This window comes from Pelecanus crispus, chromosome 2 (genome assembly GCF_030463565.1).
Source record: "Pelecanus crispus isolate bPelCri1 chromosome 2, bPelCri1.pri, whole genome shotgun sequence".
Lineage (NCBI taxonomy): Eukaryota > Metazoa > Chordata > Aves > Pelecaniformes > Pelecanidae > Pelecanus > Pelecanus crispus.
Genome location: NC_134644.1, coordinates 135,633,935 through 135,701,930, shown reverse-complemented (window position 1 = coordinate 135,701,930; position 67,996 = coordinate 135,633,935). Strand labels below are relative to the sequence as shown.

Genomic DNA, 67,996 nt, shown 5'->3' with positions numbered 1-67,996 from the left:
CTGTCTCCTTTAAGGAACTATTTAAAAGATTTATCTGTAATGGAAGGTCCAGCGATGCTGATGGTGCTTCTTTTTTCTTTTTCTAAATTAAAGTAATGCCTTGATATTACTAAATCTGCTGCCTAGAATATAACATTGCATTAGGGTTGTGCAATCGACAGACTAAGTAGAGATGATCAAAACTGATTGGAGAGGAAATACAAAATTAATCCAGTTGTAGGATTCTGCGAACCCAACAAACACGCACAGCAGAGTACTTTTATTTCTTTGGAGCCAGATGGTTTGTCCTATTTTAAGCTGATAGATTCTTCATGCATTTCTTTTGGATGTCATTGGTTTTAACTGCCAGACAGTATCTACTGTTAGAACTTTGCTTATTCCTGGATTATTTAAAGAGTATTTTTGGCACATTTGAATGATCATACTGTACACCAAGTTAATTTTTCCTTACACTTAGCTCATACGTGAAAAAAGTGTTTATATAATGAAAAAAACCCTCTAAAATGAACAGTTCTTTTTTTCCTTCTTTTGACATGATGTTGACAGAAGTCGCTTTGATGTAGTTTAGAGTCATGAATTTTCTATCTGTTCTGTTTTTCCTGGGGCTCCATCTATTCAGACATCCTGATCTGTCATTTTGCAACACTTTGTGAAGTGCTTGACAGATAGCGGTTTTGACAAGTGCTGGACATCAGCAGCAATTCAGAATAAGCAGTGTATATTTCTCCAGGTAAAGTGACAAAACGTCTAAAAGCGTAAGAAGAACTGTACAGTCTTCAATCACATTTAATGTTACAAAGCAAGACTTTTTCTGCTTTCTCCATTTGTTCTAGCAGCGTACAGTGGCTCAGATGAGTATCTGCTGGAATTTTGGATTGAGAACTTTCTCTTTCTTTTTGTATTTCCTAATACAGGACTAATTTCTCCGATCTGATTAAAAGAGACTGAGACCCAGAAAAGTGCAGCACAACTAATGTTTCATGTAATAATAATTTCCAGGATCTTCTAGTATTTGACATAAACAATATGTATGTGATCAATTATCCCTGGGTTTTTTTGTAATGCCATTTTAATTCTACAAATAGGGTGTATAAAGAATATAATTTAGGGAAGTCACCATTATTGATCCGTCATTCTGTTTCCTATTCCACTTCTCAATTGCTTTCCCAATGGTGGTTTATGCTATATCACCCATAGGTACTCGTGGATCCCGTATTTACATTATGTGGTATATTGAAAATGTAAAACATTTCATATAATTATTTTGCATCTGTATTCACTCAAGAAACAGCTGTTGAAAGTTGAGGGGGATGCAAAATGGCACAGCCTGAAGATGTTCTTGTTCATTCAGCTAACTCCTTTTTGATGTGATACCTACTGGCAGGGTTGTGTGGTGAATTCAACTTCTTTGACAGCCATCAGCCCCACTGACCAGTAGTTTCAGTTTTTGTAGTTAGGGGAAAGATGAGAAAAAATATTTCCATAATTTAGATTTTTTTTTCAGCTGCTGGATCGAAAGCCCCTGCCAACAGCTATCTAAATCAACACCATGCCAACATGTTCTGTAGTCCGAAGGTCACTCAAACATCTGGCCCCACAGTCTTGTTCTTTAAGGTTTGTCACTGGGCAGCATCTGTTTATAGATTCTTTCTCAACCTCTCTTTGATCACTTTGACAGCAAAAAGAAGCTTCTATCACCCTTGATGTGTTAAGATAAAAATATCAGGAACATCGGATCGTTGTAAAATTTGGTGCAATTTCATATAATACTGCATCTGCACTTTTAGTTTCTCAAGTTTCATTTTTTTTATCTTGTCTTAGTTAGAGGGAATTATGTAGTACTCTCTGCTGTTGAGATTAAAAAAAAATATTGTCAAAGCTGATCTGTTCAGTGGGAATGTGAAAATGACTACACTAAGCAGGTCTTGCCCAGCTGAGCTTGGTCAGCACTTAAAAAAAAAGTTTGGAAAGTGAGCAGAGCCTGCATATTTAGCTCTGGTCTATTTTGAGTAACTTGTTATCTAACTCTAGTATGTCTGTCCTATGTACTCCTACAAAAAATTACCTATTTCATAAGGGTTTATATATGCTCCTATGTCTTTAGATATTTCTCTTATAAATAATCATGGGAAAAAATGGAAATGTCATTGCTTCCCTGTTTCCCTTTACTAACTTTCTGTAAACTTTTAGGTCTGCCATTTCAAAACGATGCAGAACTACTTGCTTTATTCTAGACAAGAATAAATACGCTCTCTTTACCCTCATCTTTTGCTTTAAAAAAACATTTGGTAGTCTTTGACAGTGTTAGAACGATCATATTTATGAACATTACTGAAGTCTAGTTTGTACCATGATGGAAAAGATTTCAGGTGACATGTTGTCTTATGGAGTCTTATGGTCCATCCTCAGCAAAGACACTTTGAAGATGTATAACCTAGGGACATACGCAATCTGTACTATGAATGCAGAAGATTATGTGTACATGGAATTAATTTTTGGTTATGCACTTCCAGAGTTTGTGGCAAATGCTGCAGACAGCCCTAGAGTCCTTCGTTACTCCATGGAATTGGTACAACATGGTATAAGTTATTCAGGCCTGCTCGCCTTCAGCAAAGAGAGGTTTCTGCTTGAGAACTTAACTGAATGTGCACATAAAGGCCTTAGTCCTGTACATCTGCCATCGACAGTCACCTCAGTTCTGTAATGGTGGTTTTACTGATATATATCCATCTGTTTTGATGGCTCATTTCACCTAGGCTGTTGAGAGCCAATAGATAGCTAAAATTTTTGACCATCAGCAGCTGAGTATGAGAAAATAACCATACGTGAAAACCAAGAGCATCTTAGCTGAGCGCTGTCTAGCTTTATAAAATGATATGGGAATGCATGTATCAAACGGCCCAAGTGAGGGGGCTACATCCCCGCTGTTCTCTCCGGTGCCATCATCCTGGCCATTGGGTGCATAGAGCAGTCTCTTCCCAACCACTGGTGGTGTTACAAGAAAGGGACACCTGAGCGGTGAGGGGTGGCACTGTTGGTAGATCGGAGCTTTATTTGAAAACTCTGTTTTCCCCAAGAATAGAGCTAAGCCATGAAGAGTCTTAGCAGTAGAGAAGAAAAGTGTACCCTACACAGGGGAGAGAAGAAAGCCAAAGGTCAGGTGCGGCCTCCTTCCCCACCAGAACATCCCACCTCTGAGGTGCTCAGAATGAAGGAGGAAGAACTTAATCCTTACTGAACCACGTCCAGTAGCTTTGAGGGGCAAGATGACATGGACACTTGATGAGATTTCTACTTGTATGAAAGAGGGGAAAGGTCAATCTTCAGAGATATTTTCAGGAAGAAGTGGCAATGTTTTGTTATAATCTGATATGCAAAGAAGACCAAGTCTAAGATTGTAGATCTGAAATACACAGAGGGTAGGCGCTTCCATAGTAACTGTGAAAGAGATGTAGGCTTTGAATTTAAATTACAGCTAGCACATTTAATAGTGTACGAACTGTTTAGGATAGAGTACTTCAGGGTAATTCTGCCCAGAATCTTGCTTTTTGTTAGAACAACGTGTTGTGAAAATGGGTTTATTGCATGATCCCACATCTGCTCTGCTCTCCTATCTCTTACTTAGATCATGATGTTTTCTTTGCAGTTTCTCTTTCTGTGTAATCTTTCAAGTCCACTTGGAAGTATCATACGTACTCATTTTCCTGCACCTTACTGCTTTTAACTGTCATTGCTTAAACCCCGTCTTCTTGTCTTTCCTCCTTTAGCTCTCCTTTCCTTTGTAGCAATGTTTTATCTATTCTTCGTCTACTCTAATAAAAACTCACTGTTGAAGGGCTGAATTAGTGACAACAAGTTGTAGTCCCCTCCATTCATTTACAGGCAATCTTTGACTCAGTAGAAGGAGAGAACATAAGAAAGCAAGGACTGTTAGATGGGAATTTTGGCCCATCATGTTTTTGTAGAACAGCTACAGTCAGTATCACCTGCAAGAGTCAGAAGGTTTCATCCTATTACTAGTGTTAACATCAGAAAGACATAGGCACTTTCTGAGAAAAATAAAGCAGCTTTGGACATCAGGAAACCTGCTGTATGCTCTGAGGTGGGTTGTCAAGATTCCTTCTCGGAGGTGGTACAGGTTTGAGCAGCAGGAAGGCTGCATGTTAGCGCTAATTGCACTGAAAGATCATATTAGCTAGAAATAATAGTCTTTCTTTATATAACCCACAAGTTGCTTAGTTTTAAGTTTTAAGATGAACAAGTAAGTATTAGCACAGAACCTCTCCAGGAGTACAAAGACCTGAAAGAAAGGGAAGAATCAGGTAAATCTTATTCCTTGCATATGGCTCAAATATGGTTAAAACTTCAGTCAAAACTTCAGCTGATGAAGTAAAAAGTTAGTTAGGACTGAGTTTATATGAAAAATGGCATTGTGAGCAGTACAGTGAGCATGCACATGAAGCAGTTCAATTTTCAGCACTGTGGCTGTGAGATGAGACCTCTGCTTCACTAGCTGCAGAAAGCGTTCATTGGCTTGTGTGTTTTTATCTAGTGTTTCTGTTTCACAATTAGATTTTTACAATGGATTATTGCAGAGCAAGCAAGCTTTTGGTCTAAGGGTATACCTGAATGAAGACTGTGTATTCTCTTGTGTCTGTTTCTGGCTTCCTTCTTCTCCTCCCCAAGTCAGAAACCTGATTTATTAACATTTTGTGTTTGTCATTTTATCTTTAAAGGTAAGAATGGTCAAGATGAGACTAACAGCTTCTGTAGCTGGGTTTTGTGTCAACTCCAGGGCCAGCAGCGGGTGTGTGCCAGGGAGTGCATGGCAGGAGAAGCACGCACAGACACATGCCTTTTGCCTCTTCCAGTTTCTGCGAATCTGTCACTCCGGGGTTTTCTGACCTATGAGCAGTATTTTTTGTAATTTTAGACTTTCTATCCATGGATTTCGCTAATTGTTTGGTTAACATTCCAAACTTTTAGTTTCTACAGTAGTTTCCACAGACGCCTTGCCAGGCTTTAAAACCTATGGGATCTGGACCAAGTTGATTAAGATACTTCCTTCTTGTTCCCTGGAGTTCAGCATTTTTATTTCTCTTGTGTTCTGCCTTCCTAGATCTTTGGGTGACTCCCAAATCTATTCCTTTCTTTTTCAGCTTGATGTGCTCCGTTGTTTCGTTCTTGATCCTGTTCTTCTTTCTCCCTCTTCCCTTTCCTTCTTCCCTGTCCAGGAACTTATCTCAGGCAGCTCTGCCCAGCTGGCTGGTTGGAAAGGTGTCTACTGTGCACAGTAGAGACGGGACCCACTAGCCAAGCGCTGGGTGTTGCAGGCACATCATGGATGGAGCCAGCTCAACCACCGAGCGTGTGTCTGCTCAGCTGCGATGTTGAGCGGGGCAGGGAGGACTAGCACTGAGCACATTCTGGTAGTGAGAAAACTGGCATTTTAGTGGGATTATCAGCACCATTTTTGAGTCAACAAGGGCTTCTAATTAAGAGCATGGACCTTTAATATGTCAGTGGTGTCTTTAAAACGAGATGCTGGCATTGCTGCGTGTTGTCTGGGAGCACAAGCGGTTTAAAGCCCCTAGGAAGACATCCCTGACTCACTGGCTGCAAGGCAGATTTGAACTGATGGCTGGTGTTTGTTTTCTGCAATGAAACTTCCCATAGATTGTATTGAAGGCTGAAGAGCCTTTCCAAGGCAGACTGGAATATTTTATGTAAACAAATAAGTGGACTGAATGCTGTGTAAAACAGCATGTTAGAGAGGCTATAAGTATTTTGCCACGTCTTGCACAAACAAGCAGGCTCATAACCATTTATGCCACCTGTAATTAAAAATGAGATAATCTCAGCAATTTGGGAAAGTCTTCTATGGTTAATATCCATTTCCTAGTTGCTTGCTGCAGTGAAAGATAATTAATTGTAAAGACATTTTTAGAAGCAATGCAACGATCTTCTCTAACCGAAAGCAAGTGTTTAAAAAGTAAGAAAATTGATAATGCAATTAATTATGTGGATATTACAATAATCTAACCTCCTTGGTAGGAAGTTGGTGCCGAGGGACAGTATTATCCACACATTAAATTGAAATGAACAATAACATTCTCTTTATCATTGCAGTCTAGGAAATTACAGATGTAACATAGCTGCAGCCCTACGGAGTCGCTTAGGTTGAGATTCCAGAGCAGTTCTTGAAGATGCGGATCTGTATTCATTGGTAGAGATTCGTAGAAGGTCTGTCTCTATATATCTGAAAAGGGTGTTTCAGCTAGAGGTTTTAAGACTTACCCTAAACATATTCATAGGCTTTACATTGTAACAATGCTCCCCAATTTCACAGGTGGATTTATGGATGGGGTAATGAGGCTGTGTCCAACTCCTTTTGAGCTTTAACCTGTGTTTTAAATACATTAACTCCACAAGTAAGCATTCATTGAACAGGGATTTTTGTTAACTGTGAACACTGTATTTCAAACTTAGCCATATTATTTCCAGAAAAAACCTTAATGAAGGAAAAACACTTAATTTTTAAAATGCTAATTTACAAGAAAATAAATAAGAGATATTATTGATAGTAGATACAGAAAATAATACACAGTTACTGCAAGCTGTTGTGCTGAACATTTTCTTGAAGGACTGTAAACTCTTAACCAATTGGGTATATGGTTATAATTTACCTACAGTATTTTGCTAATATTACAGATGGCAGTAGAAGCTCAAGATTAAATTACTTATCTGGTATTCAATTAGACTTCAACAGGTTGCTTATAATATAACAAGAAAATGAGCATTTAAAGTCATATCAGTTGTAACAGTAAAATGATAATGCACAGGTAGGTAAAATACAGCACTGATAGTAAGGAAAATGGCAGGAATTGAATTAGGTCTGTATAGATGTGTGTAATAATGTGTATTTCTATATATAATGTGAATGTATGCTTTGTTGTTTAGTCTTTGTAAAGGAGAGAGGTCAATATGAGCTTTATTAGTAAAAATGAAGAAAATGTATCTGTTGCAAGTAGTAGGAAAAAGTTTGCATGAAATATAGAGAGATAAAAGGAAGTTTTTGTGTTTGATTTGTTGGTTGTTGATTTATTTGTATGTATGTATACATAGACATATATTTCATCTTAAGTACTCTTTACAGCAAACCATGAAGTGTCTGCTGTGTGATTCTCTTTCCTATGGAGAATCACGCCATTTGGAGGAAGAGTAGGATGTGCCAGGTGGTACCCTGTTGATGGGATGCAGAGCAGCAGAGGCTCAGAAGCTGAAGGGAACATGAAGGAGCAGAGATTTATGAAATAGTTGCTCTGTAAGAACTTTGCTGTACGAATTTTGAACTCGATTATCTGATTTCTGCTGCCTTCCAGCTGACTTCACATTGTGGCACACACGGTATCTCCTGGGCTCTGCCTCTGCCTGGGGGCAGTCTGGACTTGCAGGACCTCCTGTGGGTCTCAGCAGGTATTTGTCAAGAGAACTTGTGATTCTTCTTGTTATAGTTGAAATGGGGCCCAAACAAAAAACAGGGTCATTTTTTACCCTTATTTGGAAACCATCCCAGATTAATGGATTAGGTGAATGGCATTAAGCTTGTTCTTACTTTCTTTTTATGGTCTGTATGTGGCCTGGCCCTGGGCTTTAGTCAAGATGGGTTGAGCTAGCAGAGCTGTAGCAAGACTCGTCACTGTGAGCGGAATGCATGTTTCACACAGTGACGTCCGTCATTTCAATTAGTAGGTCACCACGTGTACCAGGCAGTTCAGAGGTGGCTACATTTCATTTATTTTTCCTTATAAATGCACTTAGGGCCCATGCCGTAGCACAAAAAATCTTCAAGCTACCCAAGCATCAAATCACACGAAAATAAAAGCATTGCCCATAACAACCAAAAAAAAAAAAAAAATTTAAAAATCCACCTTTGGACATTTAGATCCATATTCTGTATATAGCTGCATGCTTAGTTCTGCGGTGTGGTTTGAATTAAGCATTTGCTTGTGTTCTGCAGGGTTTGGAGCCGTATATTGCACAGTGCTTAAATTTGTTGCTGGCATGTTAAGACCACGATGTTCTAACGTACATGTCCTGAATTATATAATACTACTGAGCACCCTTTCTAATTTTCTTAATGCTGTGAGTCATTCGGCTTCTGGGCATTAGTTAAGTTGTTACATAGATGATTTCCCTCATAATTGTAGATGGTTTTGCTGCCTTGTTTTTCTCTTTTTCTTTGGCAAACAGGATTGTTTCACTAGTGGTAATAGAGTTGCCTGTTGCTATTGCGAGTTTAGCCAGCTGTGAAGCTGCACTTACATTTGTTATTACCCTGCACTTGGTTATGAAACGCAGCCTATTAATTATTTCACTAAAATGTAGCCACTGGGCCCGATCCTGAGGGATATTCCATTTTCTCCTGCTGCTTTACATTTCCATTCATTTTAATGGCAGTTCAGGCTGTTTCTTTAGCTTTATGTGTAATTTCCCTTGGCTGTCACTGCCTGTTCCTTCTAGATACTTCAGTCAGTATTTTCCAGTGTTGATTACATTCAGGTTTCTGCTCAGGGGCTGTCATTGTAACTTCTGGTCTCTTATTTCCCCTCAATGCTACAGTTGAACATTGAGGTGTACAGGGATGGAGGTCAGGGGTACAACACTTCTGATTCATCGTGGAACAGCTTTCCAGAATAATACCCATCTTTAAGCATTAAAACGTTTGACCCATAATCCATCTTGGTTGCTGCGTTGGACATAATAGCTCCATTTTGATTTTTTTTTTTTCCTTTGGCTCTGATTGGTATTGCAATGGACTTGTTGGGAAGTTAATAGCTATCATGACAATTTTTATTTTCTAAATGAAACAATGCCCCCTGGTGCTCTAGGATTCAAGAGGTCTGATTTTACAGTCAAAATAAAAATAAAACCAAATAAAATCTTTTCAGACAGATACTTCTTGTCCCTAAATCTGCCAGCTACCACTCAAATGCTGTCACTGTCACTCACAGGGGATGGGGAAGAACACTGTCAGCACTGAGCAACAAAGAGAAGTCACAAGGAGAGCAACAGGGAATAAAAGCATACTTGAAGAGAGACACATGTCAGTTAGGCAGAGTAAAAGCAAATTACAGAAGAGGAAAATAAAATGAAAGGGTCAAGACAAGAAACAGTCTAATGAAAGGAACAGTCAGAGAAAAGTAAAATTAAAACTGTCCGCTTAATGAAATGTAAAATCTAGATATTGATAGAGAAGAAGCAATAATATTAAAAAATGGAAGTACTTTTTTATAAAAAGATTGAATTTAGTAAAGGTATTACAGAAGAAAAGGACAAAGAGGGTAAGTGTGAAAAATACGCAATCGAGAGCATTAAATTAAAATGGCAAATCTAAAAAAGAAGAGAAAATAGAAGGTATATATTAAGTGCATGAATACTACAGAAATTAGTAGAATACATGTGGTTTGATATTTTCTGTTCACTAACAATATAGATTATTGATGCAGAAATTTAAACCAAAGTCCCTGCGGACTGAAAATATAAGCAAAGCTGATAAGCAACGAAATGAAACAGTTGATCTCTCTTCAGTTTAGCCTGTCACTAGCAATTGATTTTTTAAAAATTAAGATGCTAAATTACAAAATGATTCCTGATGGGCATGGCATGCATGTGAACCACAAGAACATTGCTTGTCCTGTTTGCAGACGGCAAACTGGAGTGCAGCGTGCCTTCTTGCAGCCTTACGGCTGACGGGAACCTCAGCTTTTGAAGACCGATCAATAGAGCAGAGACTGCCATGAATCACCATCTCTGATGGAGTGCAGGGCTATGAATGCTAGCAGAGCTATCTGTAAAGCTGAAACAGACAGAAAAAATGAAGGCAAAAGAAAGGCAAAGGAAACCACCCCATTGCTGCAGCTGCAAGACGTGCAAACAACCCATGCTTTCAGGTTTTTTTTTCAGTCGCAGGCAAGGATAAAATAGCACAGCTCAGAAGCAGGGATGTCTGAAAATGGCTTTAAGGTAGCTTTGTGTTCCCACAGTCCTGGAGCAGCAATGAGTCAGTCAAGTCCCTCACTGTAAGTTAGAATAGCCCGAAGGCTGCTCTAAATCATTCTGGCTGCCAGTGACCCTGTAACAGCAGTGAGGGGTTGCAGGGGCATAGCAGTCTTGGCTGTACTTCTCTTCCTTTGGCCATGTCCTCCAGCCCGGCCAGAGGAGCTGTTGGGAGGGGGGTGAGGGGGAATCGGGGAGAAGAAGAGGAGGGAAAGCACAGAAATGGCTGTGGTGCCAGTTCTGCTGGAAGACCCCCGCTTCTGCCGCAGCTGGCAGAGATCCGGCGGCTGGTTGTGGTGGGAACTGATCCCAGCACGGGCAAGAGAGATTCTGTGGCTCTGCCATGGCCAGGTGCAGTGGTAGGGTTTGTTTTTAATAATCTGCTTTTCAGAGGTGGTTTTGGAGAGTTCTTCAGATGACATAGAGTCCCCTTTCCCTGGGAATCTCGTTGTGATGGTGACTGGTGTGTAAGTCCTACACGTTGGTGGATGTTCATATTCTGTCACCATCACGGTCAGTTTTGTTAGTGTACCAGTGTTAATCAGATACTATTCCTTACCCAATATCATTTGGCCTAGCAGTAGCAATATTTAAATTAATGCTGCCATGTGGATTTATACCACTGAGTGTAGCTTGTGATTTTAATTTGGTTTTTATTTACCTGCTCTTATAAACTAAATATGTATCGCAGATTGGGAGAAAAACGAGACTGTGATTTGGTTTTTTCCTTTCTTTTTTCTTTTAAGAGGAAATTTCTAAAGAATTTACATACCAAATATCAGCAATAACTTTTTTTCAGTAATCCTAACTCCAGATATTTACATTTTGCATTTGGGTGGGTTGATGCTGTTGTCAGTCACCTCTGAGGTGACCCTATATGTGATGGAAGCTGCAGTTAAGAGTGATGTATTTCCAAACTCTTCTGTAAATGTCCCAATCTTGCTACTTCAGTGTGAACAGAATGTTTGTGACTTAGAAGAAGATCATGATGCTTTCCAAGCCAAAGGGGAAACCTTCTGAAACCTTCCCTTTCTCCCACTAAGCAGTGAACAGCCCAACCTTACTACAGGGTAGCCATCAGAATTGGAATGCTATTGAACCAATTAGTAATAACAGGTAATTGAGCAGGCTGTTAGAGGACATCCTGCAGCAGAGAAAAAAATATTATCCTTTTTAATAAGTCTTTAAAAGCAGTTCCCAAAATTCCATTTTCAGTCAACTGGGTATTCCGTGCTGTGCAACAGTAGAGTGATTTGGGGAAGTACTGAGTGAGACCATTGGTCTTATATGTAGTAGACATCTCCTATCTTGCATATCTCTGCAGTTACACAGAGACATATGCATAACCTGCACATCCAATGCAAAGGATATAGTTTATACTTCCAGATGTATTTTAATAAAAGTGTAATGAAGTACCTTCCCCACTGATCGAACCTCCGTGAAGGCAGAGATGGAAGGTCACAGCCATTCAGCCACTCACTGCCTCTAGTTATCTGAGGCAAAAGGATACAACCCCTTGACCAGCAAATGGTAAAAGAATGGTAGTTTGTAACCACAGGTGTGGTGTGCATGTGAGGGAGCACAGATGCTATAATCCATAATTAAATTTAATGTCATTGATACTGTAGCTTATAATGTCTTGGCTTTTTCTGACAATTTAGAACAGAAGTTTTTAAAGGAAAAAAGAAAGATGTATGTGTTGGTTGGATGGATGTCAACACTGGTTGACACAGTCAGCAGCTGAGGACTAGATCTTTAGGGTGTAAATTCATTTAGCTCAGTTGATGCCAGGAGAGCTGTGTCAATCTGCAGTACTTCAAGCTCCGTCCTGAGGACACCCAGTACCCTCAGCAGAAACCTCTTACACAGGATCAGTGGAGTTCCTTGGAAAGGATTCAGTGCTTTCCTGCCAGGAGCTTCAGCACCGGCAGTGGTCCTGAAGATCTAGTGCTGCCAGAAGAGACACGTAACCTCTGTCTGTTGCCTTTAATCACAACTGAGGGGAAAACTGTTTCATGTTATCTTCAGTTCTGAAAACTGCTAACATCCCAAAATATTGAAGATCATTTGATTCCGTGGGATTTGGCTGCTGCTGTCTTCTCCCTGGCCTTTTTAGGTAGGACAGATAGCAGCAATTAATGCTGGCATGTGGGAGGTCGTTCCAGAGTCTTACCTGTGTCCATCCAAACACAAAGACCTTCCTACAATGGTGAGCGTTTCATCCCATCCACAGTATTGTCTTAAAAATACCTATCAGTTCACCAGGTTGAGTAGTCATTTTCTGGTTCACAGAATAGAGGAATGTTTATGGTAGCTAGGGGGAAGTGGTGAAAACTGGATATTCTCTGCACTCCCAATTAATGCATAGGGCAATACTGGAGAATACTTCCAGATATATTCCTTTGTATGGGAGACCCCACCAAGCAGGTGATTTTGATTTAGCAGCAGGATGGAGCTGGGATCATGTCCTGACATGCAAGCATTTTGGATTATTTAATAGCTTAATTTTTCCTTGAGGATTGATGGCTTAGTCTCTTCTATTTGTTTGAGATATTTTATGATCTGATGATTTCTCCTCACATATTTTAGTCAGGCATATTATGTATCATTGTTGCTTTATGTTTTCTATTAGTGGGAATTAATTTTTCACACAGTATCTTCATTTAATTATATAATACAATCACATGTGTATTTTGCATGAATAGGAAGAATCTCTTTTAATTTAGCCATTATATATTTTGCTATCTTGGGTTTTCCAGTTAAAATTCCCAAGTTTTTTGTTTTAGCATAACAATAGTCATAATGATTGCTTCATACGTTATAACAAAAGCACTCAGATGTCAGTTCATAGATTGACATAATCAGCTTTGTCTCTTAATTAGAAAAAAGAATAAAGCTGTTTAGGGGTGTCAATAAAATGACAGATGTATCATTAACAGAAGGGTACATTGGATCAGAATGGTGCAAATGCTTGGAATTGAAATGTTAAAATTTCTTACTGATAACCTTTCATTTCCTATTTTCATTTTCTTAGGATTTTTTTCTAATTAAAAAATAATAAAGCCAAAGGTACATAATACAGCATATAAATGGAACACTTATTGGTGATGGATAACTTAAATTCCTTCCATAAAGACTCAAGTTTATAACCAAAGTAGAGCTATAGCTAGCACAACCTGTTACCCAGGATTCCTGCCTACCCTCAAAACAAAATTCAGCATGGCCAATGCACCCTTTGGCCATGCCTTTGATGCACTCATCATCATCCCTATGATGTCACGAATTGTTTATGAGCAATGGGACAGCATGTAGATTTTAATATGAAATTCAGGACACACCCCATACCTGACTTCTCGATGCAGCACACAACATGAAATCTTTTCACAATTAGTCTGAATAGTCAGGCTAGTATTGACTTCATTGAGTCCGTATTCTGCACATTTCTCCATCAGTTTACGATGCTGTTGATATCCACCCTTTGATATAACGGAAATCCATTGTACTTGTAAGACACAGTGGCTTTCAGTTGGAACAAATAAAAATTGCAGAATCTGGCTGAAATTCAAATATTCAAATACTGGGACAATGGGAAGTACATGCTTCGGGATTCAGGCATACAGGTGGAAATAAGATTGCATGCTGTATCTGTGATCTATCTGAGGTGGCACATCCCAGCAGTGTCTGACGTCCAGGGCATTCACAAGACCCAACATCCCATATCAACTTTACTGCCAACCTGAGCTAGAGGATTTTCAGACTTCCTACAGATCCACCTGTCTTCTGGCAAGCACGATTAAGGTCCTTCTAGGAAGAAATCTGGGCTGTGTGGTCTATTCAACATCAGTCATATGACAAAATTCGAGGTGCAAATGGGCTAGCTGCTGGGTCAAGTAGCCAGCCACATGAGAGAGCACTCTTGAGTGTACTCTAAAACACCCATACCTATGGCTTTTTGTACCAGATGAATGGCTGTACAGCCAGTCTCAGAGGTGTTTCAGCAAGGGGAATGATGAATGGGTGAGCCACCTGGCCATAGTCCCAAGTTTGCATCCATTTCTGCATAGTAATGTTAACATTGATGAGGTGCCCTTTGTCTCTTTCTCCGGCTGCATCCACTTTCTTTTCATTAGAACCTGTAAAGCTCATTATCTCCCCAATTGAAATGTTTTAAACTTTTAAGATTTCATCAAGCTTTGACACCTCCATGAATTTTGTGTCCCGTGTATAAACAGCTGCCTCATCTGCTGTTTGGGATTCAGCGTTTAATTATGTTGGGCTTCAAAACAGGTGTAATAGTACTCAGCTGGAATAGCTGGTTGGAAAATACTGAACATTTCTTTAATAAAATTTCTGATTTTCAAATTCAAGCCTTTTACTTGATGGAAAATGGAAATTACGCCCTGCACCAGGGCATTTAGATCTATCCTATACCCTTGAACCAAAGCAGGAAATTACTGTCGCCGAGCAGCTCAGGTGCCAGCACGATTGGCAGTGGAGTGGTCCAGCATGATGCATGGGGGTGTTTACTGAACCAGGGGAACCTCAGGTGGAGCCGAGAGAGCCACAGGGAGCCCATGGCTTGTGACAGTGGCTGACGAGACCTGGGCGGGGCCAGGAGCAATGGTGACCAAGCACACCCCCCCCCCCCATATTAAAGAAGCCCCCAGGGAGCACTGTCGAGCAGGAGCGCTGCCAACAGGGCGGGCAAACAGGGCATGGCATGGCAGTTTCTGCGGAAGGGCGGGCAGGAAGGGTGCTGAAACTCTGCCGGCTCGAGCAGGGAGCAATGGTATCCACCCGGCAGAGCCATGGCCTCTCTAAGCTCTGCGCCTGCCACAACTGATGCAGCTTCCCAGACAGCTCCGGTGGGAACATGCTGCCACCCAGGTGCCGGGCTGCAGGGTGTGCCCTGCTCTTAGAATCATAGAATCGTTCAGGTTGGAGAAGACCTTTAAGATCATCCAGTCCGACCATTAACCTAACACTACCAAGTCCACCACTAAACCATACGATACACCAGCATCGGACGGCAGCAGTGAGCACACCTGTGGGAGGTGCGCCCAGGTAGAGGAACTCCTCCACTTAGTGACAGAGCTCTGGGAGGAGGTGAGCAGGTTGAGGAGTATCAGGGAGTGCAAGAGAGAGACTACTAGAATCGCACCCTACCTTCCCTAGGACGGGCCCAACGGGCAGACAGGACACATGATATGGAGGATTCCCTATCCTCTCTCCACCTGTTCTGGCTGAACACAGTGAATTAAGGGGTAGGGGGCAATGGCGACAAGTTTCCTGCCCGGCGCAGCAGGCACATCTCCTCTGTGACTACCCCACCTTCGCACGTGCCCCTGCACAAGAGGTATGAGGCTCTGCAAGTGGAACCGAACAATGACAAGGACGATGGTTCATCTAGCTTGGAGGTGTCGCCAAGGTTAAGTTGGCCTATGCGCTGCACCAAAACTGCTTCCATAAAGAAAAAAAAAGATGGGTCATTGTCATAGGAGACCCTTCTGAAGGGAACAGAAGGCCCAATATGCAGACTGGACCCACTTCTTAGGGAAGTCTGCTGCCTCCCTGGGGCCCAGGTTAAAGATGTGAAGAGAAAGTTTCCTACCCTCGTACGGCCCTCAGATTATTATCCATTATTGCTTTTTCAGGTAGGCAGCAATGAAGTTGCAACAAGAAGTCCAAGGGCAATCAAGAGAGACTTCAGGGCCTTGGGATGACTGGTTAAGGGATCAGGAGCACAAGTAGTGTTCTGTATTATTCTAGTTGCAGGGAATGATGAGGGAAGAAACAGGAAAAGCTAGCAGCTCAATATCTGGCTCTGAGCCTGGTGTCACTGGCAGAATTTTGGGGTTTTTGATCATGGGTCGGTTTACACAACACCAGGTCTGCTGGCAACAGACATGGTACACCTATCTCAAAGGGGGAAAAGGATCTTTGCACAGGAGTTAGCAGGGCTCACTGAAAGACTTTTAAACTACATTTGAAGGGGGAAAGGGATAAAACCAGGCTCGCTACAGATAAGCCTGGGGGCAGCATGCCAATGTTTAAGGGATGGTGTGCTAGAGAGGTCCTTCGGTCTCCCGTCTCAGTGGAGGTAGGGGATGGAGATCCATGTGGGAAAAAAGACGCAAGGCTTATTGATGAGTTAGAAAACACAGAAGCGCCTGAGAAAGAATGGTCACGTAGGAATTACAGCTTCTCCCTGCAAAAAGGTGGCAAGATCAATAGCCCAACTGAAGTGCATCTATACCGATGCATGCAGCATGGGCAACAAACAGGAGGAGCTGGAAGCCATTGTGCAGCAGGAAAACTATGATATAGTTGCCATCACAGAAACAGGGTGGGATGACTTGCACAACTGGAGCACTGCAATGGGTAGCTATAAGCTCTTCAGAAGGGATAAACAAGGAAGGAGAGGTGGTGGGTTAGCCCTGTATTTCAGGGAGTGTTTTGATTGTCTAGACCTTAATGATGGTGACGATAGGGTTGAGTGTTTATGGGTAGGAATCAGGGGGAAGGCCAACAAGGCAGATATCATGGGGGGAGTCTGTTAGAGACCACCCAACCAGGGTGAAGAGGCAGACAAAATATTCTATAAGCAGCTGGGAGAAGTCTCACAGTCGCTAGCCCTTGTTCTCGTGGGGGACTTCAACTTACCAGATGTCTGCTGGAAATGCAATACAGCAGAGAGGAAATAGTCTAGGAGGTTTCTGGAGTGAATCTGGGAGAATCTAGGGGTTAAAAAAGAGAAAAACTACAGCTTTACTTGAATAAGCAGAAATGAAGCCCCCATAATCCAAGGGGAAATGGTAGTGACCTGCTACGCCACCTGGACACACACAAGTCTATGGGGCCAGATGGGACACACCCAAGGGTACTGAGGGAACTGGCAGAAGTGCTCACCAAGCCACTTTCAATACTTGATCGGCAGTCCTGGCTAACCAGAAAGGTCCCAGCTGACTGGGGGATAGCAAATGTGATGCCCATCTACAAGAAGGGCCAGAAGGAGGATCCAGGGAACTACAAGCCTGTCAGTCGGAAGGTTATGGAGCAGGTCATCTTGAGTCCCATCACGTGGCATGTACAAGACAACGGGGTGATCAGGCCCAGTCAGCATGGGTTTATGAAAGGCAGGTCCTGCTTGGCTAACCTGATCTCCTTCTATGACAAGGTGACCCGCTTAGTGGATGAGGGAAAGGCTGTGGATGTTGTCTACCCGGACTTTAGTAAAGCCTTTGACACTGTTTCCCACAGCATTCTTCTGAAGAAACTGGCTGCTCATGGCTTGGACAGGTATACTCTTTGCTGGGTAAAAAACTGGCTGGATGACCAAGCCCAAAGAGTTGTGGTGAATGGACTTAAATGCAGTGGGTGGCCAGTCACAAGTGGTGTTTCCCAGGGCTCAGTATTGGGGCCAGTTCTCTTTAATACCTTTATCAATGGTCTGGATGAGGGGATCGAGTGCACCCTCAGTAAGTTTGCAGATGACACCAAGTTGGGCAGGAGTGTTGATCTGCTTGAGGAAAGGAAGGCTCTACAGAGGGATCTGGACAGGCTGGATCGGTGGGCCAAGGCCAACTGTATGAGGTTCAACAAGGCCAAGTGCTGGCTCCTGCACTTAGGTCACAACAACCCCATGCAATGCTACAGGCTTGGGGAAGGGTGGCTGGAAAGCTGCCTGGTGGAAAAGGACCTGGGAGTGTTGGTCGACAGCTGGCTGAATATGAATTGGCAGTGTGCCCAGGTGGCCAAGAAGGCCAACAGCATCCTGGCTTGTATCAGGAATGGCCAGGGAAGTGACTAGGGAAGTGATTGTCCTCCTGTACTCTGCACTGGTGAGGCTGCACCTTGAATACTGTGTTCAGTTTTGGGCCATTCAGTACAAGAAAGACATTGAGGTGCTGAAGCACGTTCAGAGAAGAGCAACGAAGCTGGTGAAGGGTCTGGAGCACAGGTCTTATGAGGAGCGGCTGAGGGAACTGGGGTTGTTTAGCCTGCAGAAAAGGAGGCTCAGGGGAGACCTGATCACTGTCTACAACTGCCTCAAGGAGGTTGTAGCCAGGTAACTGGCTAACTGGTAACTTGGTAACTCCCAAGTAACAAGCAATAGGACTAGAGGCAACAGCCTCAAGTTGCGCCAAGGGAGGTTTAGATTGGATATTATTAAAAATGTCTTCACCGAAAGGTTTGTCAGGCATTGGAACAGGCTGCCCAGGGAAGTGGTTGAGTCCCCATCCCTGGAGGTAGTTAAAAGACATGGAGATGTGGCGCTTAGGGACATGGTTTAGAGGTGGACTTGGCAGTGTTAGGTTAATGGATGGTCTTGATGATCTTAGTCTTTTCCAACCTAAACAATTCTATGATTCTTTGAAATTATGCAGTTGGACAGTGTCTGGTTTGGGGGACAGGGGGGAAAGGGTGATATATTTCAGTAAATCTAGGACAAGCAAGTCTTTGACTCTTCAGAAAGATGATCCTTTTATAAACCAAATATTATTTTGTGCAGGAAACAACTTAGGAAACAATGAAACAACTATTCATTTGCAATTGTAATGTCTCTGATTACAGTCCCCAAGTTGACATTTACTCAATTTAATTAAAAAAATTGAGAATTGTATTTATGTTTTCTACTCCATCTTTCACAGCAGAGGGATTTAAAACATGTTCAGACCTACAATGTCCCAGTTACTGTTCCATCTTACAATCTTCAATTAAGAGTATTTTACTTTCTGTGACAGCAGAATGAAAATGTATTTTTGATTTACCTAAAACTAGAACTAGTTAGGTTGCCTAAAACCAACAAGGATGTTGTACATTCCAGAGAACTCACACAAATACAAGGCCAGGAGCTTCATTTAGGTTTAACCCTTATGCCCTTGAACACAATAGAGTTTACATAAATATTTAAAAAGGGCAGCCTCAGACCAATTAGAGGAATATATTTTCCAAGAACCAAACCATTGTTTTCAGGCAATACACTGAAGCTCTTAAATTAATACATATTAAATCTGTTACAGGCTCAGCAGTCTTAGGTTCAGGAGAGGGAAAAGCAGATGAGAGCACCCCAGGGGGAGGTCAGGCAGAGATTGCCTGTGAGACACACGACCCACCGCCCAGCTCACAGGGTGTCTGCATGGGCTGCGGGTGGCTGCAGGCTGCTCCGCAAATCCGTCCTAGGAGGAGAGGGCACAACCATCCCTCTCGTTAGTCCTTTCAGCATCCTAGGAAAAGCTGTGGGTGCACTGAGAAGGCCATGACTGTCTTCATTCTGATATTTGCTAAATAAAATTGAGGAGCAGCTGTTTTGTGGGAAATATAGTTAAGAATTTCTTTTTCTTTAAAAAAAAAAAAGTTTTAAGATACTTCAGAATTTCCTCCATAATAACAAGTCTGGTTTCAGGCTAGTCCTACCCAGAAATTCTGAGTAAAAGTCTGCACTTCATATTCACTCACTTCAGACTAGATACGCGATGGGTTACTCTTACATAGCATGTAGCGTGAATTATAGAAGGGTGTTGCTCATATGCATGGTAATACTACCTAGCCCTAGAGAAATAAATTTGCAAATAATCAGGTTTGTTGCCCTGTAATTTTGGCAGCTTGTTAAGGCAGAGACAGGACTCGTCCAACTACGAACTATGAGAAAGTCTGGCTTGAAAAAGACCCATGTGTGCTGTTGCAGGCAGGGACAGAGCCAGAGCAGAGCTCAGGGAAAGAGGAGAAGGAGGGAAAGGGTGCAAGTGAAATGGAAAACAGAGTGGTCAAGTTTTGGAAGAAGCAAATGGATGTGAGGAAAGGCTGGGATGGATCGACAGGCTGGATCAATGGGCCGAGACCAACTGGATGAGGTTTAACAAGGCCAAGTGCTGGGTCCTGCACTTGGGTCACAACAACCCCATGCAACGCTACAGGCTTGGGAAAGAGTGGCTGGAAAGCTGCCTGGCCGAAAAGGACCTGGGGGTGTTGGTTGACAGCCAGCTGAACATGAGCCAGCAGTGTGCCCAGGTGGCCAAGAAGGCCAACAGCATCCTGGCTTGTATCAGGAACAGTGTGGCCAGCAGGAGCAGGGAGGTGATTGTCCCCCCTGTACTCGGCGCTGGTGAGGCCTCACCTGGAATACTGTGTCCAGTTTTGGGCCCCTCACTACAAGAAAGACATTGAGGTGCTGGAGCGTGTTCAGAGAAGGGCAACGAAGCTGGTGAAGGGTCTGGAGCACAGGCCTTATGAGGAGCGGCTGAGGGAGCTGGGGTTATTTAGCCTAGAGAAGAGGAGGCTGAGGGGAGACCTTATCGCTGTCTACAACTACCTGAAAGGAGATTGTAGCGAGGTGGGTGTTGGTCTCTTCTCCCATGTAGTTAGCGATAGGACAAGAGGAAATGGGCTCAAGCTGCGCCAGGGGAGGTTTAGGTTGGAAATTAGGAGAAATTTCTTCACGGAAAGGGTGGTCAAGCATTGGAACAGGCTGCCCAGAGAGGTGGTGGAGTCACCATCCCTGGAAGTGTTCAAAAAACGGGTAGATGTGGCACTTGGGGACATGGTTTAGTCTAGTCTACCCTTGATTGGTTTAGTGTGGACTTGGTAGTGTAGGTTAATGGTTGGACTGAATGATCTTAAAGGTCTTTTCCAACCTAGACAATTCTATGATTCTATGAAAGAGAGTAGAAGCACGTCTAGGAAGGGGGAAGAAAAGGAGAGGCTTGTTGCAACTAGTGAGGAGCAAAAGAGGAAGAGTGGGGATTACAACATGCTTTCTGCTGAAATAAATCACCTGTAGTCTCTGCTGAGAGAAGTAAGATCCGTTCAGATGGAGAAACTGAGATGTTAATCTAGGCTGGTGGCAGAAGGAGATGAAGCAGGAGAGAATGAATGTGTAGTGGAGATTCCAGTTACTAGACCATTTCTCTTAACATGTGCAATAGACTTATAGCACTGGGAGGAAAAGAGAGAAAAGAAGGATCTGGGAAGCAAGTATGTATAATACTTTAAAAGGGAAGAAGACTTACTAATACTATGTTCACCTTATAAACATCAAGGCTTTTGAAACATTCACCTGAGTACAGTATTCAGTTGCTGGCTTACTGCGATATATGCATTAGTGACAGGATTAGTTACCTTCTCTCAGTATATGTTTTCAACTTTGAGTTGTATTTCCAAATAAGTGGACTAAGCAAGGTATCTGGGATATTTTTGTATTTATTCAACTGTTCAGACTATACTTTGGAATTTTTCAATAACTTTTTGAACAAAACATGTATGTCCTGACCATGAATTCTGTAATACGATTCATGAAATGTCTAACATCTGAAGCTCTAGGGGGAGAGGAGGGAAACTGCTTGCAGATAGCCATGTGTTTCTGTGTTTCCACTTGGGCAATGCATGGCCATAACAGTAGGAGTCATGAAATCATTAATTAAACACTTCATAGTTGTGTTGCATCCTTTTTTAAAGATTTAATGCAAAATTTTTTATTCATCTAAAGCTATGTGCGTGCAGATTTTAAGACAGAGTAAGTGGCCCTTTTTCTCTAGTTAATTGCCTCGATAAATCAGGAGTGGGCTGCTGGTATTTGAAAATCATGTGCGTGACAGACAGAGCGAGTGAGAGAACAGTTTTCTGCAGCATTCTGTTGTTGGCCTATAATGGTATATAATGCACTCGGGTCAAAAGGGTGGTACTGATACTCACGATATCACCATGGCTATAACATCAGAAGTTTACTGCAATAAAATTAAATATTGCAATAAAACTAAATGTTTATGTTACCATTACAAAAAAATTACACCACCACTCAATTTTTCCTTTGGTGAAATTACTGTCTGTTTGCATATATGCATATGCGTGTGCATATATAGAAATAAGTATGCTTATATACACGTAATCGGTGTTCACAAATACATATACGCGCACACACATGCATTCTGAATGAATTCTGCTTGCTTCTTGAAAATGGCTAATATTCCCTGGAAGGGGAAATGGAGGGAGGGGGTGGTTTTATGGATACTAGTTGATCTCACAAATGAAGATCAATTTTGCAACGAACAGTGTAGATACAGACCGTGGAAAGGCTGTTCCTATCTCCGTCTAAGATAGGAGACAACAGATGGGTATAGGCAGACAGGAGAGCATGGTGGGGAAAGTGGAGAAGACTCACCAACAGCCTTACGCGTTCTCTGTGCCAATGCAGTATGTATGTGGTCCGCAGTGGTGACAGTGGCGGTCAGGATGCAAGAAGGGATTTGACTGAGGATGAACTGGAAGTGAAAGCAGGTGGACAGTATTTGGACTAAGAATATACTGCGGGAGATGAGAGCAGAGGCTCTCCAGGCCTGAACAGGAGATTGATTTGGGAAGAAAGTTAACAGTGGGTGAGCGGAGGGGCTGAATCATGGTGGCAGGTCCACGGAGGCACCCCAAGAGGGTGGAAGTACGCAGAGGGATCGTGGAGAGGAGAAAAATGTTTGCAGAGGAGTGGGCCAGGAAAACTGACATAAAAAACCAAATGTGGGAAGAGACATGACAGACTTAGGGAAATGTAGGGGAGTCATCCTCTCTGAGGAACTCTAACCTATCTGTATCATTAATAAAGACCACTACTTCCAAAAAACCTTTTCACTCCTTTTCTATCTAGTGATTATACAGAATTCAAAAGATGTCCAGCCTACCCAAGATACTGAACTTTTGGACAGCTCAGTTGCATGAAATGAAGGGTCTGTTTTCATTACCCTTTTTGTTCTAACATCCTCCATTATTTAGTATTCATACAGTTTTATAGGAAATAATAGTGATTTTTACAATTAATTTTTTTTACTTCTGAAATAATATACTACATACTCAAAGAAAATACAGTTGATACGCACAGAAGCAGCAATCTCTTTCCATCTAACATTCTCCTCTCTTTCCTTGTTACCAAGGGTTTTTAAAACGTGATAATGTCCCACCACTGTTTCTGAGATTTCCTGAATTTATTTGTTTGCTCTTTATTACATAAGGAATGATTCCTGCCTGTTTGAATATATTTCTGTGGGGAGTGCTGACATTCTTATCCACACTTCACTTGTCATTTCTAGGCCAGACGGTTAATATGATTTCCTACTATGAGCTACTTACAGCGTACAGTTTTAACATGTGTTGCAGCGAGGCAGTATATTGAAGTGCAGAAATGGCTTATGAAAGAGATGGATATTAGGCGAGAGTCATTGGGTTCTCTTAGGTAAAGTGAGTTAATGTGCAGCATAAATATGTTCCTGCTGGTGGTAAAAGGAAATGCTGGTGGACTTCATATTCTGATCCCATCCTTCTCACATGAACACAGGAAAAAAAGTGGTTATGTTTGTGGATAATACCAAAAGAGGGGCGGCTGCAAGCCTGCAAAGGAGGGATTAGCATTCCAAATGGCAAAGTGGAAAACACAGAGGACTAATCAACAGCATCTGGACAGAACCACGATCTTTTCTCCGGGAGAAGGCTGAGGGCTGTAATGGTTCCCAAGCTGTTTTTTTATCAACACGGTGGTGATTTGGCACAGAAAGCTGAGGTTGTGCTGGGAGGCAAAGCCGGGTGTGCCGCCCTCGAGCTGGAAGAGGTAATTGCTCTGCTGACCTCAGTGCAGGCCACTGCCATAGAGAAAGGTGTGGGCTACCTTAGAAAATCAAGAGGGGAGTGACGTAACTATGTAGAGGACTAGAAAATAGTTATGAGGAAATACTGGAAGAAATTGAGGTTGTTTATCCTAAAGAAGACTAAGGGAGAACATGATCAGTACCTTTAAATACATTAAGTATTTAAATGCAGAAGAAGGGAATCGTTTATTCTCTTACCCTTCGCAGGCAGAATGAGAGGTAGTGGGCTTGAGGTATGACATGAAGATAAAGGTTAGATGTAAGGAGAAACTTTCTGATAATAAGGACAGATTGCTTGGGGAGACTGTAGAGACTGCATTACTGAGTATCTTCAAGAACAGCATAGACAAATATGAGGGAAGTTAGCGGTGCACAACACCCTACCTAGGATACAAGGCATGGAATAAGTAACCTTTCATCATCCCTTCCTAGCCTATTTTTCTTTGATTAAAGCTGAATTAAGAAAGGAAAGGCCCTGGGCTGGGCAAGTGATCTCAAATGTAAAATGTAATAGAATAACCTTGGGCTTGGTCAGGGAAAGTGTTGAGTAGTCATGGCTGCTCTCACTGACCTCACCCAGAGCAGAAACAAAGTAGGATTTCAAGGATGGAGCCCTAAGCACTGAATTTGTATTAACTTTTAATATTGCTGAATTATTGTCGCGTTGGCCAGGTCTTGTCTTCGCAGTGACTCCTATCCTGTCTGTTACAAAACTTTACATTACATTTTGTGTAGGACTTCTCTGTGAATTTTCAGCCTCTGATAAAACCTGAGCCAAAAGAGCTTTTTCAGTGGGTTTCCATTTTAAAATGGTTCACGTTACTTTCCCAGAATAGTATTTACTTGCCTTTTGGCTTTTTAGGCAATATCCCAACCAATCATTGCAAGTAGTGGTTGAATTTATGGATGTGTCGTTCAACACACAAGTCTGAAGTGTGAAGAGTTGGTATGTGCAATGTCAACCTACAATTGTTAATCTAAAAATCTGCAAAGGAATAAGATTTCCTAGAGAGCAGTATTTCAGAGCTACTGAATGAGTTGTTGAGTATTGGTATTTTTTTTATATTTGGGGATGACCCAAATGAAGTTACTGGAAGAAAGAAAAAAGAAGAGGCTCCTGTAATGAACAGATTACAATACAAGTTAGAGATCTTAGCAACAAAAATCTTGTATGCTTTTACAGAAAAATAAAAAAAGTATTTTTATTAAAATCCCAGAAGTTCTTGACATGAAAAACTCTCAACAAAAGGATTGAACTTTTTTGTGGGGGAAAAAAAATCACTATGAAAATGCACTGGTTGGTTGGTTTGTTTTCATCAGCATTTCTCCCAGTTTGTCTCTCATTACCACTAGAGTCTATCTTTACTGTACTGCTCTTTTTGGGAGTGCAGATAAACTCTTCTCTCCTTCTCAAAGTGTTATTTGCTACTTTTTCTTAGTCTTTTTCCTTTTCTTTTATGAGTGATCTTTATCCTGACAAGGAGGAGGTTATCAGTACTGCAGCATGAAATCACTTTACCCAGGCAAAAGTGTAGGTGGTGGCAGAATGCATTTTTTTCCATCCCAGGGCTCTTGTTTCTCCCTCTTCGCTGGGTCAATCCGTGTCTGTATCTCTCTGTCAAGACTTGGCCTGATGCATCCATTTGCTCCACGTAAGCCTCCAAATAGTGATCAAATAGGAGCAGCATCTGGTCCTTACCTCCATAGGAGGTATGTAAGCTGAGAACTCAAAGGTAGAAGACTGTATATTGCTAAAATTCTCATCTGGCTTGTTCTGCAGGGAATACTTTTTCATACCACATGTATTCAACCTGGAAAATTTAGAGTTCCAGGAGGTCACTAGATGGGGTATTTAAGGCAGGCATAGTTTTATAAGTATCAAAACGTTGTGTTGTGAACAGATATTTGGAAGATTTTTTTTTTTCCGTCCTCATAGATACAAAACACCTAGTGCTATGAGCAGGTCTGGGGGAAAAACTGTAACTGCTAAATTAAAACAATAGGAAGATAGACGTACTAGCTTTCTCCTGTCCTAAGCTTCCTGTGTTCTCTCTCTCTCGTAGCACAAGAAGCCACTCCAGACACCACATTTCTGGGGATTACCTTTCTTGGGGTTGAAGCCTTTGGCCTGATTCTTTTCGTCACCGTTAGAGTGTTCATAAGCCCCTGGAAAGACACTGTCTGTCATGTCCTGTTGCTTAAATATTGTGATTGAGCACGTGAATAATCTCAAACTGCCTTGGCATGTTCATAATAGCTTTTGTTCAACTTCTGTACCCATGCATTTCCATTCCTTAAAGTCCCCCAGCACGGTGTGTTCCAGCTTGGACGTGGTATGTGGTGGTTTGACCAGAGATACAATGGGAAAATCAGGCCGATACCTTTAATTTTTGTGGATGGTGACCATGGTTTGGAAAGTGAAAATGACCCCTCAGTGGCAGACGGTATTGTTAGACCTTTTTCTCCCCAGCTTGCTGTTTTTTTCACCCTTTGGTGAAAGTTGTTGAGAAGTGGTCAACTGAACTGGTGGTACCCTGCAGAGTGACATGTTCATGTAGGGTTTTTGCAACTGCGCTGTGTGCAGTGAAGGCTGCGTTAACACCAGATGCCAATCATACACCATCGGTGGATTTGCAAGATTATAGGACAGGAAAAAAGATGAAGGTTAAGCACAGGGCACAATAGAGATTACTTATGGTAATGAATTGTATAATTTTTCTAGACAGATCTGGATTAATGTTTATCCCAGGCAAGAGATTACTGTATGTCTGATTCTAGTTGTAAACAGACATTATTAAACAGAAGGTTTATGTTCATGAAATGCGACTATGGGTGTTAAAGCACTTATGATTTATTATGTGCAAAGAGAAAAATTAACCTGTTCATCTGCTACGGTACGAGATGCGCTGTGGATTTTTGCATAATTTGGAAGGCATCTGCTCTTTTGGAATACAAATAACTAGTGAAATGAGAAGAATTCTCCTCTCATTTACACTGATCCTATGCCCTACACTGCAGAGGAGCTGAAGTGATGTAACCAGCAAAAGAATAGTCTTGTGGGCTTTTATAAAGCAACAATATTTCTATGAGAGATAATATTGACAAAGTCTATTTGCTTGTGAGTCTTTATGGTATTTTCTTTACAATTAAAAAAAAATATATATTAATGTTCAGAGAGCTTAACAAATTGCCTTATTTGGGTTTCCCAAATAATTCTCTTTCACTAATTGAAAACATAATGTTTAGAAATGTTGAATTTATTTTTAATCTATTTTTCACACAATTTGTGTTGTGGCCCATTTTTCTCCTGCTTCATTGCATCACTGCTGCTTAGCATAAGTGAGACATAGGTACAACAGCCACATTTTTTAATAGTGCCTTACCTCAGTAGCTAAATAATCACACCTGAGTCAGTGACTTCTGTGTTTCGGGTGAGCTGAAAAATCTCCCTTAAGGAAACAGTAAACAAACTCCAAAACTTTCCTTCTTTGTTCGAGCAGACATTTCAACTTTATTACTTGCTAACAAGGAAGTATCTTTTCTCTGTGAAAGCAAAGAAAAATTACAGTTATCAAAATCTGTTCATTCTATTTATGGGCTGTATTTGTAGCCAGCTGATTTTTGCATAATGCCATTTGAAATTATCCATTTAACAATGATGGATGATACAACTGCATTGCTTTCCCTCCACTTTGTAACTGATCCGTCTACTTATAGATTGCATTGGACATGTTGCTGATGCTTTATTTGTAAAATTCACTCACGTATGTGAGAAACTTGTCCATTGAGTCTTACTGACTTCAGAGAGGCTTCTGAGATAAGTCAAGATATTCCTGTACATAAGCAAAACCAGCCCAATCTGTAAAAAACATAAGAACGTGGAGCGAAAAGGCCTGGGAATATTACAAGGTGTGTTAAGTGAGTTAGAATTTAAGCAGTTAAACCAGGACTGAATAAAACATAATCTGGTAAGATGTTCTGAATGCTTCAATTAAAAATGTTGCAGTCTTAAATTGCTATCAAAACACTTCATACTGCTTTTTTATATTTCTTAACTATATTTTACATTTGATACAAATATATAGTGAGAAAAATTTAACTTTAACATTTGTAATATTTTGCCTAATTATCAAATTTTACAACAGCTGTGAAGTGTGAGTCCGGAGTTCAAGTCTGTCAACAAATTAATTAACCAGTAGAAGTTTCTGTGGGCTTTGTTAGTGGTTCAGTGTAGCATCTGAAGGTGACGGGAACTTCTGGAGGTAGCTGGGATGCGGGTGAGAATCCTGAAGGAAGCTGGGGTCAGCTGAACTGCGCTGCTTAAAAGTTTGTGCAGCGAAGCATTGTATTTTGGGAGGCAGTAAAATATACGCGGCGCTCTTTCCTTTGCTGTGTGTTGGCAGACATCTATAAGTCATGAAGATGACCTCCATCTTCCAAAGAGAAGGAAAGCTAGAAATGAAGACGCATTTCTGTTATCAGTCTGCCGTGGGTCGTAAGTTGAACTGGTGTTATATTTTCCTCCGAAAGCCGCGTAGCCTTGACATGGTGTTTAACAGTGTTAAGCTTATTGCTGCTGAGCTAAACATGTCTGAAGCAAACGATGACCCTCACGTCTTTGCGATAGCAAAATGTCTCCCTGATGTGATCCCGCAGACTTGGAGCATTAAGTTAATTTTCCCCTGGATTTCTGAGCTGCCTCTTTTTTACCCGGCGGAGAGCTTGTGAAGAATACAGCTTCTGACCGAATGACAGAATGTGGACGGTGAAATTAGATGCATTCAATTAGAAGATGACAAAAAGCCTATCTAAATATTTGTCAGGATGCTATTTACAGGATGTAGTGTCCAGCCCGGGAAGCGAAAGGAGGCCGCTCTTGGGACTTAATAGTTTGGAGAGGAAAAATGGGTAAATCATCCAGACTCCTTATGGGCTTGGAGAGGATAATTGAGGGTATCAAGTGGGCTGTTATGCTTCCAGGGCTGGTGATCCCTCTCCTGTAATCTCAGATTAGTTCTTTTCTTGTATTCACTTAATACAGAATTAACTGTTACAAAGTTTTCTGGACCACTTGAGTAAATAGTGTTGTTATTTGACCACTAGAGGATGGATAATGCAGTGGTTTATGGGAAATATTGAAAAAAGAGCCGCTCCACCTTCTCCACAGAAAAACCCACCACAAAACAAACAAACAAAACCCCAAACCACAAAAGCCAGAGAAACAAAAAAGCCAGGGCAAATGTGTCAGCTGTGAGATTGTTGGGTTTGGACCAGAAGGTTTACTTGTTTTCCAGAGGACAAAAGGATATTCTTGAAAACTAACATTCAGAATTAGTAGTCAGGTAAACAGAAGGAGATCGAGATATGCAACTTGGTTTAGCTACATCTGCTTATCTGTGAATTAAATTTATAGCAACTTTTTAAAGTAAGAGATCAAATCCCTTGTAATTTCCTGCTCATAAAGTTTTAATTAACATTAAAAATAAACATTTTAAATGCAGCATATCATGTTGACCTTTCTTTTCTTCATTTCTGTTACAATAGTTCAAGGGAGAATGTGACTATGATAGGGTTAATCCAGCTACATAAAAATCCATGCTGTGTATGATAGTAGTAAAGCTTGTGATCCCTTGATCTTTGATTAGATCCAAGCTAGTAAATATCTTGTGTTTAATCAGAATGAGTTGTTCTGCATGTAGTATAAGTCACCTTCACAGATGGGATGTAGCAGCAGAGTTGTTCGTGAATATTTGTTTTAATCCCTTCCAGAGCAAGCACGCTTTATGTTTCTTTGTTGTAAATCAGATTCAAGCAACTAAAGACCAGCACGAAGGAAAGACATTTACTTGCAGCCAGGAACAGGACAGTGTGGGAACCTTTTTTCCTTTTTAAAGAAAAATGTAACTTATTAGATTCTTAAAAGGTATTTTATACTATTCCATAAACACAGCTAACACGCCGTGGCTGGTTTTTTAGACTGGGATGCAAATTATGCATTATCTAGAATTTCATCTTAAACTGTTCATACACGTTCCTAGCTTAGGACACTATAAATATATGGAGACTATTGTGGTAAATGTTTGGCCTCTATTATTATTCTATATTTGAAAGATATTTAGGTAGAATGGTAGCTGGTCTGAGTGCTGGTAAACTGAAATTCTTAAAATATTATCTGTAAGGCTAGTTGTTTTGTGTGGTATTTCAGCGTCCTATTTACCTAAATCTGTCATAATTGCCTTCCAATACATCTTCCTCTGACATGCCAAATATTGAAAATGAGAGGACTCTTTGCTGGGAGATTTTCTACCGAATGTCATTTTTCTGTGTTCATAACTTGATGGTAGTAACTGGACGACCTGTAGTTAAATGCGTCTCAATTTCTCTCACTTATTTTTCCTAATCACCACACAGAGCCTTCTGTGCTCAGAGGTGTGATTAGATTTAACCTGCCATCATATCTGAAGAACTTTCTGTACAACATATTATACATTGCAAGAATTATATATGTAGATGGTGGGTCTAAGTGTAGTATATAAATAGATGCAAAGATCTGTTGCTCTCATGCCAAAGTTAATTCCTGATTTTTTTTTTTTTCTGTTTTTAACAGGAAGACGGGAGAGCCCCCGCTAATAAATGGCTGGATTCCTTACCTTGGGAAGGCTTTGATTTTTAGAAAAGATGCTTTCAAATTCTTACTGGATCAGCAAAAGAAACTTGGAGACATTTTCACTGTACATATTGCTGGTGAGAAATATTTTAGTATTTCTCTTGATTTTTTCCATCAGTGAAGTTAAATACTAATTCAATGTTTAGTTTAGAATCTTCCTTAACCAAAAACATTTTTGTGTAGCATAGGCAAATAAAGATTACTTAAATTCACGTGTGGTATGCATAGTAAGTATCCATCGGATATAATTATTAGCATGTGGATTTCTGTACAGCTATAGGTGTATATGCATATTGACAGAATTTATAGGCATGTAATGTATGAACATAGATTTTGCCAGCACATTTAATTGTGTATTGTTTTTTTTTTTTTTTTCCTAAAGAAGGGAGAACTAACATCATCTTGACACCGCACAGAAAAATATCAGATTAAATTTAGAAAACACTTAAGAAAAAAAGTGCAGAATATGTTCTCACACATTTTACAACTGGTTGACAGGAACACAAGGGAATGAATGACACATTGACTCAGTGATACAATCAGGACTGGAACACAGAAACTTCCCGTTGCCAGCTTCTTACTCTGATCATGCTTGCTGAAAATAACAATATAATAAAGTATGATATAACCTTGCTGCTTTCTGTATTTATAGCTGTATTACTACACTAGCTCGAATACAAACATTTGAGTGAGTTCACATAGACACTTAGCTGTAGAAGAAAAACATAGAATGAAACTGGAATCTTGAATGAAACTTAAATATATAAATTTACATACATATATATACACACACAGAAATGTACTTTTTAGTAAAATCAATTTAAAATTCAGTATTTTCCTCTGTTCAGAAAATACAAACTCTTATTAGTGTAGGTGGATGTAAAGGATCTTTTGTCCCCTTACATGCTGGTATCCTTGTTCAAATGATCAACTTTAGAGTTAAGTCTATCTTGTTTTTAGCTATTCCTGTATTTTTAGGGAGTTTCAAATAAAAATGTAAAGTGTAAAGTATGAAGTTTGCTTTGTAATTTCATGGCAGTAGCATTAGATTTATATTTCCATATAAGTAATATTTTGCAATAAAAATAATTTTTTTCTTCAAAGTCAATTAATTAAATTGCAAGCCGTATGTTTAATTAATAAAATTTTTCTTCCTCTTACCAAATGTGTTCTTTTTTTTCCTTTGGAAGAGCATTTTTACTGCTATTAAATGTGTGATTTTTTAATTCATTCAGGGTTTTTTCTTTGGAAACTGGTATGCTGAGATTTTTTCCATCTTGAAAGTGAATTTGACACATTACAAGACCAACTTTTGTTGAAATACAGTCTTTTTTATTGTTAATGTACAGTCACACTATATACAGTTGTGGCTTCTTATGAATACAGATTAATAATTATAATTCAGAGACTACCTTAATACATTCATAAAACCAGATACAGTCATACTTAAGAATCCTTAATGTGTTTAATCAAATATTTGTTTCTCTTTGACCTCTTTATTATTTTATGCAAGACTATGTTTAGAGATTTGTGTGTTTAAGCAATCTATGAGTGTAATTTAGTTTTACAAATTTCTATTTGCATGGTAAACAAAATTCCATTTCAACTTATCTCCCTGTGTTCAGGTATTTTGAAGAAGCCTTCCTTGATAGAGACTGAGGTAAATGGAGTGAGTTCTGGATATTATTTCAGCCTTATGCAGGGAAATCTTTGATTTTGTGAATTTGTCATATCAGAGATATCACTTTAAGTTCTTTTTTTTTTTCGGTATAAAAATACTGACTGTCAGGACTTCACTAGGAAGAAACAGTTTGTCATCCACAAATCAAGGAAGAAGCCGGAGCTAGTTAGTACCTCCTATCATGTCCTGATCCGAAGACTTACAGGATTTCTATATGTCTTACTGATTTGACAAAGATGATGTTTATATGTTCGGCAAACATAGAGTAGCCTGCTGTATATGGACTATCATTGCTTTACCCCCCTGGTGGGTGTCTAAAGGTCCTGTCAAAAAATTCTATCAATATATATTGTTCTAATTATTGGTTCTCAAACTAGTTCACTTGGAAAATGTGGAACGATGCTTGGAGTTTCTGGCGTTGCCCCGTACCGGTAATGCGATTTCGCTGATTGTACTTTCCCATGTGATGAGCAAATGATTGTCATCCCTAAAAGTCGCAAGGGACATGGATGTCATCTTAATAAAGAAATTAAAAAGCACATCTTTCTATGAGAAACAATGTAAATTCCTGACCTGTCGCAGAAAATAGTTCTCTAATTGGTATTGTGTGGTGGTGCAGCAGAATCGTTTTCCCCAAACGTCACGCCAGCGAAGCACCACTGTACATCATTGTCAGCAGTTCAGCAGAATCTCCCTAATAAGAGGACGATTACGTAAATGCGATAGTCTTCAACGAAAAAAAAAAAGAGAAAAGAAAAGAATAAGGGCGGGGGGGGAGGGAGAGAGAGAGAGAGAAAGAGAGTCTGTGGTGTTGAGATGATCGTACTTCCCAAGCCAACCTCTCTGCTTGTTAAGGGTCAGCAGCGTAGGCAGACTGCTAGGTAAGAACTTAAAGAGCTTGAAACAGTTTTGTCATTGTTTCTCGGGATTAAACTTTGTCTCCTTTTCCTGACAAGTTATTAGGAATGATACCAAACCTCACAACACTCTCTCTGAGACTAACTCAACTTTTAATAAAATAATCTTATGGTTCTTTGCTAAGCACACTTGCCTTTTTGAATACTGCTGCTAAGTCATTCTTTTCTTTTAAATCATGATACATCTACAGTAACATATCACATTTTTCTTTCTTAGGCAAAAGGTAATTTACATTAACTCCTTACCAAGCTGAAGCCTGCTGCAAGCATTACCAAAATAACATCCATCATTAGATGCCATCTGAAATGCTTGTCTTTCATCATTAGCATTAAAAAGCTCCAGAATGCATTATTAGAGTAATTTCTTAACTATCATACAAATACTGGCTTCTGTGCTCAGATTTACCAAAGTTGACAATTTTCATATTTTCCACATCAATCTTGTATTTCTAGGAGACTCTGTAAACTAAAGGGAAATAAGCAGGCTATTTGCAGCATGGGTGTAATGCAGACTGAAGGATTGGATGGGGAAATATAAATTCTCCCTATCCATATTAAAAAAAAAAAATCAGAGGGCTTTTTACAGAAACAAGCATACATCTCTTATTTTGACTTTTTTCTACGGTACTAAACAAAATAGCTCAGTGACTTAAACTATTGGGATTTGGAGTGTGACATTTCTGTATGGACATGTCTACTTAGTTTTTTGTGTTGAAGGATTGTTTTACAATCTAACAAGGAAAGGCTTGGTCCCCAGCGGTTTCTGTATAAATACCTCCAATATTTAAGGCTTCCTGATTTGTGGAGCGTGTGATATGCCTCCACTTTTGGCTGATCTGGCATTTACCTTTACTGGTACTCTGATGGAAACTCATGAGCATCAAGATTTGGGTTCGGTTTCAGAAAAGGCTACTGTTAAGAGGTGGTTCTTGGCATTAGCTGCAATGGAAAGGCATGGGAGGGGAGGGGGAAGCTGAGTTTTAAAATACAAAAAAATAACTGGTAACTTTAGGAAAGATTTGCAATTTTTGGGCTCTGGCACCACCAGGGACAATCAGTGGGAAGAGACCTCATCAGGGACAATGACAGGATTTAAAAAGCAAAATTAAGAACCATATTCACACATATAAAATTTAAAATCATAACTTGAGGTGAGAAAGTTTGTTCCAGTTCGGATGTTTGCTGCCCAGGGTAGAGGAGGTGTTGGGGCATGGTTTTGTAATTAGCAATCTGTTCCCGTATGGAAGAGACTGGGGTAACCAGCGTAGCAGCGCAGTGCATCTGCGTGTGAGTATGACTGTAATTGCTAAAGGCTCCCATACCCACTCTCACAACAACAACTTACTAACTGCAGTTAATTAGCTCTAGATTTTAGTCTTTTTCTAATTAAAAGCTCTAAAATTAGATTCTCGGTGAGGTACGTACACAACTGCCTTTGTTACAGAGGGGGTCCACTTTGCTGACTATACAGACCTTTACTAAATGTGGTAACAAAAGTATTTTGCTTTATGTATTTATATATATTGTTGACTTGCAGTGATGTGGTCTGGAGCCTGAATTGATTCTACAAAGTGAATTATATTTTGATACATACTTACTTTTTGCTACCAGGAACCTGATGAGAATAATAAAATTCAGGATCCGTGATATTCTGTTTCTCAGAGATTTTTTTCAAAGTATGTGCTAGTGTTGCATGAGTTTTGATTTAAAATTATTGCTAAGTTTGTTTGTCTGAAAACTCATTTGCTGAAAATCATTTTCTTACTTAAAAAATGATAAGAATTGATGTGCGTTTGCTAAGTGTCTGATTAAAGATCACAAAGAAACTCATATTTTGCATCAGAAATAAGCAGATGGTGGACAGATGGTTTAAATTAATATTAATTAAAAATCTTAACTTAAATTGTTTACCCTGTAAACGCAAAGTTAGGAAGCCAGCTTTCATCTTTAGGGTTAATAACACTCCAAATCTATTTATTAAAAATTGCTCCAATGGGCATTCTTTCCAAGCTTTGGTCGCAAAGATGGTAGCCTCAATAAAGAGCGTGAAAGTGGGTGAAAGTCGGAAAGAGAGAGCAATTCTAGGACTCTTAACAAAGATCCTGCAGAGGTCGAGACTAAAAATTCCTGTTAACCTCTCTGGTCTGGGAAGAAAGAAATGGTCAGAAAAGCAGACTGGGAATTGAGGAACTCTTTTTCCATGCTGGTTTCTCAATATATATGTTCTTTAAAAATCAATTTACATCTATGGTTGATTATGTTACAGTAAAGCAAACTCTGCGAGTACATTAAAAACCTTCACATGTTGTTGACCAAAAAAGGGGGACAAATTCTGTCTCGATTTATCCCTTGTATTTCCTTACTGGTTCACGGGGGTTGCAGTGGATGTAATTGGGAGGGAAATTATAGCAGCTGGTAATTGCAGAGGAAAACTAGAGTGCCCCCAGTTTTACCATAGAGCGTGGTGTGTGTATACAAGTCAGAATACGGAATAACTATGATAATTCAAATATCACTATATGGTAACCATGGATACTTGTTGACATTTTTAGTGGTAGTGACTACTTCATCTCAGGACATCTGTCACAGAGCCAAATTTGGTCCTCAGTTAAGCGTGTAGTGTTCCCATTAAAATCAAAGGAGATTTGTCCCTCTAGTGAGACAGAATTAGACTGTAAGTGCTGGAAGTTTTGCTCTTTTCCTGAGTTTATAACTGGGATATTTCACAGGGTATGTGTGCATTTTAATGGGTGCCCTTTTTCCCTGCTGCACCTCTCCGTTGAAGTTAAGAGCCAGGAACTCTAAATTTAGACTTAACATGGGAATCATCTATAAAGAGTTAAGATTTAATTGAGCTTTGGGAGCGTTAGCATTTTGATTCATGATAGTTCACCTAAATGCTCTTCTTTAGTAGTTGACTCAAAGCTTAGGGAGAAATTGTAGGATTTTTCTAGCATGGGCAACCTGAAAATACATCAAACTTGATGCAATCCTGTTCCTCTGTACAGGCAGCTGAAGGCACGGCTGCGTCACTTCACTGAGTACATCGGGAAGGGTAGGAAGTTGTTGGTGCACTCTGGCACAATGGATGATAGTGCTAGGACAGTGTGTACCCCAAAATGGCACCCATCTTCAACATGGTAGCCTGCTCCACTGTGAGAAATGGCTTCAAAATCAAATCCTAAGGTAGTCACTTTACTGATACTGAGCACATTCTTAACAAAAAGTTAGCAATACTTGAGGAAAAAAACAGATGCGAGAGAGGCTTTAAGTGTTGGGGGGTTACAGTGTGCAGTTAAAGCCATAACCAGCAGATTTTGAGTTTCTCTGTCTTCTGCTTGAGGAAAAGCTGCCTAGGTAGCATGTTTTCCATTCCAGCCTCCCACATTCACTTTCCGCCATGCAGGTGAAATGTGTGTGTTTCTCCCTTTCTGCTGGTAAAAACCCTACAATTTTCAAATGCTGCTACGACTCCACATTGTATTTGCATGAATTATACCAGTGTAGTAAATGATTTATTCCAGAGTGCCACAACTGCAGGTCACACCCTACTGTTGGCAAACCCAGTGGATCGTCTACATGGAAATGGCTTCATGCTGATTTTAGAAGAGCCATAAAAGTGTATGCAGGTGAAATCTACATCCTGACAAAGAGAATCAGTATTGCTTCTTTTCCAAAGCTAAATAAATAATAAACGTTACTTCTTTTTTTCTTTTCTTTTTCTTTTTCTTTGCAGATTTCTTCACAGATCTTTGATTTGGGGATTTTCTGCATGTTTTTCTTCCAGACATTGGCTGGGCTTATTTTCAGTTATTACTTCTGAAAGTGTCACCAGATTATAAAAGTGAAATGCACATCTATTTTTTTTCTTTTCTTCTATTCAGGTAGATATATTACCTTTATCATGGACCCATTTCAGTATGTCTATGTCATCCGAAATAGCAAGCAACTTGAATTTTATGAATTTGCTGATAAAATGGCTTCCAAAACTTTTGACTACCCACCCTTGTCGAAAGGAAAATTCCCCGATCTCAAGGAAAACCTGCACAGAATCTACCAGTATCTACAAGGCAAGCCTTTGGATATCATTTCTGGCCACATGATGAAAAATCTCCAGGATATATTTGAATGGAAATGCTCACAAGCAACAGATTGGGAAACAGAAAAAATGTACAAATTCTGCTGCTCTGTAATGTTTGAAGCCAGTTTTGTAACACTATATGGAAGAGTTCCTGCTGCAGATGGCCACAAAGTTATTAGTGAAATCAGAGACAAATTTATCAAGTTTGATGCCAGCTTTCCCTATTTAGCTGCAAACATACCAATTGAGTTGCTAGGAGCTACCAAGAAGGTTCGGAAGGAGCTTATACATCATTTTTTACTTCAGAACATGACAAAATGGCTGGGAGGGTCAAAAGTGGTCCAAGCCAGACAAGATATATTTGAGAAATATGAGCTGCTTGGAGATTATGACAAAGCAGGTAGGAAACTTATGAATGATTGCTTGTCTAAAATAAAATAATTTACTATAGACCTTTGAAATAAAAAGGCAAAATGGCGACCTTGAAATTTTTTTATGTTCTTTCTAATTGGCTAATGATAAAATGTTTTACTCTGAAACAACCCTCTATGATAATTGATTTTTTTTTGTGCTGAGGTGGTAAAACAAGATACTTAATGGTGATAATGAGAAAGATTATAACTGAGCTGCATTTCCTCCCCTTATTCCCCCCACCCCCTCCGACATTACATTTCAAACTATTCTCATTAAGCAGAAAATTAGACTTCAGAAGCCTATTGGTCCTCATTAGCATTCACTGATCCTTGGCTGGGTCTGTGTCCTAACATCTTTTAATTAGCACACTGCAAATCTAATCAGTGTAATAAACGCTATTAATCTTCCTTTTCACTTATTTTCTCCCAGCACATCATTTTGCCTTCCTGTGGGCCTCTGTGGGAAACACGATTCCAGCTACATTCTGGGCCATGTATTATCTTCTGCGGCACCCAGAAGCTCTTGCAGCGGTGCGTGACGAGATTGACCATTTGCTGCAGTCAACAGGTCAGAAGAGAGGGCCCACGTATAACATCCACCTCACCAGAGAACAATTGGACAACCTGGTCTACCTAGGTAATTTATTTTTATCTGTTAGGAAGAAAAGAGGGGCTCTCCCAGCAAACTCAGTTTATCACTCATTTCTGTTTACTGAGAAGGTGGAGGACACAGCTGCCTAATTGACATAATAACACCCATTTACATCAATTATAAATTATGTAGTTTATAGCTGTAGATACTCTCATTGCATGTAAACATTAAAGCCTAGGTAATTAAGTATGCAAGGTATGCAAAAGGCTAAATCGAAGCTTTGCAATTATTTGAAAAAAAGTTGATGCCTATTAAGTTGTTTGATTCTGAGCATCTGCCGAAGTGTTAATGCATTTCAAATACTTCTGTATGGTACTGCCAAGAAAGACCCTTTTCTGAAATTAAAGAGGGATAATGTATTTAAGCTGCAAATGTAATTTTTTCACAAGCAGTTTCCTTCTTTCTCTCTTTAACAAAACAAAAAGACTTCTAAAGCGGGCTTCAGCTGAGCGATGCCTCTGAACAAAATATAAGAAGGTGAAGCTTTACAGAGTAGAAATGGTGTTTCCAGTATGGAAAAAAGTACCTTGATTCAAAATAAGGGAGCTTTAAGGGAGATACAGATCTTCCAATTCTGGATCAGTGGTTCAGAGGGAGACCCTTGCCAGTTGTCGTTAGAAGCTCTTTCATCCAGGAGCTGGATAGGCCTTCAGAGCATCAGCTGATGGTTTCACTTCGTTTGCTAGTGCACAGGCACTGGCAAGATAATGCTAAAATTAGCCCAAGGGAGGAGAGAGGGTGTAGCAGGTAGGAACCAAACCTTTAAGCATCTGAAAGGTGCCATAGGTAGTGTTAGCAGGACAGACAACAGCTGAATAAAAGCATAAAGGTTCAATATTCCTCTCTTTTTTTAATATTGAAACCAGTCCCCTGTTAAAGCTGAGCTCATGTCTCTGTGTTTTGGTAGCTCATGGCCTGAACTGATATTCCACTCTTAAAAGAAGCTGTGTCAAGACAGGGTGGTGGAGTAGTACAGTCTCTAGGCTTGACTTGGATATAATAGCTGCCGTTCTCCATCCAATTGGACCATCCAATGTGGCACGTATCAAGAACCTGTGTTCAAACTTGAATTGTTTCTCATAGTACAAATATAAAATCGATACGGTTGCTTTTTGTTAGAGCATTACTGTTTATCTGCTATAGCATGAGTCGAGTAAGTTGGTTTCATCTGGAGCCACAGCTGTTTTGGTGCAGATTTATCTCTAACTGATGGAGGATGCTTTTGAAGTAGGGGATGTGATGACAAGGATGCTTCCAAAGAATAACATGACATTCTAAGCATTTAATGTACTTTTAAGGAACACAAGTAAAATTGCTTCACATCAGTTAGCATCCACGAAAAAATTATAGAAAAGGAAAGCTACCGAGCATCAAGGAGATCAAGAGAGAATTTGTTTTGTATTTGGAGACTGAGATGGTAATGGCAAGGAAAAAAAAAAAAAAAAAAAAAGGCACCCCAGAATTGTAGGAATAAGGAAAATAAAAGCATGTACTTCACTAAAACCATCTGGTGCAAAATGGTCTGAACAGTTTAAAACATTAACTGTGTCATTCCTCTGCTGCCCCTTGAAATCTTGAAGTACCTTGGTAATATTTGATTTATGTGTTGAAGAGAAAGTGCCACATCCTACTTTGTAGTATTCTTGTAACACTTTTGTTAAATTGTATAATCATGTTAAACGTAATATGGTATGAACAGAGGCTAGATTCCAATTCTTCTGGCACTTAAGCCATAAAGGGCTGGATACTGTCCCATAAAATAATAATATAGAAAAAAAACTGTACCATAAGAGAATTAAAGTCATGCTTCAGTGGAAAGGGGAAAGGGATGTTTTGTTAATAAATGTGTAGGAGGGACAAAGGTCCCAATTTGCATGGCTTGCGCACCAAAAGCCCCACGTCGCAGGAAGGCTGTGGGCCACCACTACCTTTGCCCTCGCAGCTCGCTGACCCCAACCTCCGAGGCTGAGCTTTTCCTCTTCCCTCTCACTCCCTGTGCCAACCCAGAGCACAGAAAACTGGGATTTGTGTCCCTGCTCTCGTGTGAGGCAGACCAGGTGGGATTCTTATCTGTTCATCACCTTGTCATCTCATTCTCCTGTTTTAAGCGCTCTGATTCTCCGTCCTCTTTTTGGCCTACTATAACAAGAGCCTTTTTTTGGATTCATCATGCTATGAAGAACAAGCAAGAATTGCTAAAAGCCTTTCTCAGGAAGCAACGTTGTTATTATGGTCAGATTCTTTGGGTCTAGGGAACAACATGACCTGATTTACTTCTAAATTCAAAGCACAGGTATGTGATTTTTTTATTAAAAAAAAAAAAAAAGCAAAAAAAAAGCTTTCAACCCACAGCAAAACTAGCAAATTTTGGCTCTGATTATTTTTTATCTCATGGCATTTCTGGGGCAGCACACTTTGTTTTGTCTACGTAAGACTTCTCCCAAAACCCAAACGTGCCTATTTGTGTGCACCGAGTAACATACATTATTAGTGGTTATGGCTCACAATGGAGCTCTAATATGGTAAACGACACATGAGAATGGGCTGTCGGTTTTTATGGTTATAATGGAAATGCAAAGGGTAAAGCAGAGATATACTTAGTGCATGTTTAATGCTAGGCATGTTTAGTCAGTTCGTTTGTTTAATATTAGTCCATTCATTTATATAGTGAAATATTCTTGCCCCAGGTCATTGCTGAATCCCAGATATTTCCTGTGAGAAGAGCACAGCTTGAAAAATTGTTTCGTACACAGGAAAGGGTATGAGCCCAAAAACAGCTAATGCAGAGTGTGTAGTCGTAACGCAAATGCTAAGCATTAGAATCGTTGGTCGGATTGAGAGAAATGACTATATTTTCCTGGAATGGGCTGGGCAGTACCATTTAGTTCTTAGTAAGATGCAAATGTACTTGTTTCAGATCATTGTTTGTGTTGGCACACCGTGATGCCTGTGGGTAAATGACCCCCCCCAAATATTTGCATACTCGATAGCTATTTTCCTACAATAGACTCTAATAATTGTAGTACCCTATTACCTGCTATGTGTTAGTGTAAAATTAACAATCCATTATGCACAATAAGTTTTATAAAACATTTACAGATAGAGATCATGTTTAATTAAAATTAACTTGCCTACAAAAGCCAAATGCACTTATGATTCGCAATGACCTTTTATTACCTGCAGTCCCTTGTTTTGGCTGGATGATTGACAGCTTGCTGTTTGGCTACCATGTTGTATTTCAGCTGACAAGACTTTTCATTTTAACTCAATTTGCCTGCCTATCACAAGCTGGTGGCAGGCCAGGCTCAAGTCACCCAGCTTTGCCTCAGCAGCTTGCTCTATTTCTCATTAGTACGCATTTATTCAGTGGAAATTGGAAGACAAATGCTTGAAGGCATGTGAACTAAGTATAGCAAATTAGGGTTTAAAGACTGAATATTTATAAGTATATTGAAACAGTTTTTAAAAAAAATCTAGAATGAATTGGAAGCTTAGTGCTAGCTTTATTATAAGAGAAACGAAGAGAGAAGTGGGAGGATTCTAAGAATAACAATACTATGAGAGATATCTCTCTTCCCCCCCCCCCCCCCCCCCCCTTCTAGAAAATATGTAAAATCTCTCTGACAACACCTTATCAAACAACAGCCTGGCTTCTTCATGTAGCGCTTGCACAGTGAAGTTTAGCATCTCATGTGTGTAAGAAGGGGGGAAAAAAATGAGGGTCATGTTCATTTGCTGCTTGGTTATCCCTTGGTATGCTTTAAATTGCCTTGTTTGTTCGGCACAAGCACAGAAACAGATGTTGCTCTACCGTGCTGGATAATTTACTGTACCTCACGGTGCAGAATGGAAGGCCTCCCAAGCTACCCAGCTGGTCTGTCAGCGGCGATGGCTGGTGTCTGCTGAACTATGACAACTGCAAGGAAAGGCTGCACTTTTATTGTGCAGTTGTCATTCCTCTCAATGTATAGCGCCGGCATTTGTGGAAAGCTGACTGTCTATTTTTTTAATGTGAGCCTGCGAAGCCATATAAGCTCCATTCCCCTTTGTTGATCATAATGTGACTCATTACTTTTGTCATCTAATGATTATCGGCATGATCGCTCAGAGCGAGAGCCAAGCTCGCCTTCCACACAGAACTGGTACTGGAAGGTAAAACAGATTTGTCATTTACGATCTGACCGCTAAGCCACACTTTGTGCTCCATTATTGTGATTAACTTCTGCATAAGATACGCTGCCCAATTGTCATTTGGGATCCGGCAGCGGGCAGGGACTGCCGTGCTTTCGGGGAGGATGTCCACCAATAGGATGTGACCGCATCGCTTGGGCGGTTAAACATAAACCTGCTATTTGGCAGCGGTGCTTTAATAATTATTTTTTCTTCTGTTTTTTTCCCCCTCTTTCCCCCTTCCTCGTCTGATTTCTGGTGTCGCTACGTACGTCGCCACCGTTTCCAAATGACGGACCGGCACAGAGTTACCGCCTTCATTTTCCGCAGGTTGAAGACAGTCTGGGAGCGGAGGCCGGGCCCTTCATTTGTACCGCGTAAAGTTTTGTTGCCAGAGCGCTGCCAGTTGAAATCTATCGTGTCAGGTGCCTTGTGGCTATCCGCAGTAGAGGCCATCTTCTGGAACCGGAGTTCTTTTCTGGCTTCGTCACCAACAAGCCGATTTGACTCTGCCTGATTATAGTAACGAAGGCAGTCCAAAAGAATATGCACAGACTCACTGTACGTCACATTGAATCACGGCGCTGGCCACACAAAGCTGACCGCAGCCTCATTTCTTTAGACAAATGCATGCTTAAGGAAAAACCTCCTGCAAGAAAGCATCCAGGGCCACTTTATTTGCTATGCATGCTGCACCAGATTTAATTTTTAGTGAAAGAACATTTGGGTTTTTTTTTTTTTTTCAGAGGCATCTACACTGGGTAGCTACTGTCTCTAATAAACCAACCTTTTGGGTGCAGCAGTTACAGTGCCTTGGTGAACACTTAGGGAAGGTTTATTTGATATCACAGAACATAAATGGAGACACAAATGGATTATTATGTGCAAATGAAACCCCATTTTAGGCTATTTTTCACACTGATGATTAGAAGGAATCAAGTCACATATAACAGCGCCCATACACGCTGGTGGAAAAATAGTCAGTTTTGATTACAAAGTGAGAGATGCAGCCCTAGACAGGAGCTACATGCTGATATACATGCTATCAGAATGATTTATGCAAATTATGCATATTATTCCCAAAGGAATTCCTCCTCAAACTGCCAGGATAAATTGCCGGAAATTAGCCATAAAATCTGTCGTGCTAGGAGCAAAAGGTGAAGGCCACTGGGAAAGCAAGGACATTCAGCTTCTGGAGCCTTCCAGGATGTGATGGTGAAGACAGAAATCTTGCTTTCCCTAAGCCTGAAAGGACTATGTTTTGTTTTCTCTTGGCCAATTAAAAGTCTCTTTCTCTCTTAAAATTACCAGGCAAATAATGAATTGCTTTCATTCACTCTATCCATAACAGACACTATCTTTTGGCAGTGTAGCACATTGTAGAGAAAACAATTAAATTTAAAAATCCCAAGAATCACTACAGAATTAACCAGTGAAATTATTTTTTTCTAACATATAGTCCCGCCATTACGTCCAACAGCTTTCTAAAGGCAGGCTAAACAGCTCCGTGGATGCTTTTGCTGGTATTTGCTTGTAACCTCTGAAATACATGGAAATGCGTAAAGCATTCGTGTCTTTTGATTGCGTTGTTTTCAACGTGATGCCTGAATAATGACTTTCCACCCCAAACTCAGTGCTGCCTGCAGCCGACAGTCTTTCTCAGCACCATCAGTGAAAATCACATCGGGAGGTTCAGCGTCGTGGCTCCCTGCCCCAGCCCTGCGGGGTTGTTTATTGCCTCCTCCTGGTCTCTGCTTTATGTGTGGTTTGTGGGGGTTTTTTTATACTTTTTTTTTTCCTTTAGTCTGCCCTACTAAACCTGTCGAGATTCAGCAGCTGTAGGCATGTATAACGTCCAGTCATCTTCCATATTTCTCACGCTTCCCCCCCCGCCCTTTTGTTTAATCACAGAGAGCGCCTTAAACGAGAGTTTACGAATGTGCTCGTCCTCCATGAACATTCGCATCAGCCAGGAGGATTTTGTTCTCAAGCTTGAAGGGAATCAAGAAGTCGGTTTGAGGAAAGGAGACTGGATAGCCCTTTACCCACAGATTTTGCACATGGACCCTGAGGTCTATGAAGATCCTAAGGTAAACATTCAGCTGGTGCTACTCTCTTCCTACTCCAGGCACATTGCTGCAGCCAAGCCTTTTGTGATCTGTGGGTTTGTTTTTTTTTTTTTTTACTGCTGTTCCTTCTTGTGGAAAAAATCTTCCTACTTTCAAATGTATTTTCTAGGGCCCTATAGGTCAAAGGATTCATGGCCTGAAGAGAGAAATACGGTGATGAGACTGACTGCGACTGCTTTCAAAGGAATTGACAATTGCACATTGACTACCATAAACTTTAGGCTAAATATGGGTTTTGTTTGGCAGTGGATCATTTGATACCCAAGGAGGGCTGAATAATAGAAGGTGGTTTAAATAGCAAATAATGTGGGCCATTTAGCTAAGTGCCCCCAAAGCATCATTGACTCTCTGAAGCCCTATAATAGCAGTGTCTTACTTAAGCCTTATGCTTTTTCACCTCCCTTCGTAGGGATTCACCCCTTCTTGATCAATTAGTAGAGTGTTGTGAACTTGAGACTGTAAAGCTGTTGCTCTGCGGCGAAGCTCGGAGGGTAATTGTGTCATCTCCTTGTATTTTTCTCTGACGCTCGAGTTAATGAATATCAAAGACTCGAAATTAATCCACCCTGCCTCAGCCTTAATACAGCTTCAGAAGTTCACCACCTGCTTGCAAATTGAATAGTCCTCGTCTTGGCTAGGTTGCTCCCCCAGATTGCTGTCCCCAGCCCCAGGTGCCACAGAGGAAGAGCGAGGGTGTATGTTGAGGCTGTTAAATGCCTCCTCTGCCTGAGAGGCAAGAGCTCATACCTGATCCATTCCTCATCCCCATTTTCCTAAGCAAATGGCTCTCTCCCAGCCATGCTGATTTACATCCTTGGCATTTAAGCCAAAGAGGAAGGGAACTGGATTTTTTTACATATTTATAAAACACCCATGTTAGAGGCATTGCTCCCAGAGGCTCTCCCTTTCGGGAATGTAAGGATATGCGGTTGCAGAGGAAAGATGAGATTCAAGTGCCTTGTTGGTTAGAGACAGCATCTCGCTGTGCAGGAACTCCACCAGCCTCGGTGAGAGGAGGTGTGGAGTGTGTCAGAGTTAGCAGAGTAAGGTATAGTCACCAGGATGAACACTGGAGCCATGAAAATGGAAATGGCATCCAGGAGGGCTCTGCTGGCTGTCCCCACCCAAAAATGAAGACAAAGCCTGCTGAGAAAATTAGGGGTTTAAAAAAATAATCCATATATTGGCAAATAGTTGATTAATATTTCTATCCTTAAAAAGTAACAACTAACAAATAATCTTTTTCTCATTTTGTTCTCAACACTTTATTTTGGAGAACATTATTGATTTGTCAAAAGTCCATCTGTTTGTTTAGGTCCTAAACCAAAAGCATCAGTGTGGAAACTGATCCCCTCCCTTATACAATAACTGCCGGAATATATTACCATATTTCCATTGCTTGAATATATCTGCTTAGTATCAGCTCTGCTCAGCTTTCACAGTACAGCTTTAGTTCATATATTTTATCTTTTTGATAGTGAATGAGCAATCCACACATTGCAGTACATTGATTTCAGCACATGGGCCCTCTCGAAAAGTGGGGAAATCACTGTTCTGTTTGGTTCTTAAAATATGCAGTGTGCTTTCAACAATAACTACTGAGGATCAGATAGAGATGGAGAATGAATTTTTTGAAAGGTGCAGTCTTGAGCTTGTCATGTATTTAGGGAAAACTTTCCTGGGAAAACAGGCAGCTTGACGAGATAATTTTGTAGCAATGCTTTTCTCCTGAATACATAAATTAAAGTTCAAGCTATCTTGTGCTTTGGCACCATATTGTGTAAGTGTAAGCATATATTGTTGACCTCTTTCTCCACCCATCAAAGCCTAAATAAATGAGTCAGTTTTCTATAAAGTGGATAGTGAACCCCTAAATCCTAACTCAGTTATAGAGCCCAGTAAATGAACTATGCAAATCCCTAGAGTGGAACGTCAGGAAACTCTGCAGAAAACCCTACCTGATGTCTTCCCAGACAAAGCTAAATGCGAGATGTGACAGAGAAAGACTTCTATTGATCACAGGAGATTGCTCAATTTTCATAATACTCTTAGCAGGCCATCCACACAGAACTTCGCCTGTTCTTGCTAAGTGTCTTCACCTTTTCCTTACCATCAACCGCCCTGTTTCTTCCAAGGACACCCTGTGCATGTCTGAAAGTTCCTTATTGTCAAAAATTAATCTTTATTTAGCCAGCGAACTAGCTTTTAAGGAAAAACTATCCAACCCAAGGGGCTTCAGCAGCACAAGCCTGAGTTTCATGTCACTGGCATTGGCTCCATTCCTGTCTCCCACTTGTTTTCTGCTTTCCCAATTCCTTAGACACCAATTTATTTTTTGTTAAAAGCAATTACAACTCTCAGATGGCTCTTAAGATGACAAAGAAAGCATAAGGTTTGACCCAGTATGTCCATGTGTTCAATACCACAGTTCTTAATTGCTCCAGACACCAGGAGTGCACCTTGTGGAAATGTTCCAACAAAGTGAAGAGCTCTGGGTTGAGTTGGGTTGGTTTTTTAAGCTATTGCAGTTCATATTTAGCAGTGCTTTTTTAGACCGGCAGGATTTACATTTCAGGAAGTGAATCTTTTTAAGGAAGAAGTGGTATTCTGGGCTTTCATTTGTTAACTGTGCTTCTTCAAATGAAGCAATAACTTACCAGGAAAAAAAAAAATGGCATGCTTCCTTTTGGTTGTGGTGTTCAGAGAGACTAAAAAGAATTACTTGCCAGTGGAAACGCACATATAATCACCTTTATCTTTGTGGAAAATCCAGGCGTCTGCCATTTAGAGAAACAAGCTCCTGTTCATCAACACCCAAAGTTACATCCCCTCCAGTGCGCCTTGTACTTGTTCCCTTTCTCATAACTACCTCCCCTGCCACTGCTTTTTCTCGACAGCAAGACCTGCAGTGCATGGCTTTCAGAGCTTTTAATCTAATGGGTAGATCAGTATCAGTGTATTTTTCACTGTGGTGTGGGTTTTTTTAATCAGTTGAGGTTGGTTTCTGTCTGACTGACTTGTTCCCAGCCAGCTCCAAATGGCTGCTGCTATAGCAGATGTATGCAAAGCAGGACAAATGCTAATGAGTGACCATAAGCAAGAAGTGTCTGTCATTTTTATTCAAAGCATGCAGGAGGATTTTGTAAGTGGTTAATTTGCCGTTGACTGAGTGAGGATGCCAGATCTCCTTCATTCAAAAACATGAATTATCTCTAAACAGGGATCTTGCGCCTGGAAAATAGTCAGAAAGATGTTCAATTTATGGAACGTAGGTTACAAGCGCAACCTTAAGCCTTACTTGAAAGCACCCTCTTTATAATGGTCAGTCACTGGCAGTTGTCCTGGTTTGCACGCAGCTTCCGGAGCAAAACATTTGAAGGTCAGATGTGGCAAATTAAGCAGCAACTATCTCCAACTGAAGCGAAAATTGACTGCAAAGCATCGGGTCTGGTTTTTGAATAATCTGCACCACTGGGTGCAAAAGAAGGATGGATTTTGCTCTAGCTTGCAAGAACAAGATCAGTGCAATGCATTAATTTATTCATAGGCATTTGCAGAATTTGGCAGATTATCCTTATTCATGATGTATGTACCACACTGAGCGCGTATGATGCTTTACAAGAAAATTGTCCTTCCACTAAGGTTCATTGTCCCTGCTACAAAGCGGTCAAAATCTAATTACAATCAATATAGGCCAGACACTCAGTGGATGAGACGTGGAAGTTGAAGGAGCTTGATGTAAAAGGGCTAAGCTAAGTAAGTGGATTTAAGGAGTGTTCTTTGTGGGGAAGATAATATGAGTTAATGAAACTTGAGGGAACCAACTAAAAAGGAGAAGCTGTCAGCTTCTTGTCTTCCTCTTTATCTTATTTTCTGGGTTTCAGAAGCATTACCGTTGTGCAAACAAAGCCACTCATGTAACTGCCTTGTTAGATATCACTCTCTCTCTCTCTTTCTATTTTCAGGAGTATAAGTTTGATCGATACATAGAGAATGGCAAGAAGAAAACCACGTTCTACAAGGCAGGAAGAAAACTGAAGTATTTCCTAATGCCCTTTGGCTCTGGGATCAGCATGTGTCCAGGGAGGTTCCTCGCAATGAATGAGATGAAGATGTTTCTTTTCTTACTGTTGGCTCATTTTGAAGTAGAACTAGTGGAAAACAAAGCTGTCAGACTTGATAACAGTCGTATGGGCCTTGGTATCCTCCTGCCAGACATTGATATTGCCTTTCGTTACAAGCTAAGGTCCTTAAGAGAGTGAGCGGCTGCCTATATGCCTTCTACTAATCTCCATGTTTGCTCTGTTTCATCACTCAGCTTTGTATTTTTGGAAACATTTGTTTTTCCTTCTCTGCCTTTACCTCCTTCCTATTTGTTTCTAAGAAGAAAAGCCCTTGGGCTGGAGGTAGATATCAGATGTGGGGACATGCAACCTCAATTTGTCCTCTCTGAGTTGTAAGTAGTGAGGAGAGATGACAAGAGTTTGACCAAGTGAACAGCCCAACGTCCCTGCAAGATGGACCCCCATACTCTTGACCATGAGTTGAGTAGGATTTACAGGGAGGATGACATCAAGCTGAATCCAGGCCATTTATATGGGAAATGGGCTCAGCAGCCCTCTGTCACAGGGGTTCCCCCTTGTTAGATTGGGAGGTCCCACACACTCACCATCTGGAGGCATCTCTGCACCTGCTCATAGAAGCATAATAGCAGGAAAGGGGGAACTTAATTCTAGGGGGTGAAAAAATTTTCAGTGATTACTATTCTAACTTTTTATTTACTCTGTTCCCTTCATGGTCTTGACTGTCTTAGCGCTTATTTGGGAGATGTGATGGAAGCTGTTTGGGGTGGTGGGGGGTGATTTGTAAGAATGTCTTACTGGCAACACACTTCTGACTTCAGTTTTATGGACTGAGAGGGAACGTTTTGCTTTTCTTCTTTGGGGTTTTTTTGGTGCAATGCAAACAAATTAAAATCTGTGATTTTTTTCCCTGCAGTCATTTAAAGTCAGGAGGGAAGTTCTGTTGATTTTAATAGGCTCTGGATCAAGCCTAAATTATCTGTTTTGGCTTTTGAGCCAATAAAAGTATATTCTTCAGGGAGAAAATATATGACCCTGTTTGAAACTATTCTATCATCTCAAAAATTACCTTCTGTTTGTCTCACTGTTTTCCTGGTGACACGTCCGTGTGTTTATTTTGACCATTTTTTGTGTTTGTTTGTTTCTCCAAAAAGGCAAAAGAAGAGGGCTCCAAGGGCAAGTGCAGTATCTAAAACTACTTTTTAATTGCGTTTTACTGTGCCTAAGTTATGCATAGGTTTAGTAGTGTGACCTGTGTTGGGAAACAGACTTGTCCACCTACAAATTGGAAAATAGGCTCTTCTCTGGGGCCAAAATTTGAGCAAGTGAAAACCCTGGGCAGCCACAGAAGTTATCTGTATACTGTCTGCCTAACCTTCTTCACTGGGTGACCGGCTTTTGTTTCAAAAATTAATTTCCTAGTGCGTGGGATCTGAGATTTTTAGACCCTGTCTCTCTTCCCAGCCATCACTTCAGAGACTGATGAGGATTCTCGTGGCTGTCCAGTCTCAATTTGCCAAGATGATAATTGTGATAGGAGTATAGCCATGTCTGTGGGCCTTGCCTTGTGTTCCCAAAAAACCATCTCTCTTTGGGATGTGCCAGCTAAGTCCTTTAAAATCAGAAATTTTACTCATCTCTAAAGTACTTGATAGCCTATTGATGGAAACTGCTACGTACATGCTAAGGCTTAGAATTATTTATTGTTATTTGTGTAGAAGCCTGTTTAGTTATTCATACCCTAAATAAGCATCAGCATCAGTAGAAAGACTTTCAGAGATTGGCACAGCCACATTCCAAATCCTCCGAGGAGAAAAGTGTGGTTTTGTGAGATATATTGGATAAACATTTTTTCTTCATATATAATATCAATAATGTCTACAGTGTTGGAGTACGCTTACATTAAATGGCCTTTGCAGTTGATTAAATGCTTTAACTTTGCTTCAACATTTAATCAACAGCAAAAGCTGATTATTGCTTTGTGCCACAGAATAAAATTTGTTTTTATGGAGAGATTCTTGTACTCAAGTTACTGACTGCTGTAGTTACTCTGTAGGAGCTATTTGGTACTCAGCTATAGCTCACAATCCAGTTTGGACATTAGAGCCTGGTTTATTGAGAGAGGAAACGTTGATATCATTATACTGTTGACTGTATTCCATTATTGCTTAAATGTAAGCTGTAAAATGTCTCATGCCACAGTTATGATAAATTGTTCTTTGGCATCCAACTTCGAAACAAACCTGAAGCAACTGCGAAAATAACAGTAGGTATTTGTTTTAAACAGAAGACTTTTTTTGCAATTGTATTCTATTTTTAGGATTTTGAATTAGAATATCACAGGCTGCTGCATAATTTGGTAGGACATAATAGGACTGTGCCAAAAGTACAAGCAAATCATTAGTAATTTCAGATTGATTGCTGATCAGTTTGTATAGAATCATAGATTCATAGAATCATAGAATCATTTAGGTTGGAAAAGACCTTTAAGATCATCAAGTCCAACCTTTAACCTAGCACTGCCAAGTCCTCCACTAAGCCATGTCCCTAAGCGCCACATCTCCATGTCTTTTAAGTACCTCCAGGGATGGGGACTCAACCACTTCCCTGGGCAGCCTGTTCCAATGCCTGACAAACCTTTCGGTGAAGATATTTTTAATAATACCCAATCTAAACCTCCCTTGGCGCAACTTGAGGCTGTTGCCTCTAGTCCTATTGCTTGTTACTTGGGAGAAGAGACCAACACCCACCTGGCTACAACCTCTTTTCAGGTAGTTGTAGAGAGTGATCAGGTCTCCCCTGAGCCTCCTTTTCTGCAGGCTAAACAACCCCAGTTCCCTCAGCCGCTCCTCATAAGACCTGTGCTCCAGACTCTTCACCAGCTTTGTTGACCTTCTTTGGACATGCTCCAGCACCTCAATGTCTTTCTTGTAGTGAGGGGCCCAAAACTGAACACAGTATTCAAGGTGCAGCCTCACCAGTGCAGAGTACAGGGGGACAATCACTTCCCTAGTCACTTCCCTGGCCATTCCTGATACAAGCCAGGATGCTGTTGGCCTTCTTGGCCACCTGGGCACACTGCCAATTCATATTCAGCCAGCTGTCGACCAACACTCCCAGGTCCTTTTCCACCAGGCAGCTTTCCAGCCACCCTTCCCCAAGCCTGTAGCGTTGCATTGGGTGGTTGTGACCCAAGTGCAGGAGCCAGCACTTGGCCTTGTTGAACCTCGTACAGTTGGCCTTGGCCCACCGATCCAAGCAGATCAACACTCCTGCCCAACTTGGTGTCATCTGCAAACTTACTGAGGGTGCACTCGATCCCCTCATCCAGACCATTGATAAAGGTACTAAAGAGAACTGGCCCCAATACTGAGCCCTGGGAAACACCACTTGTGACTGGCCGCCCACTGCGTTTAAGTCCATTCACCACAACTCTTTGGGCTTGGTCATCCAGCCAGTTTTTTTACCCAGCGAAGAGTATACCTGTCCAAGCCATGAGCAGCCAGTTTCTTCAGAAGAATGCTGTGGGAAACAGTGTCAAAGGCTTTACTAAAGTCCGGGTAGACAACATCCACAGCCTTTCCCTCATCCACTAAGCGGGTCACCTTGTCACAGAAGGAGATCAGGTTAGCCAAGTAGGACCTGCCTTTCATAAACCCATGCTGACTGGGCCTGATCACCCCGTTGTCTTGTACATGCCACGTGATGGGACTCAAGATGATCTGCTCCATAACCTTCCCTGGCACTGAGGTCAGACTGACAGGCCTGTAGTTCCCTGGATCCTCCTTCCAGCCCTTCTTGTAGATGGGCATCACATTTGTGATCTCCCAGTCAGCTGGGACCTTTCTGGTTAGCCAGGACTGCTGATCAAGTATTGAAAGTGGCTTGGTGAGCACTTCTGCCAGTTCCCTCAGTACCCTTGGGTGTGTCCCATCTGGCCCCATAGACTTGTGTGTGTCCAGGTGGCATAGCAGGTCACTACCATTTCCCCTTGGATTATGGGGACTTCATTCTGCTCCCCATCCTTGTCTTCCAGCTCAGGGGGGGCTGGATACCTGAAGAACAACTGGTCTTACTGTTAAAGATTGAGGCAAAGAAGGCATTTAGTACCTTGCCTTTTCCTCATCCTTTGTCACTATGTTTTCCCCTCGCATCCAATAAAGGATGGAGAGTCTCCTTAGCCCTCCTTTTGTTGCTAATGTATTTATAGAAACATTTTCTATTGTCTTTTATGGCAGTAGCCAGATTAAGTTCTACCTGGGCTTTGGCCCTTCTAATTTTCTCCCCGCATAACCTCATGGTATCCTTGTAGTCCTCCTGAGTCGCCTGCGCTTCTTCCGAAGGTCATAAACTCTTCTTTTTTTGCTGAGTTCCAGACAAATCTCTCTGTTCAGACAGGCTGGTATTATTCTCCATTGGCTCATCTTTCAGCACATGGGGACAGCCTGCTCTTGCGCCTTTAAGAATTCCTTCTTGAAGAATGTCCAGCCTTCCTGGACTCCTTTGCCCTTCAGGACTGCTTCCCAAGGAACTCTGTCAACCAGGCTCCTAAACAGGTCAAAGTCAGCCCTCCAGAAGTCCAAGGTAGCAGTTCTGGTGACCCCCCTCCTTAGTTCTTCAAGAATTGAAAATTCTTATCATTTTGTGATCGCTATGCCCAAGATGGCCTCCAACCATCACATCACCCACAAGTCCTCTGTTTGCGAACAACATGTCCAGTGGGGTGCCTTCCCTAGTTGGCTCACTCACCAGCTGTGTCAGGACATTCTCCTCCACACAGTCAAGGAACCTCCTAGACTGTTTCCTCTCTGCTGTATGCATTTCCAGCAGACATCTGGTAAGTTGAAGTCCCCCCTGAGAACAAGGGCTAGCGATTGTGAGACTTCTGCCAGCTGCTTATAGGATATTTTGTCTGCCTCTTCACCCTGGTTAGATGGTCTCTAACAGACTCCCACCATGACATCTGCCTTGTTGGCCTTCTCCCTGATTCTTACCCATAAACACTCAACCCTATCATCACCGTCATGGATCTCCATCCCCTACCTCCACTGAGACGGCAGACTGAAGGACCTCGCTAGCACACCATCCCTCAAACATTGGCGTGCTGCTCCTTCATCTCTAGTGAGCCTGGTTTTATAGTATCTATTCTGAAGTTAAAGGAAGAGCTAGATTGTATCTGAAAGAGCAAATTAAATCTATAGGGCATGCTGCCATTTAAAAAAAGAAAACAAGTGTCAGAATCTTCCCCAGGAGTTGCAGCAAACCTCTGTGAAGGCACCTGGAGGCCTTGCATGGGGGTTGGAGAGCATGCTATGCACCACGCCAAAGGACAGCATTTTACTGGGATAAGAGTTAGTTGCCCTTTTTGCTCAGGGACCAAAATAATTAAAGTTAAAGCAGCTTGTCCTGGAACTATGTCCCTAGTAACTCATGCCTCTGGTGGGTTAGTTTTTCTGATAAGCAATGCATCACTATGTTAGCATACCCCAACTGCAGAGAAGGTAAGCCTCACCGCCCTGTAAAGGCATGAGTGCTGGAGCAGGACAGAGGAAATGTTAAGCCCATCTGGTCCATGTACTCAGCAGCTGAGCAGGTGACTTATTGAGAGTCAGCAGCTGGTCTGACCCGGAGTGGCTCGGGTCTCCCTGGAGCAGGGAGTGAAAGGCCCATGGTATCGATATTCCTGGTCGATAAGCTGTGGCAGCACGATGGGATGAGCGTGCACCATCCCTGGGAGGTCCCAGCTGGAGCCAAGCTGGCTGCAGTATGCTGCACTGAGGAGAGCATGTTTCATGGCATGGGGAGTAATAATGTTTTTGATGACCTCCTGTGCAACAGAACCTAGGAGCGATCAGCTCTTAGAGTCTCACTGGGGCACTAAGATGGCAAAGCAGAAACCGCAGGTGCTGTTTGCAAGCATTCAGGTGCTGTTTGCAAGCATTCAGGTGCTGCAGGGGCGAGTGGTGGGAGGCAGTCAGACCTTGTGCTTCCTTGTCCCTCGTCTCCACTTCAGCAGGGGGGTCAGCCCTGCAAGCCCAGCAATGCCTGCTTGTCTCATCCGCTGACCCGGCAGGCGTAGGGTCAGCCAGGAGGAGTGCGCGGGTGCCCCTTGAATTTCTCTGCTGTTCCTCTAGTGAAATGGTGCACTCACTGATCAGTCTGAGATGTGACTCAGCTGTTCAGTACCAGCCTCTGACTGTAAGTTGTCACTGCCTATTGACAATATCTTCTGCTATTAAAAAAAAAATAAATTCACCTTTTTTCTCATATAAAATAGGTTTACATAAGTCAGTATGGCCCTTCATAGCACCCGAGAAGAAAAGTGAATTCATCGTCAACTAATGTGAATGCTAAAATGTGATTTTTTTTTTTTAATTATTATTATTTTAATTTACACATCGTATATTCTGCATTTTCATGCTGGCACTCAGTGCTGCTATAAGCTACTGTAAACTTTTTAAACCGTTACATTCCTTAAAAGACCATGTGTACCTGTTTGCAAATTAGATTTTCACATCTCTGCCAATATGTCCTAATGTGCTAATATAAAAACATCTAAGGGTTGTTCTTTAGTTTATGTTTTTAAGCTAGTTGCATGTCACTATTTTTGGTGTTGCTATTTTTATGAATAATTACTGGTCTGTGAATTTCCCTTGTAGAATTATAAATAGTCTTTTATTTCATCATTATTGAACTTTCTGACATTCAAAACATTGTGAATGGCTCTTAATTGTGCAAACTGACATTTTGTATATAGATGAACAACGGTCAGGTTCTACTTTAATAGTTAATATCCATCAGTAAGGCTCTTAGATTGAATAAGGTATATTGAGAATTTCTGAGCAAGAAAATTGAAACTTCATTATTTTAGTAATCTAACATCTTAAGTGAATTTTGTATTTCAAGGACACAATAAAAATGAATATATCTATTTTAATATTGAATGACTGTCCATGGTATTTTTTTCAAGCTTACATTTACACTTTTCTCACAGATTCACGACTATTGCTTTCATTTTTAAATTATTTATTCAGCACACAGCATTTTTCTGTTACTTGATCTTGAAAGGTATTTCTATAAAGCAAAAAAGCCTTTAATTCAGCACTGGCATGAAACAACTCCTTTCAACGTAGGAAATGATCAAGTCTGGTTTACCCCCCATCAAACTTAAGCCAGTTCTTATCAGATGAGGAAAAAAAAGTGGTACTTCTGACATTCTCAGGACACTGTTCAAAATTACTATAAAGATCTGCAATCCACTGGTAATTCCCAAGCACAGCTCCTAGGCTTTTCCTTTTGCAAACCTCTGTGTAGTACAAGATGTACTACCTAGTGTAAAATATTCTGTCCTTTCAGATCATTCATTTTAAAAGGGGTAATGAATGAAAATTATTACAATATACAGCACTGCACCAGCAAAGCACAACTTGGCTTTCTTAATTATCGCTGTAGCTACTGAGTTCTGCAAGTGGCTATTTAATATGAAGGCTATACCCTAAAGACATCAGCGTTTCTTCAATCCTTCCTGCAGAAATGCTGGTCAGGTATGTCTGTGAGGGTTGTTGAAGATACGTCGTAGAGAAGCAGCATTTTCCTGGGTTTGATAAATGTGTTTGCAACTGTGCAATTGCTTTAACTCCAGATTATATTAGAAGTTACTGAAGTTTATAAATAAAAAGTGGCATTGTTTGAGATTCCTTGAAGGGCGTATTTCTGAGTGAGCTTTCCATGATGGTCTGAAAGATAGCTTTGGGGGGGAATTAATAAGACCTCCTAACACTGTATTTTACCTAGTATTTGTTTTGACCCTAGGTGCTTTCTTGATGTTACTTACATTGCACTGTATTTTAAAATTATTCGAGACACCAATTTATGCAAATTTATGCTTAATTCGTATGAACAGAGCTATTTTAACTGTCAAACAACAGAAAGTAAAGTATTTTCCTGCCCATCACCTAAACCAGACTATGTACCCTGGCTAGTCATGTCCTGATGCCCACAACATATCAGAAAAATGATCTCATTACAAAAACACCATTCAAAACTACACTTGGGGAAAGTATTGTGAGCCTTAAGTTATTGTCTATGTTTATAAACAGTAATAAGTATGAAGAAATGGTTGCTGCGTATAAAGCAGCATATAAGAAATAGAAAATGTTCCATTTTCATCTGAAAGCAAAGAAACTGTAGTGGGATCTTTATCCTCATATAAACCAGTACTTTGTCTAAGCAGCCTTTGCTATGCATCAGGCTTGCCTGGGATCTCAGGTACTGAGGTCGTGTGAATGCATCATTTGTAACAGCAGAAATACGCTTGTCTTCAAAACTATTTACACCAAAATAAATAATCAAAAGAAGCCTAAGCTTCAGCTGTTCCTGCTAAGAGCCTTGCAGGATTCTATCTCGCAAGATTTTGTTAAACCGATTTTGACGCGGATGTGTTGATTTGTGGGGTTTTTCCCCCCAACCAGCAGCTGTGAGTACAGCAAAGTTGAATAAAAGTCTAGGTTCTGGCTCCAGCGAGGATAAAAGACAGTAAGTAAATACAGTGTGATGACTTTTGACAGGGACTTCTTTCCTATCAGCTCCTCTTTCCAACTACCTCTGTCTTCCAAACAGTTTAGTTGCTAACCTCCTACAGGCAGCATGCCTTCCCCTGTCTAATTTCCATCTCGTGAGGCGGTGAGTCGGCTCTCTTCTCAGCGTACTTTTTCAGCTGCCTCCTAAAAATGAAACCTGCCCAGCAGCCTCTCGCAAAAGCGGCATCGCAGGTAGCTACAGCCGAGAGAAGTGCCGCGTCGGGAAAGCTTGGAACCTGAAAACTGGACGGGCATTAGCTGAACTCGGGATTGACGAAGGGATTGCGGGGCGGGGGGGTGCCGCCGCTCCGGGATGGCTCCGCTCCGGGCCGGCTCCGCTCCGGGATGCCGCCTCGCTGCGTCCCCGGCCCGCGGCGGCTGCGGGGGGACCCGCACACCCGCCCGCCCGCCGGGCTCCCGGCTCCCCGGACCCCCTGCAAAAATCAGGCAGAAAGGGGTAGTGGGAGGCGGGGGGCGAGGAGAGACTCCTACCGCCCCTTCCTAAAAGCAACCCGTGTTTCCAGGGATGCTGGAGTGGGAGAAGGGGACGGGAGCCCCGAGGAGGTTCCCAGGGAAGCGGTCTGGGTGTTAGGGACTTTGGAGGGCTTCGGCTGGTGGAGAGGAGGTTTACTCTGGCAAGGCGATTGTTTGCCCCTAATCCTCAATTACGAGGATTTAAAAATAGTATTAGAGGGGCAATCTGTTCTGCAACTTCTCGGAAGAAATAATTGTTGATTTAGATAAGCACTGATCCCTTCAGTGTTTGATGAAGACGTTAATTTATGGCTGTCTAGCAGTTTATGGCTGTCATTAGATTTTCAGCTTTGTCTCTGTTCGAAATGTATCTTTCTTTTTATTTTAATCCGAGACAATTATGTAAGAAAACGGTTATGTTTGATCTAAAATGCATCATTTTCCTATAGCATTTCAAATTATTCACAGATCATAGTTCTTATATGTGCATATATGAATTTAAAAATACAGCCGTAAAGTGTTTGAAACAGACCATAAATTTGCTTCGTATTTTATTACACGTCTCTGAATCGGGTTGAGAGGACAAGGGCAACTAGGGGCTTGGGGAAGGATTTAACCCTTCCCGAGGCTGGAGAAGCAGCCAAACCAGCGCTAATCCCCCGCCGGGGCGCTTCGGGGGTGGGGGAGGCTGGGTGACACCGAGCTGATGAGTGACCACGGGGAAACGGGGCTGGCTGCAGCTCCCTGCTCATTTGGCAGATGTCCCTTCTGCTAGGAGCCCCCGGGCCAGGCTGGGGGCCGGGGCCGGGGCCGGGGCCGGGGCCGGGGCGGGCGGGCTCCCTCCCGCTCCCGGCTGCAGCTCCTGCCCGGGCCGGGATGGGACCCGGGGCGGCGGGCAGGGGCGGCTTAACCCCTGCGGCGCCTGCCTAAACCAAGCGCAGTACTTCATAGGGAGCCAGCCTTAAGCCTCCGATGGGCTCCGCTAGCGCCAGAGCCCCCCAGGCGCCCCTCCCCCCCCCCCCCCCCCCGCCCCCCGGGGGGTCGGGGCCGGCGTGGAGCCCAGCGCGACTTCCCCAAAGTTTTGTCCCGCTCCTGCAAAGAGCTGTTCCGCCAGCTGATTGATCCCAGGATCCCTCCGGCCTGTTGGCAGCGGGGGCAATCAAAGTTACAAATGATCCTGGAGAGAGTCGCGGAGTCCTGGCTCGTTTATTTTACCCCCCGCCCCCGCCAACAACCCCCCTCCGCCACCACCACAACCACCACCAAAAAAAAAAAAAAAAAAAAGTGTTAATTGCTGTAAAGTTTCCGAGCACGTGGATAATTTACTTTGACTGCCGCGTTTTAATTAAAAGCAAACTTATTTATGTTTCTGATGTTTATATTACGCGATTTAATTACGTTTAGAGGCAGCGTCGCGCTTTTTTTCCCCCCTTCCACCCTAAATCACATTTTCATTAAAGGTTTTAATAAGAAAACTCACTTGACCACTATTTATTATCTAGTCCCCTCCATGCACACAAGTTCACTTACCCATTCATTTATTCACTTACTCATTCCAGCAGATCCGCTGCAACTGCTGCTAGCAGGGATGTGAACACTCATAATTATTTGTCAAAGTCTGGAAAGTGTATTATCCCTTCTTCTAGTGGTAATTAGTTACCATAGCATCTAATACGTAAATGTGCCCAGAGCACACCATTAACAGTTAAGCGGAGGATTCAATTTAACACATGATTATATCTTTCATAAGTCATTACATTAGGAAAGCCAATGTCACTCATGCTGGGACGAATTCGGGCTCGGGGCCGGGGTAAGGGGCCAGGGGCCGGGGGAAGGGAGCCGGGCAGAGCGGCGGGGGGCAGAGGGACCCCCTCGGAGGAGGCTGGGGGAGATGCCCGTTCGGCGGGGCGGCTGGAAACGGGGAAGAAGCTCTTTGGAAGGGGGGACACGTCCATTTCTGGTTAAGTGATCTATCAAGCGTTAAGAGGGGCGGGGGAGCCTCTCTCCTCCCCCCACCCCCGACACACACGCCGCTCGCTTTGGCGACACCCGCCCGGGGACCGGCCCAGCGGCTTCGTGGCGCTTCCCAGCGGGGCTGCTCGGTGCGGAGGGACCGGGGCGGGGGGCCGGGCGCCACAGCCCCTCTGCCCGGCGGGGACCCCTCTCCCCCTTCCAAAGCGAGCAAGGAGGGAGCAAGCGAGCCCCAGGTCGGGCGCCAGCGGCAGCCAGGAGGAGGAAAAGGGTTTTCATTCCGCTTTCCCGTCGCTCCGAAGCGGAGGCGGACGAGAGGTGAGCGGAGACGCCTCCCGACGTGCCACCGACGGCAGCGGCCGCCCCCGCACCTCCGCTCCCGCCGGCCCCTTCCCGCGGGAGGCGGGAGAGCCCTGGGCCTCCCACAGCCCTTTGCCTTCCCCCCAGCCCCGCTCCCGGCCGCTCCAGGAGTTTGCTGCGACCTCGCTTGCCCCCGCTCCCCGTCCCACGGCCGGGCAGCGCCCGCGCCTTCCCGGGGAACCTCTCCGGGAAGCCCGCTCGCTGGGCAGAGATATTAAGCGGTAAATCTTGCAGCAAATGTGTCCTGCGATGTTACATGCACGAACACACACTCTCACACGCACACACACAGGCACGCACCACGCCAAGCTGGTGGCGGTGGTTAATTCCTAATCAGAATGATGGACAGCAGAGACAGAACAATACAAACTAATGGCTGTGTTGCTGATCACTTTACCCCTTGATTAAAGACACCCAATTATGGCGCAGAACAGTGTCGTAATTATGTTCCTTAATCACATCCAGGAGGTTTAATTGCCTTAACGATGTGTTTCATTAAATGAATTTAGGTATTATAGTCGACAGTTTTCATACACAGTTGTTTTCAAATTAACATAATATTAGACATCGTCATGGAAATTGTTTTAATAATCATAATTAGACGCACCCAGCCTTTGTCTAGTAAATGCTGAGAGACGCTTCTCCTTGCGCCTGGGGGCTGATCTGCCCACCCTCTCTGGGCTGCCTTCCCACAGCTCCGTGGCACTTTACAGTTATGTTTCCTGAAAAGTTACAGGTTCTGATTAATCTTTTTTGATGGGAAGTGGAGCAGAAAATATTTATCCCCTTCCCCCGCGTGTGCTGCTGCCGTCGGGAAGAGCCGGCTGCGCGGACACCCGGCGCCGGCCCGGCCGCCCCGGGGCGGGGAGGGGTCCCGGCGGGGCCCCGGCTCTCGGTTCTACCGGGACCCCCGGCCCGGGTCCGGCGCAGGGCGGGCAGCTTTGGGGAGCTGCCCGCTCCCTCTGCCCTCGGGTTTGGGGCAGAGCAGAGGGTCCAAGGCGGGAGAGGCGGCTCCAAAACTTGGGGGGTAGGGAGGAGGCTGGGGGGGGGGGGGGGGGGCGGTCCTGCAGCTCACCCCCGGGCTCACCCAGCCCCACGGGTTTGGGGGCGAGGGGCCTGCGTGGAGCCGCGGGACGGGCGGGCAGGGCCCGGCGCTGCCCCACGGCTGCCCCGCACAGCCGGGGGCCTCCCGCCACGGCCGCGGGAGGAACGCACGGCGGGGACCAACTTCTCGCCCCCCTCCCTGGGACACCCCGAGCCGGGAGCGGGGTTCCGGGCGGGGGGGCGGGGGGTGCTGGGGAGCATTCAGAGCAAGGCAAAGGAAAGGAAACTACCCGCCCCCCCCCCCTTAAATCTGGAGATACACGCTTAAAAAAGCGCAGCATAATACAAGCGTTTGTTCAAAATATTTTAATAAAGATTCTTTCCGACATAGATACACATACAAACGATCGTACATTGCTGTCATAATCTGATTGACCTATTTAATATATATCACTCTTTACACATCCGTGACCTGCCAACAGATCCATCATGGCTCCTATTTTGCCATCCAACCTGACAGTCCGAATTTGTATTATCTGCAAGTAGTGGAAAATAGCAGGACTCGTTTTTGAAAAAAAAAAAAATAAGAAAGAAAAAAACCCCAATCTTGATTTACAAATGGCAGAGAGACAGCCACCCAGCCATGCAAACTCAAACTGAAGGCTCACTTTGGGTAAATAGCTACTTCTTGCTTTTCACCTCTCATTTTTCTTCCAAATACCCCCACCCTCCCACCCACCCCCACCAGAAAAAAAAAAGAAAAGAGAAGAATTCCACGCGTTCTGTAAATCAGCCTAAAAGTATTTTAAAGTATTTAAACTTAAATAATCGTCCACAGTCAGAATAATTTACATACACATTAAAAGCGGTTTAAATTATACCTTTGAAAACACAGCGCCTGGGAAAACATTGGCTTGGCAAGTGTTCTTGCAGCAGCTATTGCTCTGATGCCTTGTACAAGTAAACAGCTATTACCTGTTACAATGCAAAGATTACCCTTTCAAAAATCAGTTGGTTGAGCAATTAAGAATACACCTTTCCTGTAATTTTTGGACTGAAGCAATTTATTAAAGCTCAATTTAAATACAGGGATGATGCAACTTAAAATCCAGATGACCTTTCATAAAACTAAGCAGCTCGGATACATCAACATTTCTGGTTATACGTTGTTGGCAAATAAACGTTTTAAACACTTGGCACACAGTTTAAGTTAATCCATAAACAGAATTTTAGAAGCATTTAAAGTAACTGCACATAAGACCCGTGACCTTAACACATGATAAATATTGTTGGCGTGGAAGGGTCATTTAAAGAATAACAAATAAATAGCATGTCTTGTTTATACATCATTGCAAAGTGGGAAAGAAACAAGGTGCACATAAATATTTCCTTTAAAAATGCGATACTTTCAGCCACACGGAGTAGGGGGGTTGATCGGTTATTTTTTGTCTTTTTTAACTCTCTCGATTTTTTTTTTTCTTTTAAATCACTCTCACCGAACTTTGCGCATTTTCACAGGATCAAAGTTTAGAGACGATAAAAAATACAAAGTCTTCCATAGCAATGGTCCAGTCTCTTTGTTTCTGCGAGTCGCTTAAATAATAAGTTTACATTTCAAGTTTGTTTGTTTCCTGGCTCAGAATAATAATAATACTGCTAATAATAATTAAAAAAAAATATCTATGTTCAAGTGCCCTCTCTGATTCGTCCCATCCACCTCCGCGCCCGGGTCGCTGCGGCCCCTTCCCCTCGCCGGGGCCGGGGCCGGGAGCCCCGGGGCGGGGGCCGCTCTCCGCCCCTCTCCCCGCCGCCAGCCCCGGCTCCCAGCCCGGCCTGCTATTTCTCGGCCTCCCCTTTGTCCGGACGCGCAGCAGCGGCCCGGCGAGGGGGACACCGCCCCCCCCCGCCCCCAGCACCCCCCCCTCCCGGGCCGGGGCTTCCCCCCCGCGGCACCCCCGGCCCCGCGCCCCCTCCCCGCCGCCGCCCGTCGCGGTCCCGCCTCGGCAGCGCCCGAGGAGAAGAGGGAGGCGAGGCGAGGCCGGGCGGCGGGAGGCGGGCAGCGGTCAGTCCCTCCGCCGCCCCCGCGCCCCCCGGCCCGGGGCCGGGCCGCCGGCCGTCGCCGCTCCCCGGGGCCGCGGCGGCGGCGGGGGGCGGCAACGGCGGCGGCGCTTAAGGTTTCTCCGTGCACTGTTTGCAGAGGCTGGAGGAGACGCTGTTGAAAATGGCACATTTCTCCGGGCAGGAGGTGGCGGGGGGCAGCCCGGCGCTGAAGGGGTAGCCGGCCGCCTGCTCGTAGGCGCCGAGGGCGGGGTGCAGCGCCGCCGCCGCCGCCGCCGCCGCCGCGGCGGAGCTGGGCAGGGAGGCGGCGGAGATGGCCTGGCCCTGGTTGAGATAAGCCACCAGGCGCCGCATCTCCTCCAGGGCCTGCGCCTGCATCAGGATGTAGTTCTTGGCCAGGAGGAGCGTGGCGATCTTGGAGAGCTTCCGCACCGAGGGGCTGTGCGCGTAGGGGATGACGGCCCGCAGCTCGTCCAGCGCGTCGTTCAGGTCGTGCATCCGCCGCCGCTCCCGCGCGTTGATGTTGAGGCGCAGCGCCTTCTGCTCCTTGGACTTCTTGCTGCCGCCGTGCCCGTGGCTGTTGGAGCAGCCGCCCTCGGCCGCCTTCAGCCCCCCGCCCCCCCCCCCCGCCGCCGCCGCCGCCGCCGCCGCCCGCCGCCGGCGAGGCGACGCGCGGGTCCCCCCCGGCGCCGCGCAGCACCAGCTCGCAGCGGCCGTCGCTGTCGTCGTCGGGGCTCTGCTCGCCGCCGCTGCTCTCGGCCACCGAGCTGCGGCTGGCGCTCTCGCCGTACTTGACGCAGACGGAGCCCGGCGGCAGCGCCAGCGGGTCGCCGCCGACGCCGGGCTGCAGCAGCGCCTCGGGCTCCGCCGCCTCGTAGCAGGCGAGCGGCGAGGGCTGGCGGTCGCGGGGGTGGGAGAGGTCGAGCCCCGGGGGCGAGCGGAAGGCGGACTCCATGCGCTTGGCCGAGGCGGCGAGGCTCTTGTGGAAGAGGTCCTCTTCTGCGGGCAGCCCCAGCGCCCGCTCCATCGGCGCCCCGCTCGCCTCCGCCTCCGCCTCCTCCGCCCCCCTCAGCTCCCGGCCCGCTCCTCCAAGGCTCCGCGCCGCGGCGGGCGGCTCCCCGGCGTCCCGCTGGCGAGAAATCGCCTCCCGGCTCCCGCCGGGGCTGCGCCGTGCCCGGCGCCGCGGCTGCCCCTGCTCCGGCTCCGGCTCCGGCTCCGGCGGCGGCGGCGGCTGGGGCTGCGGCTCCGGCGGCGGCTCCGGCTCGGGCTGGGGCTGCGGCTCCGGCGGCGGCTCCGGCTCCGGCTCCGGCTCCGGCTGCGGCTTGGTCTGCGGCTCCGGCTGCGGCTCCGGCTCCGGCTCGCCCTCAGCAGGCGCCGCGCTGGGGCATTGTGCGCTGCCAGCGGAGCCGCTTCCACCGTTTATCTTGCTTGGATTCACCTTCAAGAGATTTCCGGACCCATCAACCAGCAGCCGCCGCAGACGGGGGAGTCTTTTACATCATTATCTCTGAGAGTAGGTTATTATGAAGAAGACTCGCCTGTTGGGACAGAGCTTTCTACCCAATCAGGTTAACGTTTTAATTAATAGGATTAAAACGGTAACAAACAATCCCAGGCGCTATCTGGCCCTGAGTCTGAATAGTTTCATTTCCCAGGTCTGAAGACAGGCAGCAGCTAGAGCTTTATAAGAGGCGCCTGCTCCATTATTCTCCCTGCCATCTGTATACACAGCTTAACGCATATGTTTGCAAGACGTTGTGTCCTGTTAGTAACCCAACAACTGCCTTTAGCTTGACATGTGTGGCGACTTTCACTCATCAATGAGCACACTAAAAGCCCTACTTAGATCGAAGGATGTTCTTTGCCTCCTTCAGCAAATTACAGCCCTGCACTGCAGAAAAGCCCGCTTCAACACTTCCCCTTCCGAGTGCTGCCAGCAGACTTCTGCTAACTTAGCCGTGGAGTCAGGAGTGACACCCTCTCCCCCCCCACCCCAGCCCACCCACCCCCTGCATTTACATTAACTTATAGCCCCTTCCCACCCCCACTCGTCTTCCCGAAAAGCATCGCCTGGGAAAGGAAAAAAAAAAAAAAAAATTAAAAAGCCCGGACCAACCCGAACCGCCGTGCCCACTCCTGCCCACCGCCGAAGTCCACCTTGCTTCCCTGGGAGGAGGGTGGTCCCCAGCCCCCTCTCCCCCTCTCCGGCAAACGGAGACCAAACTACGGGGAGGTTCCCCTCCTCCTCCCCTCCGCCTTTCTCAAGTAGCAGATTGCCGCTTTCGAGCGGCTATCCCCCGTGTCCCTATCAAAAATGCAAAGCCCCATCCGTTACCTTGAAACCGAACCGATCTGGGGAGAAGGGAGGGCGGGGTGAGAAAGGGCGAAACGCACCAAACTTTTTTTTTTTTTTTTTTTAATTGTCATCGACCAACTCCTCGCAGCTCCCTCCCTGCCTCCCTCCGGCGAGCCCGGCCGGGCGGGAGCACCCCGCTCCGCTCCCAAAAGCCGGGATGCCTCCTCCGGTGTCCGGGCGAGAGCGGCCCCAGCCGCCCCCGTCACCCCGGGCGTGCCGGGGTCCCCCTGCTCTGCCCCGGGGCTTCTCCTCGGAGCCGGGCACACGCTCTTGGGCGCTCTCCCAGCAGCTGAAGTGGCAACCCGAGGGCTGGTCTGAATTTTGTCCCGCCGCTCCCCTAATGCTCGAGGCGAGCAGCTCGCTCTCGCTTCACTGTCAGCGCTCAGAGTATTTAGTGGCAGGTTTTCATTCTTATGACATCAGTAAAAACAATATTTCCCAACACTTCCAGTAAATCATTCTTATGTGGCAGAATTACTGAAGGCTATGAAATTTTTGGGTTTCTCTGGTTTCATTAAAAACCTTTTAATTGTGTCTTTCAGAGTTGGCCCCAGGTGTTGGACTCTTTTCATTACATTTTGCTCTAATGTGATGAAATTCTAATTCTCTCCTTACCATATGGTTAAATTTCCCCACTGAGAATTAGTTGAAAAAGGAGAAATAATCTATTAATCTCTGTAATAGATTCACAAATGAGGTTTGCCACAGAACCTGTTTTTGAATGGTAATATCAGAACAGTTGGGTGCCTTGTTTCAGGAAAGAAAGGACCAGGCGACAACAGAAAACGTTTGAATTTTCACCTGGAAAGAATGAAAAGAAGCCAAGCCGCAGATTTCAAAGTAATTGACTGAGATTTCATCTAGCGAGGACATGACTACAATACAGACCTTCCTCACCTCGTGTCTCCGGATCAGAGCCGAACACACAAGCCGAGCCCTCCGAGGAGAGGGGAGGGGGTCCCACCCCCCGCCCCCCCCCCCGCCCCCCCGGCCCCGTTTGGCTGCCGCGCTTGTCCCTGGTCGCCATCCAAGCGCACAGTCACCGAGCGCCTCGCTCCCCCTCCCCCTTTCCAAGGGATGCCACCGTTAACCTCTATCATTATTAATCCAAAGGCATTTTAGCTTTATTGTTTTCCAATTAGCAACTTCATCTTCCCTGGGATTATAAACAAAGGGCTTTATAATCGCAATAGGGGTTTTGGCTTTACTACTACTACTACTACTACTACTACTACTACTACTATTATTATTACTATTATTATTATTATTTAAGCTGTTTAATACCCAACTTGTAAAACTCATGTGGTCACTTAAGGATGACGGATACTGTTACTACAGCTGGATGGTTAGGGGGAACATTTCATCCCTCGCAGTTTATTCCTTCGAAGACGGAGATCTCCGGCTCGATCTCTCCCGCTGATCCGTGGGTTTACGAATGCTACCCCCCACACCCTTCTTTTTTCGGGGACGGCGTACGCTCCCGCTCCGCCGGCGCGGGGCCGCTTGCCCCGAGGGGCTGTGGGCGCTGCCGGGCCGCGCCGTCGGGGCGGGGGGACGGGGGCATCGCGGCGACCTCCTGGAGGTCCCGGCCGCCTCCTCTTGTCCTCGGCTGCGCTGGCTCAGATTTGCGCTCTGCCTCTGAAATTTCTCCGTCTCCGTCTAAGCTTTCTGCTCATCCCTCCCGCCCCCCCAGCCTGCCTGCTGCTCATCTGTCTGCGGGTCTCCCTATGCGCCTCTCCCCGCTTCTACCCGTCCGTTCATCCACCTCGCTTTTTCTTTTCTTTCTCTTCATCCTTTCCTCTCCCTTTCTTTCTGGGTCTGCCCCCTGCTCCTGAAACATCGATGTGTCCCAGCCGATGCGTTCAGCTGTGACTTGCCGTGCTTTAGTGATGCTAACTTTCTACCAAACTTTAGCTTGGGGGTGTTGGGAGAGGGAAGTGGAGGAGGCAAGAAGAGAGCCCCTCTCGCCTCCCCCTGGACCCGCCTGTTGCGATCTGTCCCTCCCTCCCTCCCTCCCGAAGTGGCTGTTTAATAGTCTCCGGGAACTTTAGTTTGGAAGCAGGCAGAAGAATTTATAGAAGCTTTAAATGCGGGGCTTATAAAAATACCGAGGAATGGTCTTTGAGGTTTATGCACTCGTAAACTTTTGCTGATTGCTTCTGGGAAGTTGTCAGGCATGTAACACTGCGTTTATCTTACAGCGCAATGAAAACACATCTGCCCAGCGTCTCGTTACCTGGTTTAATTGTACCGCAGCCCTCTGCCACCGGCTCGGCTCCGCTTGGGTCATTATTTCGGGAAGCGAGCAGCCCGGAGCCGAGCTGCAGAAGGGACTGCGCCCGCCGCTCTGCAGCATCACCCAGCCGGGCACGGGCGGGGAGGGAGGCAGGGGCAGGGGTGCAAGGGGGCTGGAGGCTCCCAGAATACAGGGGAGAGCGGGCAGCGCAGCGACTGCTAGTTTTCCATGGCGTCTTTTGCAAGCAGATACTCGAGAGGCATTTTGTTCTGCTCCCAACCTGGGAGAGAAGTTAAAAACCCCTTTCCTCTCCCCAGGGCTGGCCTTCCCGTTTGCTGAAAAGCCTCCAGGAGGAAGGACGCTTTCCAAATTCTCCCAAAGGGCGCCCAGGAGCTGAATGCTGGCGAAGCAGATTTTAGGCAGATGAAGGCAACCTCTCTCT

At 43.5% G+C, this 67,996-nt stretch overlaps 2 protein-coding genes across 2 annotated transcripts; one reads left to right on the top strand and one right to left on the bottom strand.

Annotated features, from left to right (window-relative positions):
- Nucleotides 1–30,295: 30,295 nt before the first annotated feature.
- Nucleotides 30,296–48,656, top strand: CYP7B1 (cytochrome P450 family 7 subfamily B member 1). Its single transcript, XM_009493396.2, has 5 exons — nt 30,296–30,428; nt 36,834–37,430; nt 37,874–38,080; nt 44,177–44,355; nt 48,360–48,656. Exons 2-5 carry the CDS (start codon nt 36,854–36,856, stop codon nt 48,654–48,656), a joined length of 1,260 nt encoding a protein of 419 aa, XP_009491671.2. The 5' UTR covers nt 30,296–30,428; nt 36,834–36,853.
- A 14,417-nt stretch (nt 48,657–63,073) lies between these two features.
- BHLHE22 (basic helix-loop-helix family member e22) lies at nt 63,074–63,989 on the bottom strand. The gene is given in 2 exon segments (XM_075706191.1): nt 63,074–63,590; nt 63,592–63,989. Coding segments are annotated over 2 exon segments (915 nt in total).
- Nucleotides 63,990–67,996: the final 4,007 nt, after the last annotated feature.

Excerpts from the sequence above, each read along its gene's own strand:
- CYP7B1 (XM_009493396.2), top strand. The coding sequence starts at position 36,854 with ATGGACCCATTTCAGTATGTCTATGTCATCCGAAATAGCAAGCAACTT. Across the intron at positions 37,431-37,873 it reads TGGAGATTATGACAAAGCAG|CACATCATTTTGCCTTCCTG; the intron begins GTAGGAAACTTA and ends ATTTTCTCCCAG. Across the intron at positions 44,356-48,359 it reads AGGTCTATGAAGATCCTAAG|GAGTATAAGTTTGATCGATA; the intron begins GTAAACATTCAG and ends TTCTATTTTCAG.